The sequence below is a fragment of the Xiphophorus hellerii genome, chromosome 3 (assembly GCF_003331165.1).
Source record: "Xiphophorus hellerii strain 12219 chromosome 3, Xiphophorus_hellerii-4.1, whole genome shotgun sequence".
NCBI classification, from domain to species: domain Eukaryota; kingdom Metazoa; phylum Chordata; class Actinopteri; order Cyprinodontiformes; family Poeciliidae; genus Xiphophorus; species Xiphophorus hellerii.
Window position 1 is genome coordinate 10,382,213 of NC_045674.1, and position 53,133 is coordinate 10,435,345.

Consider the following 53,133-nt stretch of genomic DNA (forward strand, 5'->3'; position numbering starts at 1 on the left):
AAGCAGCTTTGTGGTTAATACCAACAAAATGAAAGCCATAGGGAGAAAAAACAGATTAAGAGACAGAGTACGCAGCTACACATCACTGACAGAGCAGACTGATGGGCACAACTTTATTTCATTTTAATAAAAAGACAATATTTATAGTACAGAGTATTTTCAATAAATCTATATTGTTCGACTGGCTTGACTGCTGCTGATTGTGTAGCAGGGCGGGACTATCCAGGATCTCAGAGACAGTGTTCTCTGCAGTCTGCACGTTTGACAGCAGCCACATCAGCGGCGCTCCATGTGGAAACTAACTAAGAGTGACCCACCCCCTCCATGCTGTCCCTCGCAGTCTCCAGTCCGGCAACATGCTGAAACCTGGCACGTGCATGCTGCCGTCTCCTCAACCCGACTGCAGTAGGGGGTTAAAATGTGAGCTGATGTGTTCAAAGCACATCTCAAAACAAATGTGTGTTTATAAAAAGAAATTCAAAAGTACTGCTTCAAAAGTACAAAAAATATTAGGAGTAAGGGAAACAATAATGGTTGCCCCTTCTCAAGTTGAAGGTTGGATTTTTCCAAAATCATCAGTAGATCAAGTTACTGCAGTAAAACCAGAATATATCTGCAGACTTTTTATATAAACGGTGTCAATAAATGGGTCTAGCATCAGATATATAGTCTTTATTTCAAATGAGCAACAAATCAAAATTATTCAGTACCTCTTGATCTAAAAGTGCTTCAAATGCTTTACATTCATAATCTGGGTAAATATGTATCTATTAAAAACAACCAACAAACATGGTACAAAAACAAGCAACACTCCCAAAGTTGCTTTGACATAAATATTACATTTGTCATAAATGTTGACAAATGTAAGCCCCATTTGTCAACATTTATGTTCGTCAAGGTTCCTGATGTTGGCATTTGTTTATTTAAAGATAGAAATTAGATCAGGGTCAGCTTTACAGTCTGATTTATATCTTTTTCAGGGTTAAATGTGCCAAACTACTTACTCAAACCGTCTTCTTCCTCAAAACAAATTTAAAAAACCTCTCACTCTGAGATTTTGGATATGTGTTGTAAATGCATATATGTTTTGCAAATTATAACCTGTAATCTAAACACTGAATGCTAATCCCACCCACAATCCCCACCAATGACCTAATCCGCATCCTTCTGTCTCTCCGCCACAGAACCAGGCCGATTATTGTGACGCTTCAGCGGTCAACCAATGGTCACTCTTCATTTGGGGTCGTGTTCTCATGCCATCATCACGTAGATGCCAAAGTGAGATTTTTACCCAGTGACATGCAAGGTAGAGAGCGAAGGGGAGGAGCGAGTGGCGTGGGCAGAGGTTTTGGGAGGGTCACGTGGCGCCCAACGAGAACTCAGACTGTCACAGGGCATCACATCAGCCGGGAGCAGCCATGCAAACACAGAACAACTCCACGCCCTGCAAAATAACCGGGAAAACAGAGTACCTGTCGACAATTTCTGTTGAATTTCTATGCTTTATGTCCATGTATTGGAGGTTGCATTAATATTCTGTGACAAAAAAATCAGCTTAAATGGCTTTTTCCCATAATATACACCCTAAACAGCATTTTACACTCCTCCAAAATCACATGTTTGCAGCTAGCTATAAATTAGGGCTTGCATTTGAAAATGGGGCACCAGCAGGATAAGAAAAGAAAATTAAAATGCAGTCTCACTTAGGAGACATAACACGCGAGTCAGGCCAACCGCATCCTGTTGCGTGCAGATGACACCACAGATTCTCAGATGCAGGAAACAATGTCACGCTGCAGCTCAATGTGCCAACCTCGAGACTCTTCCAACGTTATCAAACATCCGCTTGAAATCTCTTAAAATATTCACAGCTTTATTAAATCATTGCAAAAATAAAGTGAAACATTCATTCATCAATAAAAAAAAAACAAGACTAGTGAAGATTGCAATGATTACATTTCTACATGTACATGCATTTCACTAACATTTCACAATTGCACTAGCATTTGTAGATCCTGCAAGAAAGGCTCTCATCAACAGTCACACACAGAGGACTTGTGAATTGTTAAAACAATGAAAACACACATTAAACAGTGAATACTTTGGAGTCCCTTTGCAGATTCCACTTTAGCATTTCAAAAGGTTTCGATAGTTTTGTGCAAATATTTACTGACAGACACAGCTGGCATATAGACCGACATCACAGATTCTGATCTGTTCTGAGGCTCTATAAAATTCTGGAAGAGGAACAAAAAACAAAAAAGTCAAAAGGATTAAAGGTAACGTATCATCCCCTTTTAGTCTTGTTCTGGGTCTGCCATCACTTCATCTGGAGGCACAGCTCAGTCAGCCATCCCTTAAAAAGGAGAATTCAGAAAATATAACCCTTTTTGGACAAAATTTGTTTCACAGTGAAAGTTTTTCTCCTTTTTATAGCACTGATGGCATCCTGCAAGCATGCACCTTTGTAATGACTAATGCTCAGACTCGTTTGGCAGTGAGCTGGTTTCCACAGACTAAAACCAGTTCTCCCCATGACCCCAGATAAGTAAATCTCCCAAATTGTTGAAGGTCCTGGCACCAGAAAATGGGAATTATTTTTTATTTGACCCTGAAAGTTCTGCTGGTGATGTGTGAAGGATCCCAGGAAGTCAGTGGAAGGGTGTGATTGACGACTAAGGTGAGAAAAGTGCTGTCCCGAGACACACCACCGTGCCTTTCTTCCTCCCTTTACTTCCGTTTCTTCCTCCGGTTCTCATTGGTTCATCTGTCATCTCCAGATTCTGGAGCGACCGAGCCTCTTCAGGCTGCAGGCTGGACTTGGACCTTCTCTGTCATTTGTTTGGCACTGTAGTAGGACAGACTCAGACCCATGATGGCCAGCATCATGGCGATCTGGTTGACGGTGCGGTCATGCGGCTGCGTTTGGACCTCACCAGCGACCTGCCTCTGCAGAGACAGAAAAGAAATGAGACAAAGGTTACTGGTTGGATATATAAACTTATATGGTACTACACGTGCATCTCAAATTAAAATATCATTAGAAGGCTAATTAAGTTGATAAAGTTAAACTCAAATTATATGAAAACAATTATTTCAAGCATTTTTCAGTATATGTTGCCGATTATGTCGTATCGCTAATGAGAATTTAAAAAGTTTGTTTTTAATACAGAAATGTCAGCCTGCTGAAGATTATGTCCATGTCAAGACTTATTTTGCATTAATTACTGCATCAATGCAGCTCGACATGGAGGTGATGAGCCTGTGGTTCTGCTGAGGTGTTAAGGAAGCTCAGCTTGCATTAACAGCTGCCTTTAGCTGCTCTGGCTCTGATGTCTCTCATCTTTATCTTGAAAGTAGATCAGGGCAGTGTTGAGGCCAAATAAACAACTATGCTATGGGCAATAAACCTGGCTTAGTTACTTTTGGCAGTAAGCCCAAATGCTAATTTCTGCCAGGAAATTAAATCAGCATCTTTATAAGTCTTTGATAGGCAAGGGATAAAGATTTTCTGTCAGAAAACTGACTTTGAACTTGAAAAAAATAAAAATAAAAACACACAGTGGACAAACAATAGCAGAATGGATTCCTTCCCAAATTGTTACTGAGTATAGAAATTTCATTAATTGCACTTTTTTTCTTCCACCTAACTTTTCCATTAATATGCTTTGAAACGTAACTCTAGACAGCCATCTGTTTTAGCCATGGCTTTTTGTGGGTTACACTTGTGGATGGTGTCAATGAGTTTCTGCTGGACACCAGTTGAGTCATCAGTCTTCCCCATTATTGTGTTGGCCATATCACTAAATTAATATACCGAAATGCATATCATATATTCCCTTAATACTCTAATTTCTTGAGATGTTAAATCTTGGGACATCATAACTTTTAGCAGAAATATACATTAATACAACAGTCTAGATACACATGATTCGCTTTTTGACTGGGATTATAGAAATAACTTTTCAGTCTTATTCCAATTTTTTGAGATGCATCTGCATGTCAAGACAGGTTCTCTCCTGAAAAGCTTAAAAGACTAATTTTAGAAATCTTCCCTATGTGCCCAAACAGAAACAGCCATTAAAGATTTAGCATGATACTTTATAAAAGGGGAACAGTGTCCTGTGCACAGGGATGGATTCTGTTGTGTTTTTTCTCCAGGTGTAGCACCACCCTTTTCTACATACAGATCAGGCATTTGAGCTGCCCACACTGTGAGATACCAGCTCATTTATGAAACGAGTAAGCGATGTTCAAAAAGATAAAGTGAGATCTGTGTATTCAATAAGGCTGGCCTGCATTTTATAGCAAAATGGTTAAAAAAAAAAAAAAAAAAGAACACACTGCTAGAATTGCTATAAAAAGCATAATGTTTGGGGGGAGGGGGTTGTCAATAAGAACATATTTCAGGACAACATAACCCTAGTCCTAAGTTCCAGTCTTACTAATGTTTTCCAGTAAAATTCATTTGAAAGAATATTTAACAATGCGCTCACTGAAGCATATAATTGTCTGAAATCATTAAACTAACAACCAGTCTGTACATTAAAAATATTATTATAACCTCGCTACAGGGTCAGATATAAATTAAAAGCTAGTCACTTTCTTTTGTTTTCTTAAAGCCATCCGAAAAACACTCCCTGTTTGTGAATTAGTGAAGATGGACGAATTAGAATTAATGTACAATGGAGGAGACATATGCTGTCCCCCCCACAGAGGATTACAATGACAAAAGAAACAAAGGAGATGATAATCATAAGCTCCCCCAATTACATTGTGATGAAGAAACCTCTTATAAACTCATAAGGACATGACCCTGACCACCTGTTGCTGCGCACTGAAGATTAGCTGGCTTAAAGAAGGCTATAACATTTTTCGCTTGATTACAAGAGAGACAAATTAGGCTTTTAAGAAATATTTCTGATTACGACAGGCAAGAACAAAGGTGCATTGCATCACTCTTAAGGTAATCTTGTTTCAAAACTAAAGTTGGTCAGACTACAATTAATGCTTCTGATAAAAAGCCAACACAAGAGCAGACAAGATCCGACTAATTAACCTGCTCAATTAACCAGTTTGAGACAGTAAGAAGGTCCAATTCAATTTAATGTAACATTTAATGGGTGCTTATTCAACATTTTTATTTGAGCTTATAAAAGAAAAAAAATGATTGTGATGATCAATGAGCTGATTGTTAAATATTTTTTGTATTTTTGTCTTCATACAATGATGCAGTGAAAGTACTGTAGTTAGCCTCAACGTACACTGACTCATACTTATATTTATACTGCTATATTTATACCTGGAGAAGGCGGAAGTATCCAGGTGTGAGCCTGCCCAGTCTGATGATCATGTTTCCTGAAATGATGGATCAGTGAACCCCCGGGGTGGTTCAGGACCTGCAGGTGAAAAAATGAAAAGTGTAAATGTACGTTATGTATTTTATGTAAACAATACATACAAAGAAGTGAAACTAAGCTTTTGAAGTCAGATCAAAAATAGGAGGGTACTGCTTTGTGCTGGCTTGCAAATAAACTAAAACATGAGGAAGGAACATCCTTTGCCTGAAGCTATGGCACAAAACTGCACACGTGTACAGAACATGTGTGATCGAAAATATTATCTGGAACTATTTCTGATTTGTCTCTTTAGCCACAAGTTCTGTTCATTTCGCACGTCCAAAGTCGGGAAGCCCCCAAATCCGCCACCCTTTGCCCTCCCCTCAGTTCTGAGTTATTAAATCATCATGTTTGATCAAGATCTGGGTCAGAGCAACAGAGACTTTATTCATGCTGCGTCATGAACTGACACTGCAGAACTAAAGTCATTTTTATGTATAAAGATAAATGCAGTTATAAATTTAGTGATCACATGGCTTTGCATTACACAACTGGACAGCGAGATTCTAAACAGATGAAAGGAAGAAAGACAAAGGGATGGTTTTCAGTCCCACTACGACAGAGGCGCAAACTGTAAAACAAAATTTTAAAATGGGTTGATGGTAAAAACAGGAGATGGGATGAGCTCATCTCATAAAAAAATAAAAAAATAAATGAAAAATTAAAACAAACTGTCCAAGAATAATTATGTACAATGGCTTGTGAAAAAAAGATTTTGGGTTTGATACTGGAAACTTATGTTAAACCTGGGATCCATGTTCCAGAAAAAAAATTAAGCATAATCACCAAAGAGGATGCATAACACATGAAGCAATAATACACCAACCTGTGGAGTTACACCCTTTATAGAAAAAAATTGTTATTCCAAGTTTTGTTTTGGTACTCCTCAAGTCAAGAGCTGATTATGAAAACAGATGGACTTCTCACCGTCTGCAAAAAGGAAGAAAGGATCACTACAGTCCCAACTATGGGATCTTCTGCTTCCACCAACAGGGAAAAAAATGACAGAAGAAACTCCTAACAGATGCCAAACAGAGAAGAACCTGAACCAGAGAGAGAGCTTCTGCGCTGCGCTCCGCCTTTTTATACAGCCCAGCTCTTACCCAACCAGATCTTCAGGCTCGCCTGCGACACACGCCCACTTCTGCAACACATACACTCCGGTGTCCAAATTCATTACTCTCAGTGGGTCGCTTCCCAAATACACATGCTTACTGCCTCCTTCCAAAAACAAAAATGTCAGATATAATGTGTTCACTTGGGCAGAATAAGGGAAATAAACAGCAAAATAAAGAGAAGAATTATTAGGGCTGGGATTCCAGGGTATTGAGTTATATAACCAGCATGATGAGCACATTTAATCTCAGTTTGGGTCAGAAATCTAGTTGACCCCACAACTGTCGGCAAGTGGGTAAAAAATGCTGAAAAACTATTTAAGCTTCTTAAAATTTACCAATAATGTTGTGGGGGGGGGTGTAAATCATGTAGTTGATTATATAACTACATTTCACAAAGTTCTGCAGAGTCAAAACTGCACTTAATACCATGCAACCTGAGCTCCCTGCATGAGGTCCAGAAGGCATGAAAATATTTCTGCAACCTGTGAATCTGACATCATGCAGCTAACACAAAACATCAGCTCACTTTCTAACAGTGAAAAGCTCTGGATGAAACTGTATGAACTATCTCAAATCACACCTTCCCCAAACACTACAAACATTTGGTGAATAAACCACACCAGCACTAATGATAGTGCATGCATGTTAATGGAGCTCTGTGACAGAGAGTTTAAGTAATGTAACACCCAGTATGTCTTACAGCATGTGCAACACCCACTTTATTAAGTACACCCTGGCCTTGTTAGGCAGCCAATCCCTTTTCAGCAACTGTATGTCTTTTGGCATCTAGACATGGTGATGGTGGTAAAAACAGATTTAGAGTGGTAAACATAGGTGACTCTGAACATGGAATGGTTGATGGTATTTTAGAAATTGTGATTTTCAAACAACCATCTTTCGAGTTCTCATAGAAGGGTTTTAAAAATTAACAGAGCACCTTTGGGATTTTGTGGAATGGGAGATTCAGGTGTAGACAAATCTGCAAATCTTTCATGGTGCTGTCTTATTAATGTGAACCAAAATCTCTGAAGAATGTTTCCGACATTTTGAATCTACACCACAAAAAAATTTAATAAATAAGGCTGTTCTGATAAAGACAAAGAAGGTTAAACCAAGATCTACCTAAGCGGAGTATCTTAAAAGAAGAATTAAGAATAAGACTTGTGTGGTTCAATATGAGAATATGTGAAGAAAAAGAGAAGATACAAAATCATTAATTAAATCCTATGCTAACATGAGCATGTTTTGTTTTGATAGGACTTGTCAGTAATTTGGCTGATAACATGTTTCAGTCTGGTTCAAGTTAAGTGAGCGTAAACAAAACTTACAGCAAAGAAACTTAAAGATTTGCTTCTAAAATCTTAAGAACAGCACAAATAAGACAGACAGAGAGCTGAAACAATCAAAAAGTATTTTTCATTGAGAATGTCTTTCTAAAAAAAAGTGAAAGATAATATAAAAGAGGAGAGACAATTTCTAATTCTTTGGTTTAACAAAAAAATCCTAGATTAGGTTCTTAAAATGTTCTTGAATCTCTCATCATTCCTAATCATGATCAAATAAGAGATATTGGGCAATAGTGAATAAGTATTCTTACTAAAGTATCCACTGCGCTATGTATCTTGTTCTCTTAAAGGAGAAGCCTGCTAATTTTACATGAGATTTCACTTGCATGTCAAATGCGTGGAAATAGTTTTACAGACACTAAATAAACACAACCTTGGTTTACATAGGGAACATTTTTAGATTTAGAGACATGTTTGTAAATGTCCTCCTTAAAAGTAAGTCCTGCAGTATGTGCATTTCAACACTTGAAATATTTTACTGAAACAAGATTAACCAAAATAGCAAAACGTTTGAGGTAAATTGGGATTTTTAAAAATGTTAATGTCAACATCTGAAGCTAAGCAGTAAAATTGCTAAATCAGGAAATACTAAAACACTATAGTGTCATGTTGCTGATGTTGGCAATAAAAATGAAATGTTCTTCCTGAGAAGTCAGAGGTTATTCCTCCAGAACACCAGTGCATGCACATTACTGCAATACTTTCCTATTGTACAATAATGAGTATTTATAATTTTACACCTCTGACTTTGTGAAATATTGCATTAATAGAAATACATAGAAAAAAATCTTCCTAAAATGTTGGTAATTTCAACTCAAAACTTACTTTATATTTTGTTTAAGAATTATCAGATTGTTTATAGAAGGTACTGTCATTACTGCCACATACTAATAGATTGTGGCACTTTAAAATTTCTTTATGAGATCTAATTGAAACAAACGTATAAACATGATTAATGTTTATGAATAAGTTGGGTGATAATTGTACAGGAAGTAATGTCTGAAACCAAACTGGCCAGCCCATTTAAATTAGCTGAGTAGATCAAATTCTTCAGATCTTTACAGCTGCTTTTCAAAGACCCATTGACATTGTCAGGAATTTCGCGTAACAGGCAAGGCTGAGTCAGTAATAGGAAGAGGCCAACATCATGCGTTGGAAAGAGTCCGAGTGAATCATCTGTGAACTATTCATGTTACGGTTAGGGATCAACATGAAGGCTGGAGGGCGTTTCCCCATGGGTGCATCACCGGTGGCCGTGCAAAAATCCTCAGCTGCAAGCGAGTCCAGCCACAGATCTGAGGCGAAGCTGGGAAAATTGGTTGTGGTTATGGTCAAAGCACACAAGAATATTTGATTCAGAAGTAAACAGATATGTTCAAATTGTACTAAAATCTGGCTTGAAAGCTATGGTCGGCCATCTATCAGGCCCATAAATATTTACTTCCCCTTGGTACACGTTGTACTTTCCGCAAAACAACCAATGAAATTCCACCGTCAGGTCTTTCCTCCTGTCTTGGTCCCGCCTTGTTGTGTCACTTTCTAGCGCCCTCCCGCTTTCACCCCCCAATCTGCCAGCCCCCAGCTCCCTGCAGCGAGCAGCCATGTGAAAGATGGACCCATCTGCAACCGTAGCAGAACCATTGACCAACTAAAACAACCTCCTGCAGCACAAAAAGCCTCAGTGTAACATCAGCGCCGTTAATCTGCCTGTCTCGCCACAGGAGCAGCTCAGAGACTGGACATCCTCCACAGTCATGACAATGGCACGCCACTATTGTTGCCCCGGTGTCAGAGTCAATTAGTTAATGTGTGCAAGCTCTTGTGAAGTGATCCTGTGGTGACTAATAAACCCATCATACCTGATCATGTTCATTTGAAAACCAAACTCATTAAATTCCAGCCACACCTTTAGAAACCTGAACACTTAGAAACAATGTGCTGGATTAATTCGAAGTCATTGGGACTGCCATCAACAGGTCATCTAATTGTCTTCTAAAAAAAAATAGTTTGGGATAAAAATGGAAAATAGTTTTAAAAAATATGATTCCGCTTATGTTTCAAAACATGATCACAATTACATTATCACAAAAATAAATGTTAAAGCAACCTGAAACATATTTCAGTTGCAGAAGAAATACTTTGGGGTAAACCCAAGAGATCCAGCATAAAATGAGATTCTGGAAACAACAATACAACGAAAGTTTATTGGTTTGTAGAAATAAGGCTTTTCCCTGCATATTCCAATCAAAGTCTGGGAATTTATGTCAATCAAACGACACAAACATTTTATTTTGGTCCCTAACTGACGAAATACTGTGGCAGACTTAGATAGGTCAGAACAGAGAGGAGCTGAGCCATGAGTTAAAGTGTTTTAAGCTACTCTAAAGTGACTCTCAAAGCTGACACACATAAGTCTTAATCCACTTAAAGGGAGAATAGATGACCAAAGGTCTTAACCTTTCTAAATCCAGCCAGTGATACAATTTTAAGGAACATCTAAAGGAGATTCTTTTTTTCTAAACTGTCAGTTTAAATCAGCATAAAAAATGTCACCAAACCTAAATTATTTTTATGCATTTGTCAGTTTGAACTCTAGGAAGCAAAACCTCCAGAAAAATTCCCCTACAGCCAGTGAGCCGGAGTGGAAAGGAACAAAGTATACATTGACAAAGACATGCAATGTGCATAAGAAAATCCTGCTATCAGAAAAGTTAAAACAGGAAAGATTTACTAAGATTATAGCAATTTATCACTAAAACATATTACCAAAAAAGTTTGCAGACTTTTTTTTTAAGTATGAAACGTTTTTGTTCTTTTACCTATAAATTTCAGATTAGGATGCTTTTAATAGTTTTCTGATGATCTGGGTAAGAGATACAAAAACAAAGCCGACACTGAGCAAAACCAAATTATAAGTTTAACTTTGCTTCTTCAAATCAAACTTTTAAAAAAACACATGACATGTAGGGGTTTTTTCAAGCTGTATCCTGCACTTTTGGAGATATCCTGCCATTTAAATGTCCATATCTGATATGATCCCCGCTGATGAACTCATCTTAGATTAAATCCAGTTGAGCGCAACACTTTCCACTTAAAAAATAAACATATTAAGATGCTGATTCTTTCTTGTTAAAAAGTTGCAAAAACATCTACAGTCGGGTTTATTCTGAAGCAGAAGAACTGCGGTTAAAAATCAGAGCGCGTTTAATAAATGTTTGGGATAAAATAACAGAACTTTCTGGCGCAGCTGGAAAGCAGGACGCGTAGTCTACTGAGCTGTTTTAAACTTAGCGCTGCAGACTCCCGAAGACTCATCAGTCATGTCTCTGTCCTGCCTGTCCCTCCTGTCCCTCAAAAGCTGGGCGCTTACCTGCAGCTGTTCGGGGGCAGGGCGTGTGTGCAGGGGACAGCTGTGGGCTCTGCCAGCCTGCGCTTAAATGGTACACTGTGTTCGCTTTGAAAAGATTTTATAGGAAGCTGGGTATGCATGTTGTGTGTGGCAGTAGTGAGAGGGGAGGGGCACTGAGAGCGCTCCGACATGCCTCTGTTCATACGGACCCACGCAGACCCCCACAGCACAGGAGAAATGGGCTCGTCCGCGTTTAATGTTGGCTCGCTACCTCCGTGTGCGGAGGAACATTTTGTCTTTGTGTGAAATGTTGTGGAAGAAATAAGCGCACATGCGACATGTCCTCTGGATAGCAGACGCTCCGGGATGTGTTTAGGTGTAAATACGAAAATAGTGAACAAGGAGTGAAATATGCGGACTCCGTTAATAAAATGAGAACTTTATCTGGGTTTTAACTACTACTGTCAGTCCTAACTTTGGAAACTAAAAAGCACCAAGTTAAACCATTTTCTTTCTCAGAATGAATTTGCCTGCAGCTAAAGCAAAGTGTGCAGTGCCTTGTACTTGAAGTTCACATTTTATTTTACTTACAACTTCCTTTAGTCGGTACAGGCACCCTTTGTTGCCATTGCAGCTGCAAGACTTTATGTCTGACCGTACCTTGTGGCAATCTGCAAAATTGATTTCCTATTATAAGCCTGAAAAAAAATTTTTTGTTATCTTCTTTGTAAAATAGCTCAAACTTAGTCAGTTTGTAAGGAGAGAGTCCATTAATAGGATTTCTCAAATTTAGCTACACATTCTCTGATTTAATTAACGCTGGACTTTGACTGACACATAAAAACGTTTTCATCTGAACCACTGCGTTATAGCTCTAACTACGTTTAAGATCATCGTGCTGGAAGGTGAACTTCAAACAGATTTTCTTCCAGGACGACGGTATTCAGCTTCATCCATTTTCCAATAGACTGTGACCAGCTTTCCTGTCCCCTGCTAAATGTAAGAATCCCAACAGAATGATGCTGCCACCACCTGATTTCAAGATGGTAAAGGTGTTTTCATGTTTATTTTCTATCAGTCATGCCAAAAAATATATATTTTTGTCTCATCTGACTAAACCGCCTTCTTCCACAAGGTTGAAGTGCCCCCTACGGCACAAGAAATTGAACTTTCTGTTACTTTCTTTTGACAAAGGTTTTCTTCTTTCCTCTCTTCAGTGAAGGTCAGATTTGTGAAGTATGTGACTAGTTTCTTCCTAGTCACATGTAATATGTGACTAGGAAGAAACTGGAGCTCTGCAGCAAATAATAGGACATGCCTTGCAAGATTATTTGTTTAGCACATTTCAGTAACAAGGCAATTCAAAGTGCTTTATGTGATTAAAATATAAAACAAACAAGTTAGAAACATTAAACTGCAGTAGCAAAATAAAGAAAAGTTGGAATAAAAGACTAAACTGTACTAAATATAATCAAAGGTAACTCTAAACAAATAGGTTTTTAGCCTTGAATTAAAGAAACTGAGTGTTTCAGAATTTTTGCAGTTTTCTGGAAGCTTACTCTAGATTAGTAGAGCATAAAAATGAATGCTGCTTCTCTATGTTTTTTTTCTGATTCTGGACAGAATCAACTAGAACCAGCAGACCTGAGTGGTCTGTAAGGTTAACAGGTCTTTAATGTCTTAATGCTAACTCATTCAATGATTTAGAAATTAACCAAATAATTTTAAAGCCTATTCTCAGAGCTACAGGGAGCCAGTGTAAGGACTTTACAACTGGGGTGATGCTCTATTTGCTTAGCTTTAGTAAGAAGCAGTTTTCTGATTGACTCATTGGCAGACATCTGAAGACACTGTTGCAATAATAAGTGAGACTAAAGATAAATGCATTGTTGAGTTTCTCTAGATCTTACTGGTACATTAATTTGTCCTTTATTCCTAGAAATGTTCTTTAGGTAATAGAAGGCCAACTTTGTAACTGTCCTTATGTGACCCTGAAGGTTCAGGTTTGAGTCCATCACTACTCCCAGCTTTCGTACCTGATCAGTACTTTCTAGCTGTAATAGTTGAAGCTGTGTGATGACTTGATCGTTCATCTATAGGTTAAAAAATAATTACTTCACTTTTGATTCTATTCATCCAAAAAAATGTATTTGTTGCAACTCTACGCATTGATTTTTCTGCTCAAGACTTGAATAGGTTCAAAGTCACATGGTGACATTGCAATGTAGAGCTGTGAATCATCTGCAAATTTAAGGTAACTAATCTTGTTGCTATGAGTTAATGGGAGCATGTAAATAAAGAGGGGGAAATAAGACATCTGTCTCATCTATCACTTTTTAACTCAGATCATCTTAGGACAGTGGTTCCCAAAGATTTTCTTCTGGGATCCCCAAGTGGTTCTTTGGGAACCACTGTTCCACTGTAATCCCTGGGCCCCCCTAGGGATTACAATAAAATCCCCCCAAAAAAGAATCAACTGGGTACACACATTGTTCAACCAGACATAAACCTACACACATATTTTGTTTTCAAACTCCACTGCACCCCACACTTTGGGAACCACTGTTTTAGAATGATTCGATTTGATTGTGTCCTATTAAATATAATCTCATCAAACCCCAGAAGGACTTGGTTATCACTGCTGTTTTAAGATAAGTTCAGATAAGATCATTGATTTTACAAACAAGTTTTGTTTTCAGCTTGTTTAGTGAGACCTGATCAAACAAGTCTGACCACACACTCTGAAAATCAATTTTTAGGCACTGTGAAATAGCTTAAGCAGAACATCTTTCAACAATAGCAAGAAAAAATGCAAACATTTCAGTATCCATCCTCTGGCTTTACCCGCTTATCCTTGTAGGGTTGCGGGGGGTTATTTCTAGCACTGGGTGCTTGGTGAGAGGTACATCATGAGCAGGTTGCCAGTCTTTCTTACAGCCACATAGAGACACACATATTTATACTTCAGGACAATTTAGAGAGACCAATTACCTAACAGTGACAGGGAAGTCAGAGACCCAGAGAGAATCCATGCATGCATATGGAGAACATGTAAACTCCATGCATGGATTCGATCCTAGGGCCTTTTAGTTGCAATTCATGGAAAACAGAATTTGAGAACACTTGGTAAGCAAAGCTCTAAATTCAAATCACCATGCAGTGCAACTAAATGCAACCTAGTTTATCTTAGTTCATTTGTTAAAATTAAATATCATCCAATTCTTAACTGAAAACTATTGCAGATCTGACAAAAATCAACAATGCTTTTTGAAAAAACTTAAATAAAACACTGTCCTGCCTGGAGATCAACAGTTTGAGGCAGGCTTCCCAAATGCAAATTCAAATTGATTTGGTGAGGTAAAGTTAATAGACATTATGATATCACATTCATTCTTAAAAGAACAGCTTAAATATTTGTGATGTTAAGTAGTATTATGTCTGGTGGAGCATGAGAGTTTTGACTTAGAAATTGGTGTTTTTATTTTATGGGATTAGAATTTGCTTTCTTCATTGAAATGCTAAACATGCAAGCATTCAACAAGCTGATTTTATCAGTAGACAAGGAGTGACCCCTCAGGTTAATGTACTTTCCAGTGACCATAGTGTCCCTTAATGCACAAGCATGTTACCTCAAAAGGTGTATTACAAGGCTGCCGACTGCTGACACAGTAAGACAGAACTCTTCTGGGAGTTCATCTCTTTGCATGAAATGCACAGAAAACAATAATAGGATGCAATATATGGACATTTACATAAAGACAATAAATGTCCATATAGTGCACTCTGTTCTATGTTTTTACATAAAAACAAGAGTTCCCAAATATATATATCAGAATTCATATCATACATTTAATCAAAAGTGACAGCTTTGGTTTAAGTCTCCTACAGGTACGTTCCAAGACTAACAGCTGCTTCTCAATGTATGCATTTTTTTCCTACTAATCTGACACCACGTGTACTGTAAACACGTTACGTGTCCTTCAAACACGTAATTCAGCCCGCTTCAAAATGAGCAAATAACAGAAAATATTCAATGGGTCACGTTTGGAAACTATATTTGCTTTAAGATATTTAAGTGAAGTGTTTGCAAACAACAAACGCGTCATATTTGACCGACTTTCAAGCTTAGCGGAAGCCACCAGAGGAATCCCACTGAAGAAACAAAGGACATCTGCTTTATGTGGTAGCACACTGCCCCCTGCTGGTGACAAGCGACGAGAACAGGACTCAGGATTAGCAGACCACAAATCCAAATGTGAGGAAACATCTGGGAAGCTATTTTGATTTCTAATGTATGTTATCTGTATGTAAAAACACACAGTCTGTATTTGACAGTAACAACTGTAATTTTACTTTAGGGAATAAAACACCACGTACCAAATAGATTTTACCTCATCTATGAAAAGTGCTTACCTTCATTTAAAACATTATTGCTATACATCAAAAATACATGTTAAAAAACACCAACTAACATTACAGTTATGTTAGTTCATCAAAGGACATAAAGAAACATGTACGGTACTCTGGAATCTTGCAGAAAGATGGACGTGGATCCCAACCCAGAACCTTCTCGAGGTAAGATAATACAAACAGTGCCACCATATCTCAAAGGTTTGATAGAAGAACTCAGGTATTTGGCTTTTTTTTAATCAGGAATATAGGATTATTAGTTGTTTTCAAAAGTGTTTGCAGTTAGGTTTCCAATAGTTACAATTTTCTTCCACATTTGGTCTAATTTCTTTAAACTTTCTCCAACATCAGTTCAGAATTAATTTTATTTCATCATTAAACACCAGTAATAGAAAAAAAACCCCCATCTGAATCAATTATAGATATAAATGATAGAAACTTTAAATGTTTGAAAACATTTTGTAAATATTTAAATTCCTGTTACACACGTTGATGCAAATATCCAGTAACATATCTATGGTTATAACCTCATAATAATGGCTGTATAAGTACTTTCTCACTGCAATCTTGTGAAAACTGAATATACAGTTTTAGTTGCACATCATGAAACGTAGTTCAGTTGTTTCTGTCAAGTCAATTCACCTAAAATGAATAAAATCACATCAAAGAAAACCAAACAAACATTTTAAAATTTTTTTATTCAAGAACATTTAGATCAACCACTGAAGTCAGAAAAAAAAAAACCTTCCACTTCCCCTTACAGAAACATAAGTTAACAACTGTTTTTTTCCCAATCTGAAGACCAGATTTACATGGTACATGTTTTGGGGATCTACCAAACGTTTGACCTAATACACTAAATTTATGTGGCATTATAACTGACTAGATCTTACGTTGACATACATCGCTTTAAATAATTTGGTAAGCAACTGTTTATTAGTCAAACATTAAAATACAGGGAGATGAAAGGCAAAGTTCCTATTCTCCTGTAAGTTTTACTACATTTTAGCTGCCTTATGTTTAAAATTAGATTCAAAACCCGACTTGAAAATATCTATCCATCAGCAGTTTCAAAAAAACAAAACAGATTAGACAAACTAAAATGCCACGCCTACAAGATATGGACGGTAATCATTTTAAAGTTGATAAAAATAACAAAAAAATGGATATGAATGTGAAAACAAAGTCTTGTTACATTGAGTGCAAGCCCAGAACAAACCTATAAATGACATATTTGTAATATAAAACTTGGTAAAAAATACTTATTTAAAACTGTACAATCACCAAGTACACAGAGTGAGCACATCTTCAACCATTATTTATTTGGTTTCGGTGGCTTCAGCCTTTGGCTCCTAAGAAAAAACAAACAAACAAAAAAAAAAAGAATAAAGAACTTTGTCCTACAGAACAATTAAACTCCAACTTCTGGGCCGACATTAGGAATCAGTGTGTGAAACTATTAATATCTTAAAAGCAAATTAATTCAAAATAAATCTTGTGGGTCATATTAATATCTTAACCAAAAAATAACTGCATTGTATAAAGAACGTCTATCAATAATAAAATTTAGGGTAGGTATTTCTCAAAACAGAAACATACCTCAGCCTTGGTGTTCCCATTCTCAGCTGGCTTGGCCTTCTTTGCTTTTGGTGCCTTCTGCAAAACAAAAAAGCAAATAAATTTAAATTTACAGCAACTGTATAAAAACCCCGCTTTAAATTAATTGGATCAAAGATATTTTATTACTTTCTTCAATAAAACTATCTGCTATGAAATTACTTACCTTTGGAGCAGCTTTTTTCTTAGTCTCCACTGGGGCTGCCTTCGGTTTCTGAAAAAAATAAAATAAATTATGACTGGAAAGAAACAGATATACAGATAATCGCCCTTCAGAAGGCTCCTATTATTCCATAAAAAGCTTGTTACTATTTTGACAATTTCACATGGAGATTTTGCGCAAAAGTTTTAAACAGTAAGGGTAAGAAAAAACATGCGGTACAACAGCTATCCAAGATAAAATCTTACCAGTGCCAGTCGTGGGGAGGTTCTTCTTTGCTACAGACAAAAGATATATTTAAAGTTTAAATACATAAAGGAGTTTTAATTCATTTAAATATGAAAAACAAAGAAAAGTCAAATAGTTTGTCAAAAAAGAAAACAATAAAACAAACTAAAATAAAGCATAAAGTAGAAGAGACAAACCTCAGGGGGAACGGTTTGCTGTAAGAAAAAAAAAAAGAAACAAAAGCGCAGTATTAACATTCCGACAGCAAAATCATCTTTAAACTACATGAACTCCAGTTGTACATCAATTTTATTATCAGAAAAAAAAAACAATCAGAGGAAACTTAAATCAAAGTGCACACAGTTAATTTGTAACGAGCTGCTGAACTTGAAAGTCACAAAGGACTTCCCGCGCATTTTTGAATTCAAACTTGGGCTGTCCTGTCACCATGACAGCGCTTTGGCGCCCTGACAGCTTCCTTTGTTTTGTATCAGTGCGCGCCTACGGACAGCTGCAGGGGGAAACTGATAAGATTACTACTTTACTAATCTGCAGCTACACAAGAAATGCAAGGAAAAACGAATCTGCAGAGCAAATCACAAATACAATTTAGATGTTTTTGTTTTTAACCGCGAATCTTAGTAGTTCTCATAAGTAGTTATTAACATACTATGGCGATTAAATTAAATAATTTTAAGAAAACCATAAAATTTTCCATAGTTCAGTTAAAAATAGCAAAACTACGTCTCTATTTAGATCAATATTTTGCTACACGTTCTTTAGAGATGGATTTGGGTAAATTACTAATACGCATTGTCTAATATAAAGGGCGCAATTGATGATTTGCATACATTGATGATCAAATTCAACTAACATATGAAAATGTACAACATTGTTGAATCTCTATGCAGGATGGTAGGGCAATTTAATCATTAAAAACAGATGAAAATTTATCATTTTCATTTACCCTCCCCCACTCCTTCCTCAAATTTGCAGGTTGCTAAAAGCATCTTAAAACTCAACCAACCACCCAAAATGTATATTTGCAAAAATATATATTGACCGTTTGGATTCCTATTGTTGTGATTACGAAATAATAGCGTAACTCGGTGCATGAAAAGTTGGTCTTTGGGTGCAACCTGTCAATTTTTTTTTGCCCAGCCTACTGCCACAGAGAGGGAAAAAGGCAGACGATGACAGGATTTAATCACCACAGCGCAATGTCAGAAGATAATGTAGTCCGAGCCTGACTACAAGTAAAATCAATTATATCTACACCGTCTGAGCTTTTAAAACCAGTTGGTGAATATTTTAGGCATTTATCGACGACCAACACTTTAATTTTCGACGACTAAGACGATGCTTGAACAGGTCTCTGCTGCCCGTCCGCCATTGCTATAACGTTTGTTAGAGATGATGACGTTCCTCTGATGCAGAAAAAAATAAATGCAGCCCAACGTTAACCTCAAGACACCGCCACGAATCCTACAAGAAGACTCAAAAAAACTAAATATAATAAAAATAAAAATCCTACCTTTGCTTTTCCCATGGTATTGGCTGGAAGTCAAAAGAAAGCTGAAAAAATACAGCCGCAAAAACAAGCTTTTTTTCGAAGAGATGTCACACGTCGACCCTGCAGTCTCAGTGTAAAATGGCGAATGTATAATAGAAACGAATGTTTTTGTAGTTTATACAGTGAAATATAAGAACGAAACCGGTTTGAACCAGTTTTCTATTTCGACGTTTGTCATTGGACAGAAACGTGACACGTGGTTCCAGGGACCTCCCACTTGTTAAAGAGGCAGGAAGCGAACTGGTGAAAGTCTGACCTTCGCCTCAGGGGGGTGCTGTGCCGGTGGTTTCGACTGAATTAGGTTCTTATCGAAAAAATAAACGTATAATGAAAATGGCGTTTACTACATGTTGCTGATGAATTACGGGTTTAGAAATACACTTATATTCTAACTTCCTTATTCTGCCTTTTATATTAAAACTTCATTGCATGTTATTGGGAACTTTTGACATAGACCAACACAAAGAATAAAATGTTTTTTTTTAATTTTACAAAAACACAAGTGAGGCATGGAACCACCTCTCTGTGAACACAGCTGTTCTTCGTTTGAGGTATGTCTCCTTTGGGCTTTAATACTCAGACACTGACATTTGTAACCATTTTCTCTGTAAAATCTGTCAAACTAGTCCATTGCAGCTCCTTCTGCTTCTTTTTGCCCTTTTTGTATGACAAACATCAGTTCCACTCGCTAGTCTTTCTAGTTTTCTTCTATATTACTAATTCTTAAGCATCAATCATCTTTTAAGCAATTCTGGCAATCATCGCCATCCCTGCTGAAGAAACTTATTGGTACAGCATGTTGCTGCCACCACTGTTTCCCTGTGGATGTGGTATGTTCAAAGTGATGCACAGCATTTTTATAGCTAGATAAAACACTAAATTTTAGTCTCATCTGACCAGATCAATTTCTTCCACATTTCTTAGTATTGAACTGCAAGTTTGTGGAGGGCTCAACTCTGGAGGAGCTGCAGAGATCCACATTTGCAGTTGAATTTCCCTCTGTTAGATGCTGAAAGGCTGGATTATTGTTTCATAACATAATCCTGTTCTACACCTCTTCACAAGTTTAGACAGGACTTGCATTTTCTTTTCTTTCCTCAAATAAACATTACTTTCTGTTGACAAATACACTGAAATGGTTGTAACTTGACAAAATGGAAAACAGTCCAAAGGGAATGAAGCTGACAAAGAATGGAAAATGGCTAAAATCCTCAAATAAAATAATCAAGTTTTTCATATATAGTTCTCAATTTATTGTTTGAGAAAGCTGGTCAAAATATAGTTGTCTTTAAAAAACACACTCGACAAACAACACTTTCAGCAACAAAAATACCGAACTGCATTAGGTGCTGGAGAGAACAGTGGCTTTCACTCACCTTTGACTTTTCAATCGACATGCATTTCACAGACAGTTTGCACAACTATTTTACTACATCTTGACCAGACATTTCCGCATGTTAGATTTTTGCAAATCTACAATCATAAATATATAACCATTAGTCTACAGCCCCATAGGGGTAAACATTGTCCTCTTGTTTTATACAAATCAGCAACGACATAAAACCACCTCCAATCGCTGTTTGTGCTTCCTTGCTCCTCGGAAGTGATTTTGGGAAAACGACTGGAGGTGTTTTATTCCTACTACACCTGTAGATTAGTTCCTTAAAACTTTCCTAGGTTAGGACGGTTTCACTGCATAAGTTAGTAAAGAAAGTGTCTCTCTTGTGCTTCAGTGCTTGCAGGAAGTCCTGAACTCGCTCTTCCCGGGTGACAGTGTAGTGCTGCAGTGCCTCTTGTCTTCTTTGGGCATCGGCTGGCTTTCCGTTCCCCTGATGCTGCAGGTGCTCTGCTATGCAGGCACAATCTGCCTCCAGCTGCTGGAGGGCCTGTTCTTCTCGATGGAGCTCTCTGGCTTTCTGCAACATATCAAAAACAAAATCCTGGATTTAGTAAAGACATAGGATTTGCCTCCATGATCAGGTCAAAATAATCATTTCAAACTGTCACGAGCCAAAGGTCGTCATCTTTTACCTGCCTCTAGTATTATTGCAGTGCAGACAGTCTTCATGTACAAAATTAAATGGCTTGAAAATAAAACATCAAACAGGAGGGGTGATAATTTCCACTGCAAATAAACAGTTTAATATTTTTTTCTGAAAAACATCCAGGAATTAGAAAGGTCTCAATATGCCTTTCAAGATAGTCTGATAACCAATTATCCTCCCATTTAGCACCACAAAGTTGTTTAAGTCAGTTTCATCACCTTTTTACAATGTAAAAAATTGTACACTCTTTTTATTATAAATTTAAGGTGCCTGTTATTTTTGTTATAATTCAGATGTGACAATGTATTAAAATCAATGTTAGAAAATTGCAATCATGTTTGCAAAGCCCTTTTTCAATGAGTCTAAGAATATACTGCATGATGGCATAAACATCTCTTGAAAATGAGACCTCAAGCCTTGAATCTGTATAAATAAAAATTACAAAAGAATAATTAAAAGTGCGGGGTCAGGTGCTATATATATTAAAACAAGATATTCAACACACGTGTTAAACTACCAAGTCAGATGGTTATTCCACCACAGCAGATTTATAGATAGAGAACTTACTAGGAACCTCTAGAATTCTGTGTGATGTTGCTCTCATATAAATACATATGAGTACATAAACTCATGAGTATTACACAGCTGTTTTTATTTGAGACTAACTCTCTAACCACATTGCTGCATCCAGCCACAAGCTGACAGCTAAGATCATTCCATCCATCCAACAAAGTGGGGAGTCAGATGCAAAACCTGAATCCTGATGTGCTGGTGAATATTTGAGTGAATATTTGAGTGTCATTGATGAGACAGGAGTCAGTCTGACTTATTGATCTCTCCATCTGCTTAGGCACCAAGTGACGTGACAGGTGTTGTTCCACCTCCACTATCTGACACTTGGCGATAGTACTTCATCAACATCACCCAGGGAAGAGGGGTGTTAATATGCTTTAACAGAAATTCTGTAACAATACCAAAATGTCTCTGTTCTTTTGCTTCTCTTCCTGCAATCTCATTTCAAAGCCACATTTCTCATCAAGTCAAAAACACATTGTGTGCAACATGAGGAATTACCTGGATGGATTTATGATTTAACTGGTACTGGACTATAGCTTCACACAGGTTCCAGAAGGAGTATTCTGGCCACAGAACCGACTGAAACACTAGGCAGGAATGGGATGTCTGGAGAGAAGGGAAACATAAAAAAAAGGTAATTCATTTAAATTGTTCGTCAACTGATGCTTTCTGAGAAGCATGCTTTTGATGCTTTTTCAAAAGTTATATTGTTTGACATTTGGTATAAAACCTAAGCTTGCTTGCTTGCAGCATTAAACTGAAATGAATGCTTTAATATAGCACTGAAAGCATTCACTGTTAAGTGGCAATCTAAAGATGTTGAGTAACATTCCTTATAATGCTTTCCTGGGTGATATTCCTGGTTATATTTAAAAAGTAGTTTAAAAAATCAGTTTCAGTTGAATGTGTTTTAAATGTTTCTAGCATTAAATAAGGCAACTAATTTACATCTTCAGAAACAATAAAGACTAAACTTCTTACATGAACATAGTAAATGTTTTTAAAATATACAGCACCATTTCTGTATAGGTGCTGTATGGATATAGATTTCTCTACTTAAGGGCTTTTGAAGATCACCAAAACTGTTCTATGTTTAGGGTGTAATGTTTACAAAACAACTTAAATGATTGAAAAGATTTCAACTTATTGTGGATTTTCTCCAATCAATGCAGAATTATACATAGAGGCTCAAATATATACAAACCCTCTTTTATTTGTTTCCTGAATAACATATTCTGAAGCGTTCAACCAACAAAGCCCCATTTAAAATGTGTTTAGACCAGATAATCTGCAATTGTTTATTGAAATACCCAATTGTGTCCAAGTTTTAGACACTGACTCAAACTGTTTTTCTCAATTAAAAGACATTGACAAGAATCATTAATAACAATTCAGGAACCACCAAGGTTCAATATAATAAACCAGAAAAAGCTTCAACACAAGTGTGTCTGTATATTGTGATGTGAGTTCATCATCTCCATGGAAAGAAATCAACTAAGAAGGAAGCGCCTTCTCCAAAAACAAAATCTTTATGTGTGACTGGAGTTTTGCCACTGGTCAAATGAACAAGCCAAATGTCTTCAAGACAAAGGTTTAATGGTAAGATGAGAAGAGATTAAGCTGTTTGCCCAAAATGACAAGAAATCTAGTTGGGGGAGTCAAAGTAAGGCTTTAAGACCTGAGAACATTGTACCAACTGTGAAGAAGGGGGTGGTAGCACCAGGCTACAGGGCTGTTTTGAAAAAGAACCTGGACTACCATTAAATTGTTCAGGTTTGTCTCACAAAAATGTTTAACAAATGTGCTTAAGAATGGAAAAAAAAGAAGCTACAATTGAGTTTATGGAATATTCTTCTCAAAACAAATGAAAGTTTTTAAAAAATTTTTTAATTGTATAATCAGGCTAAAATAGTTCAAATATGTGTTTAAATCCAAAATAAAATAACTATGCCCATGATGACTTCTCACCAGCACCAAATGTTATACAAATGTTTTAATTTTAGCTCTTTAAAATATAGTAGGTCTGATTCAGAATGCAGCAGCCGCTTCCTGTTGTATTTTGTTTGCCTGTGAAAACACGTTTTCAGCTACAGAACCTGAAATACATGCCTAACTGCTGGTTACAACTTTCTCATTCAGCAGCAGCAATAAACAATACAGTTTTTCGTCAAGTCTGTAAATTGCTTCATGTCAATTCAGGTGTGTCACATAATCTCTAAAAACCCATAGAATACTGATCACTTTACTCCCATACCTGCCACAGGAGAAAGTCGCTGAGGCGCACCTCTCCTGAGGTGCGGATGAGCAAATCAGGATTGGGAGAGTTATTGCTGTACAGGCACTCGCTTAGCAACGCCTCCGAAACATCGCTGAGTATAACAGAAACAAAAGCAGCTTGTTAAAGCCACAGCTTCCTGGATTATCTTTCCAAATGCTATTAAACATGTAGCATTGACAAGATTAACCCACAAGTGTCTGGTGCATTGCTCACCTTGCTTTGATCAGGCCCTGCTCCACTCCCCAAGCCATTTCCCTGACCGCATTGGTGATTTCATATCTTGACGTATAGGCAAAGCACACGTTGAGAAAACATCTGGAAAACAAAAGTTTCATTTGTCAAAGTCATTTATAACATCTTTACAAAGTGTGATTTAATAATAAATGAAGTAAAAATAGTTGAGGCATACTTATTGTGGTTCTTTGTCATTACCACAGCTTTGGCAATAACTTGTTGAAGGTCTAACGGCAGCATATTCAAGTCACCCAGCACCCGGATACAAACACCATGTTTTTCCAGATTTTCCCTGGAAAACAAAAAGAGGCATTGAGAGGAGAGGAAGATACAAAAAAGGGAAGCAAGAAAATTAACACAAAGAGCAGAAATGGCTGCCTGGATATCACAGTCAGATGTCACGTGTGAAAAGCTGGTTAATTTTATGTAGGTATTTTTAAAATGCTGATAAAATTATTATAACAATGTCAGAGAAAGGGGAAACATCTGCATAATGTAAACAATATATATCAGATGTCTTAAAACTTTTCAACCTACAACAAGCCCCTCTAAACCCACACCAGTGGGTCTAGTAAATATTTTCTCATCAACTTACAGTGCAAATAGTAGTTTGCACCAAAACAATCAGGAACATATTGTCAGTTCAAAGCATTAAATAATTATAATTTAAATAATAAAAGAAAAATGGAAATTTTCCACAACACCATAATAGGTATATTTCTAATTTTATTGTCATAAGACTGCAGCCAAAATATAAAATATTGCTTTTAATTTCTTCAATTGCTGATTGAGCTAATTTCTAAAATGATACTCATGTTTTGCTGAACTGGGCTGCAATGTGCTTGTTGATTTGCTGAGAACCAAATGTAACTTGCGAAATATAGCAGAAAGCTGTGTCTGACAAACATCCATACACCTTACAATTGAGTAAGACTTATTTTGCATGTATCAGAACCCATAAAAACACTCAAATATCCTTGGATCCATTGTGGATAAAATACTAAATTCAGAAATCCTTACAAAGAAAAACATCTAAGCTGATAAAAACAATGAGCAAACAAATACATTTAACAAGAATCACAGAAGTGAATGAAAAGGTCTGCTTTTTTGAAAGAGTGACAAATCTGAAAAATTAACCATCTAAATCAAAAATTGTAAAGCCCACATCCTGGCATTTCATGAGAGTCAATATCTGTGAATGGCAACAGCAGCCCCCATGTTCAGTCAAGCCATATTTGTCTTGGTCATCCTGACATTAGTCCTCAGCTTATCAAACACCCACAGCAGGAGTGAGTTCTGGCTTCAGGGAAACACATTTTTATCCAAATCCATTTCAGTGATTAGAATTTCATTTAATTTAACCTGGTCCATATTGGCTGAGAGCATTACAACACACACACACCAAAAAAATCTTTGGTTGAAAAAACACACTACCGATCTAAGAGTCATTTGAGGAAGCTGTGATCATATGATGTCCTAATGTCACTCTGTCACTAACAGCACATTGGAAATGTTTCATTTTCATCTCACTGTTCTTCCAACAGCCTCTCGAACTTCTGTCTGGCAAGATCCAGCAGACCATCCACCTCCTCTTTAGAGCGTTTGAAGTTCTCAATGCTGAAGGCGTACACTGTCACTTCTGGGATGTTGAGGTGTTTGCACCAACGTAAGGTCTGGTTCAGAAAATAACGGGGAATGAGTAAAACTTGCATGAACAATTTAAATATGTGCTGACGCAATGTGTTTTCTGAAATAAACTACAAAAACCGACCTCTGCCAGCTTGTTGAATCCCTGCATATGGCCATCATGGCGTTCCAGCTTTTTCTTACGTGCAAAACGTCGATTACCATCCATAATGAAGGCCACGTGTTTGGGCATCGGTCCTGCCTGGGAAACACAACGATGAGCAGTGGAATCATTTTAATGTTGCCATTTTATTCACGATGTAGTAGAAATAAGCCACTTTGCCCAGGGACATTTAACGTGGACCAAGTGTCTATTCATGGCCTAATATGAATCTTTTCTTTTTTTGAGTTAATTGCCTGAAACTAGCAAAAATAGGCATCTAATTTGGCTAGACATGAACTGGTCTGAACTGGAAGTATTTTAGCTTTGTTGACCCAAAAACATAAAACAAAAGTAAACTTTTAAATCCAATGTCATAAGGTTCAATAAGAGTCCCTTCTTAGATATCTTAGAATTAAAAAAAAAAAAAAAACTGTCCCAGAGATATTTAGACATTTGGATGAAACAATTGGATGAAGTAATTTCCATTACTGAAATTCTTTGGATTTCAGTAATGGTCTGAGGTTGAGAGTCTGTTCTAACCATGACAGAAATATCTGGGGGGTTTTTAAACAGATATTGCACAAAGTTCAAAAGGTCCTTAGGGATAGGACTTGCAGAATGTGTTACTGGAGCAAAGGCAAACTATACGAGCCTGCATAGTATTGCAATATGTGAAATGGCCTCTGGGCTAAAGAAAGGAAATTAGGCAAATACAAACGGTTTTCATAAAGAAAAAGCAAAACTAAAAATGAATAAATTTCAAAAAAGACATCTTCAGTTCACCTGATTATTTTCTATTATTGAAATATATTTTTAAGTTAATAGCACTGCACCACTCAGTGGCAGCATGTTGGGGTAACTCTGCTATGTTAGTTTTGATTTGTTCTTTTTTGTCGATTCAATTTTTTTCAATTTAGTCGTTGCATGTTTGGACAATTATTCTCTTTGGTTCTGGTTGCTGTGCAACAGGAAATATTCTTTTCTTTTTATCTCTAGACAGTTGTTATAATGGCAACATTTTACAACTGATGCTGCTGATTGGCATAACACTTGAACTATGACCCCAAATTCCTAAAGAGTTAAAATAGAGGCTTCATGGATGTAGGGCAGGACCCAAAAGCAGAGAGAAAAGGAGGAAAACAGGGAAAAAAACCAATTATTTTAACTATACTCTTAGAAGTGATCAAAGTATTTAGAATTGTTGGATGAAATAGTTTGAAATCTTGCCTACAGTATTTATGATGTGCCCTGGACATTACCAGGCTTTTACTACAAGTGTTTTCATACTTCAGTCAGGGTTGCACATATTTGCTGTTGCCATTTTATGGATCAGAGAGAGAAAACCATAGCAACTAATGGTTTAAATTACTGACTTTTCCTTGGACTGACAAAAGCACATTTTGTGTAAAAACAAACATGCCATTGTAAAGATGCCAAAAGATGAAATTACATCTCTTCCCTAAGGCTGCACTTGCAGCAGTCATGGTTCGCACAACTTTTATAACTTAAAATCAATCAATGTGTGTCATATTCAAAAGAGGATTGCAAAACTAAAATATATGGAGTTTTTTTTTCATGAACTTTATTCAATGTTAACTCTGGAGTAAATATTGGACAGTCAGATCAATTATTTCTATTCTGGATTACCGAACTTACATATAAATCATGACATTTCTAGCTGCAACAAAGTAAAACAACATAATGCAAGATAGTATTTATTAGTGTTTTCCAAAATTCCTTAGGGATTATATATATCTTTAGGGATTCCTAAAGGGCTATATAATCTTTTAGAATAAAATAAGTAAGTTATGCTTACTTTATTCAAAAAAATTAAAAATGATAAAAATGTGCGAGATTTACAATCATAGACTGAGCAGATACACACACACTTACCATGAGAATATTAGCAGAAATCTTTTCCAGCAGATTTAATTCACCTTCTCGTATCCACGACATTTTTAGGTTTCAAACGATCTGAAAATTTAAATATAAAAATATTTTTCAATAATTAATGAATCAGCAAAATATAATCCGCTCAATCTGCTAAAAATACGTCACTGAAGAACCATATATAGGAACCAAATTTACTGTGATATTATGTTTCATATGCAGACACTGATTTGATTTCAGACCGTCAACTGCCAACCAAGCTCCGGGGAGAAGCAATGATTTGAGCTGCACAGAGGCTAAAACAGCACAAATACAGACTATATGTTTCAGAAAGCACTCACCGTTAGTGGAGACACCTTCTTTCATTCAATCATCCGAAGCACAAGTTGTTCTATTGCCAAAGCTGCGGCCGTTTCCTCACATTTCTCAGCTCAGCCTCCAACTCACAAGCTCTTACGATGACGACCACTTCCGCACTGAAATTCAATGACGACTTCCTGTCACGCGGTAGGAGATTTTCAGAATATGGGCATGGACCCAGTTAGCACGTGACTTTTTATGGGAGGGAAAAAATAAGCCAAAAGACAGAATAGTCGGAATAAAACATAATGAGCAAAAAAAAAAAAAAACGACACTGGTGAAAATTGAGCTTGAAAATCTTGACTACCGTAAGATGAAAAAAGTATTCCTCCAATGTAACACTTCTTGTTAGGCACAATTTTTTTTAAATTTAACATTTAACAATATTACATTAAATAAAAGAACAAGAATGTGAAATTTCATATTAACCACCCTCATTTGACAATATCAAGGTGGTTAAGTTTTGACTGGAACTTCCGGGTGGAGTCAGTATTAAAAAGGGAGATAAACAATTTTTGTAGGCAGAAATTTTGTCTGACAAAAGATGCAATAACCAGATTTGTTGAATGATTAGAGTTACAAAAATAAACAAAGATTAATAAACAATAACTCGTTTATAAGCATTTTTGTAATGTCTACATTAAATTCTCTCATCACCATGTTAATATTTGTTATGTATTGATTATGTGTAATTAAAAAGTTTGGAGTCGTTTTCGTTGAAGCATTGACAATGGAGAAAATATTACATAAAAAAGGATGATCCCCTAATGAACTCTCACTTTTAGTTACCAGGCAGAGATTTGTGATTTTCACTCAAACAACACTTTATTTATTCTTGTAAGCAGACATATGAGATCAGCTCAGTGTCTGTTCAATCTACCTGTTGTTACTAGACAGAGACCTTCTACCTACTTTTGTGAGTCTTATCACTAAGGTTTCTCAGAGGGAGTCTGAGAACTAACATTTCTGATACAGTTAATCAGTGTTGTAACTCTTAATTGGGCTGACCTAATCTTGAACGTAGAATAGTGCTCCATCCTTCCAACAAGGCAAAAATAAGATCAGTACTGGATGCAGTTCTATTGCACAGTGCTTTGTGGAATAAAACTAAAGAATCATCAATGATCTTGGTGATACATAAACATCGCTATAAAAGTATGTCAGAACAATTAACAAAATCAAGTCACCACAATGAAGCTAATTCTTTGCACCTATAGGCTACAATAGTTGTTTTCTTTTGAATTTGGTAGGTGGCAAATCCTCAGCTTCTTCAACTAATTTAGTTATGTCAACATCTTTAGCTGTCTTCCTCCCCAGCTCCATTCTCACTCATCTAGTATTTCCCAATCCTTCTTTTTTAAAGAGAAACATATGCACTATCACTGGCATCCTCATTTGACCTAAATAAACTCCAATTTGCTATCATCTCCTGCACTGCAGTCTTAAAAAAATAACACTATTAATTAAAAGATAAATTAACTAATCAGCATAAACTATTGTTTTGGTTAAAGATTGTAAGTAGCAGTTAGAAATATTAGAAATATTGGTAAAATGACAGCAATTGATGATAATAGTTAATATGATAATAATAATTCACTGCAATTTTCTTCCAAGATAAAACCAGAACTTTAATATTTAAATTGTTTTATTCGTTTTTTGTTATTACTTGATGTTATTACCTTTCTACGCGTGAAGATCCCATATTGTAGATAGGTATTTTCTGTCCTTGGACTGATTGCCCGAAGCTTTTTTTGGTAAGTTTAGACTGGTTGGCCAGTAGGGGGCAGTTTACGCTGAACTCCATGAAGTTGCTTCCCAACAAAAGTGTCAACACCCAGATGGTTGAATCCTAATTTCATAGCTAAATATATTTAAAGAAGTAAATTTTACAGTACAAATTTTAAAATTTAGAAAACTGATATAAAGTTCTTGTATAAAGTAACAACATTATTTACAATTTAAAGTTGGGTTAATTTAATTTTCATTGTTGGTTTTATTGGTTTCATCTGACATACTTCAGACTAATCTGAAAACCTAAATGTGACTAACAGATATGTTTTATCTAGTGTGATTGACTGTTGCAATTTGGGCACAAATGCAAGCTTGTTTTTTATGCACATTTTTACTGACTCTTTATATTCATCGATGCATTACAGTGACTCAAATTTATCATGGCATCAAATTTTCACAGATCTTTCTCAGAATCATAACTCAGACATTTAAAAATGGATTGAGGTCTAAATCAAATAAGCAACTTTAAATTCTTCTACTGTGTGTGGTGAAGTTAATTTGTAGTTCAAGACTACTTACAGTATATTTTGCTTGAATGACAGCAGATTTTTTTAATTTTTTTTGCATTTAAGGGTTTACTAAATATGTTAATTTTTTTGTTCACTAAAAAAGTCAAGCTAGATACAGAGTACAGGTCTTGAGCAGAGGTGTATAGAAAAAAATTACATTTACTTTAGTGACTTAAAAAAACATTTAGAAGTTTTATAATATAGTATTTTTTTATTTGAGAAATATGATTATGATGTATTATTACTCCCACTTGAATGACATTTCCAGATATTCAACCCACTGCAAATATCTTCACTGAATAAAACACAAACACATTTTGACCAAAAATGCACCTGATGCAGATACACACCCACAGTTTTGAAAAAATGTGACTTATACACAATCTCTGTTGTTTTAATAGTTTTTCCTTTCTCTGCTGAGTCTTTTGTGTCCTTATCTATATATTTAGTGAAAAAAAAAGTGAAAACTCTTTTCTACAAAATGGCGACAATCAAATTAAAATTTGAAACATCAAATAAGAGATCGCATAAATGTTCTGGGGATGTTCAGTGCCTTAGAGATTTTTGATATTCACCCATTGTCTTATGCTTTTCAATAACATTTTCTTTCTGATTTGAGGAGAATCTTCTTTTGTCTTCGTGCTGTAATGGCTGCCAGGACACAGGTATCTTTAAACTGTACATTGAGAGACAGGCACTGTACTCAGGTGATTACACTCACTGTGAGACTTGGCTGGACGTCTGCTGAATTATGTCAGTTACTTTAAAGGGAGTGAATAACTATGGAATCATTTGAGTTATGTTATTTTTTTCATATTCTATTATGTCGAAATCAATTTTTACTTTTTTGGTATCTTTCTTTCTGTTAAGAAAAGCAGATTTTTGTTGATCACGATGAATTTGTAAAAGCAATAAAGTGGGTAAAGCATCCAAGGGGCAGAATAATTTCAAAATATACATATATATGTGCATGAAAGACAACATATTATTTACAAGAAGTGATAAAACTTCTTGTAAAAAAGTTCTGTTATACGCTGTTAAATATTGCATATAACAGCAATATTATATATGCAGCATATAACAGCATATAACAGCAGTTATATACTGTTCACGGCATATAACAGCAGGAATGTATGATTGTTACCCAAGCTGCACTTATTTTCAAGGAACTTTTATTTACTTTAGATAAAGTTGTAATAGAAAAGTGAAACAAGCAAAATTAACATAAAACATGAAAGAGTGTATTCATACACAGGTGGTCTGGACAGATTTCTCATTTAGCATATATAAATATTACTTTGTATGCGTAATTTATATCATTATCCGTCATAATGGTGGTAATTGGAATGGTGATGTTATTAAAGATGGTAGTTAGCATGAAAGTTTGAGAAATGCTGGTCTCAGTCTGACAGTAATTAGCATACCTGCAGTGCAGTTCCTCCTTCAGCCTCTGGGGTGTGACAGCAGGTTTGTCATCAATTCGCTTGCACTTTTTTTAATGGCACTGAAGAAGTTTTGGATCTTTGGGGGCTGAGGGGTTGGCCTTTTTGTTCCGCTGGAGAATCCTGCTCTAACAGCGAGAGGACGATAAATCACTGTGGCGTGGGTTCTTCGGCCGAATCACAGCACGGAGGGACTGACGAGGAGCTGTGGAAGAAAAGCCGTTAGAAACAAGAAGTTATCTTCCTCCTGCTCCACCGTTAAAAGCAGCTCCGGGGTTAACGGCCAAACCAGAATCTGCCAGCGGCTATCACCATTAGCCTTAAGTCCCGTGCGAATCTGGAGGGGGGTTCCTCGTAAGGGGTAAGGGGCGGGGGTACACCGAGCAAGCAGAAGACTACACGCCGAGAGGAGGGGGCTGGAAGACTGAGACGCCTCCAGCCTGAAGGGGCCGGCGGTTTGGCCACAGCAGCCCCGGACTAGCTAGCTTGTACCTTCGTGGCTAAGTGAATGGGATGGAGCCGGGACCGTCTGGCGCTGGTAGGTGGAATTTTTACATCAACATTAAATACATTTTGACTGTTAGAGTAATAGCTGCAGATACACATTTCAGTTGGAAAAGCTGGGCGCCGTAGCCGTCCCAGCTTTAGTGGGGTATGTACAAGGAGGATTGGTGTGAGAACCCCTCCATCGTTGCATCGTAGCAAAGAGAGAAGACGCTGAGATTTAGATATTGCAGCCTGGCAAGACAACGTTTTCGGTTAATTTAGATTTTAATACAAGTGTTATCGAGTGCTGACAAAACACTGAGCCATGCGCGGGGGCATGGAGGTCGTGGGAAATCTGTGGTGAGGAGGAATGAGGTGAAGCCCGCCTTCGGCAGCAGCTGGCTGCTTCTTGCAGGCTTACCCACAACACAGCAGCCTACCCTTCTCACTACTGCTTCCTCACGTCGTGTGGCTTTCTTAAACGGTGTTTAAACTCTAGCAACTTGTATGCAGCATTATAGAGCAACTCAGGCCCACCATCTGCATCAAAGGGTGAATTATTCATGAACGTAGATCTCAAAATAATGCACAATTGTGATATGCATATGCTGGAGTTGACATGGCATGTTTTCCTGGCTCTGCATGGTTACATTTCAGATTTGAAATCAGTGTTCAAGTATGGTAGGAATTGTCTTTATTTGGAGACATTTAAACATTGATTGTTTTTGTTTCCTATTAAACAGAAATAGGAAGAAGCTGACATTCTGAATGCTTGTTTTATTATTGAAAATAGTTCACTCTGCACATATCAATCCAATTTTAAATCTGCAGACTCCTTGGTCTGAGTTTGTAACATATTTTATGACTTCTTAGACTTATAATGCTTATTCTGAATTGTCTTTAAATAACTTTAAACTGGGGTTATTTCTGCTTCCAGATCAAAGAAATAAAGAACACACAGTTGGTCCTTACAGCTAATTTAGCTTGTTTTAAGTTTGATCTAATTTGTAGAATGGGGGAAGGGTCCCTAAGGCTCCCCATTTCATATTCTGCTTTTGTGTTTGAAGTGTGACAATTCAATTTGTCAGTCTTCCCAGATTGGTCAGACAGGTTTTTATCTGGCTCAAGAATGAACTGGTTAGCTCAAACTAATAGGAGGTTGTCTTATACCATTGATTCCTATTTGGACTGTGTTTTGTTTCCTAAGTTAATATTAGATGTAAAAGGTGAAAAAATTATGCTGCTGAAAATACTCCATCAATCTCATTTATCCCAACCTGTCAAATTTATAGATATTACATAATGTATGTTGATGAGTTTATGGAGTGGTGATTGTGGGAGTTTTGAGGCATTTAGTGAATCAAGAGAAAAATCTGATTTTTTTTTTATTTAGTGTTTTATCTGCTTATCGCCACTCAAGAAAAAATTGGTTCAAATCCCTTGCCGATTGAGGTACATTTTGAAATGTACTACCCAGATTCTCTACATCCATAAGATTTATTTTAATTTTAACTACATACAAATATGTAAAACAGTATTTAATTTAATATTTTTTTTAATGATGTGAAGTTGTTCATAAATTCATTCAATATGAACAAAAACATTAGTAGCTCATTTGGTGAAGCTACTTCACCAAATGAGCAGCGAAGAACTAGAGGAAAGTTCAGAAATCCTCAGATACATGGCAAGATCTAGCTTGAAATTAGCGGTCCTAATGTGTCTCTGTCTTGCTGCTCATTACGTCATTGTAAAGACAATAAGCGGCGAGCGTCTTCGTGTTGTGAGGCTCCGATTTAAGTCTTGCCGCCCGGGAGAGACTGCTATTGTGTTGGGATATGTGAGAGCACTGGCTCCACTTCTCACCATCTGCCTTCACTGGCACGAGGGAGAAGTGTGCGTCTTTGTGCGCTTAGTGGGCAGTAATCACAACGCGCTCGCACATTTACACACATGTATCCTCTCCAGCTCCGAGTTTGCGTGCTTCACCACATGTCTTGGATCTGTGTTTACTGCGTTTGTTCAGCGTGTGATGCTACACACATGCACTCTGTGTAGGCAGGGCACCCTTCTTCACATTAGGACTACTACTCTTCCTGACTCACGGCATTGTGAACGAAACATTAAGTGGTATTTTTAAACCAAGGGTTTCTATAGCAGCTATTTTAAGTCGGGCTTTTCCAGTTTGGAATAGGCTAACTCAGAAGGACCAAAAAGGCCAAGGTCTCTTCTGCGTGATCACAGTGACACCCTGCCTCCTCCCACATCTTTTCCAGCAGCCTTGCACATGAACACACACAGGTCCCCTGATATCCATGACAATACTGTGTTGCTGTGGTGTCTCCATGGTGAGGCTGGGAATGTAGGAGAGGGGCGAGGGGAAGGGGGGGTGTTCCTCCTGTGTGTGTGAGTGTGTTCATCGTAGCAAGAGCTCTCCCTCCGTCGTGCTGCCCTGTATTTCTGTGTGTGAGATGGAGGAGCAGGGCAGCTGGGGTCTTTGTTGTGATGGAGGAGGGCTGCTCTCTGGGGACCCAGAGGTTACGGCAGTGGGCCCCTCTCAGGCAGGAGTCAGAGCTAACTTCACACCAAGGATCCAGTCTGGGACGCCCCTCTATATTCCCCACAAGCCCCCCTCCAAACCAAACCTTAACTCAAACCAACTTTCTCTCTTTAGGAGGTAAAACAAAGTGATGTGCTGAAAATGATAGAGTTTGACTTTATTATTCCCTGAAAATTATTTGGGGTTTGGGGTTAGGCTGTGTTTTCTGTTCTCTATTTGTAAATGTATACAACAATTTTATATTTAGGTGATATTCTTAAAACATAAATTCGAACAAAAGAATTAAAGAGAAGGTGTGTTGTTTTATCAAAATCTGAAACTCATTTTGTATAAATGTATTAAAATCAGTGTTTATTTTTGTTAATTTGGATGATTATAGCGTAAAACTAATGAAAACCCAAAATTGAACTTCTACAAAAAAATCTAATAAAGCATACAATCTATCATCTGCTGAAATTGTACAGCATATGTTTTTGGTCAGGGAACCTTTTACATGAAATGCTACATAAGTGGAGGATGGCATGGCAGGTACAAGCTTTTAGTTCTGCTGAGATGTTGAAGAAACTCAGGTTGCTGTAACAGTGACCTTCAGTTTCTCTGTGTTGTTGGGGTGTGGGTCAGATGAACTGGATGGCTAGTAATACACAGTAACATAACTCTCATGAAACCAGATGCTGGTACTTTTGACAGTGTGAGCTGGTGTCAGGTCATGATAGAAAATAAAATCGGCATCAACAAAAGTCATCACTGACTAGAAACATCACACTAGACCCCAGGTAGCCTTGATTCTCTGCTACTCTTCCTCCACACTCAGTGACCTTGATTTTCAAATGAAGTGTAAGAACAGTCCAGTTCTTTACTCTTTAGCTCATAAGATGCATCTGATCACCAAAATATTCAGAAATCAACTCTTTAGGTACAGGCTGATGAATCTGGCTTTAACTGAGCTCCATAAATTTCACTTTTGCAATACCGGTACTTTACAGAGAGAAAGAAAAAACTTTTTAATTCTCTAAACAAGAGCTATTCAACTCCCCTCCTTAAGTGGTGGTGTCCTGCAACTGTTTGATGTCTCCCTAGTTCAACATACCTTTTCTAAGTTGTTGAGTTGCACCTATATGTGTTCTTAGCTTTATTTTGATACCTTTTTTGTCATGCTACTGCTTCAATAATAAATCTTTATATTGTGTTCCAGGTGGACTTTGAGTATTAGAATTGTTGGTTTAATTCTTCTGTAAAAAATATATTTTGCTAATTAATATCATTTGTTTCTTTTCCCCCTGTCTTTGTTTTTCTTACCCTTCTTCTCCCCCTTGAATCTATGTTTTGTTCTTTATGTGTTATCAAATCTTCCTTGTTCACCTCTTATTTTACTCCTTGCCTCACTTTAACTCATCTGTGGTGTAACTTTTTCTTTCACATTGTTTCTTGTCTCTATTATCGTCCCTCTCCCTGCCTTCCTGTCCCGGCTGCTGGGTCTTATGCCCACTAATCATTTCACTTTGGCCCCTGCCTACGCTTCCTTCCTGCCTTACATCTATCTTTGTGGCTCTGTTTGCCCTCTTCTCTGCTTTAACCGTTTCCTTTGCAACTTCCTCTCCTTTTTCGCTCATGGATCTGCTTTCCTCATTGATTTAATTAACTCCAATATTTTCTTAATGTGAATTTCTACTTTCACCACTGTCTGTTTTCATTTTTAACCTTCTTTCCATCTGTTTCCTGCTCTTGTGGATGCCTCCCTGTAATGTGTCTGTCCAGTGCCCTTGGGGGCCTTTCCCCCACCCCTGCAGCAGGTGTTTCATGCCCCCCGGCGGCCGGGCATGGGCACCGTGGGCAAGCCCATTAAGCTGCTGGCCAACTACTTTGAAGTGGAAATCCCAAAGATGGACGTCTATCACTATGAGGTGGACATTAAGCCTGACAAGTGCCCACGGCGAGTCAACAGGTAATGGGAGAACTGACTGTTGGTTACAAAGTATTTTTTCATACAAGTTTTATAGCTTGCTTCTCAAGTCTTAAGTCAAGAAGCAAACACTGCTGTGATGTAATTTTTAAAACTGAATATTATATACCTACCTGTGTTTCAAGTCTTTCAAAAAGCAGTGAATTATGCAAATTAAGCATAGAAACTGTTAATTTAAAAAAAAAACTGAGGCAGTAAAAGGTTCCTCAACATCTAGTTATTTACATTGACTTTATTTATACAAATATATTAGCAGGCAAAACATAATGCATCATGTGAGGGAAAATCTATTCTAATAAATTCTAATGTAACTTCTGGTTTGTGTAGAACTTTTATCAAATAGTCATATTTAATCATGTTTCTGGATACCATGTTTTATAATGGAAGATTTTCTGCTTTGAAATCAAAATTGGTGTCTTTGGGTTTGGCTTAATAAAAAGATAAAAATGATGTATTTCTGCCAGAGCTTCTTTAATATTAAACTGCTGTTCCTGTGCTTCTGGGTCCAACCAGCTGAACTGGACGCTGGACTCAAAAATGGATCCAAACATATGGGATTGTTTCACTTTGGTTGGTGTTTGTTTTAACAGTTTTTTTCATTTGTTATTAATCAAATTCTGATTTTTAATATCTGGCCTGGATGCAAGTAACTTGCCGCATTATTTATAGGCCTTAACATTGTTACATTATTGTTAGCCTTAACAAATGGATTTTCAAAAATAAGATTTTATGTTGTAGACCAACAAAATGTGCTCCAAAATTGTAAAGTAAATGGAAAATGAGACATTGAGAAAACAATCTTTTAATTAATAGTTAAATAAATACACTGAGGTTTATGGTCGTAATGTGATGTGATTTTTTTTTTCTCCAAGACATTGGAAAAAAACCTCCTACTTGCTCAGTTTAGCCTACTGTTTAGGGAATGGTTAGCAGAGTTTGTTTCTTATTTACTTCATCGGATTACTATAAAATCCTGTCACTTCTCCAGGTAGCTTTCATCAGCTGGCTCCATCTCAGTGCAGAGGGTGCAAAGGTCTGAAAACAACCATAAAACCGAATCAATAAAGTAGATTTCCAGAGCAAATCACAATACAGCAGCAAAGTTTTTCAGAAACAAAATAACTTCACAATAACTAAGGGGTCGTAATCTGAGTCAAACATGGGCCAGAAACGAAATCAATGAAACCCAGATGTCTTACAAATGTTCAGAAAGTAACACGGATATCAAAATTATATGATTGACTGTCTCCATAATTCATGAAAGTACTTTGCTCAAAAACAAAATTAAGAATACTTTGCATACATGGATTCCAAATGGTTTGTTTACAGGTATAAATTAGAAGTCAGTTAGAATAAAATAACAACACAGAAGTAGAAGATTGAGTTGCGACCTCGCTTCCACCTCAAAAAAAAAAAAGAAAAAATAGAATTTCAAACTTGTTAATTTTGCTCATTACCAAATGTTTTCGTCTTTATGATGAACACAGGTTACTAAATGACACATTTACCATCATCAGTATATGATTTATCATAACTTGCTTCCCTTAATATGTGTGAGATTAACATTGTTGGTTAGTAACTAAATCAGTTTTGTCTATTTTCTGTGTACATCTTTTTTTTTTTTAAAGACTTCACTCAGACCTTTACTGTAATGATAGTTTATAATGACTCAGCACTTTTTTCCTGCCAAAGCACATTAAGAAACAAAATGGAAGAAAAATACCTGCCATGTTCACCATTTTTCACATATGAAACTTTAATCACTTTGCTGTATGGAATAAAAATAAATATTAAGGTTGTGAGAGTAAAGGGAACAAGAATCTCTCTGGAGAGTGAACTTAAAAAGAACAAATGTGACATCTGCTTTTCAGGGCAATTGGCAGCCTGGCATTACTTCATGTTTGATCTAAGACGCTTCACCCATCATAGAAAGATGTCTTTTTCTGTTCAGGATCTTTTACTTTTGTGGCCACTCTGAAATTATATCATACTTGTAACTAAGCTTAGTGGCTGTCGACACCATCCGAATGTCTGTCAAGTTTCCCAGTTGTCTCATGTGTCAGCGCTGGCTATTAGCAGAATTACAATAACCTTATTTATTCAGTTTGGCGCTAACCCCAGAGTTGTGACGGAGACTCGGTCTCTGTGTTCTGATCATTGCCTCAGGGCTCTGGATAATTACTAATATCCATTTAGACTACCTTAGAGGAATGCCAGACATAATGTTTTGCCTGTTTGAAATCAGATGTATGTTTGCAAAAATGGAAAGTTATTTACTTTTACACTTTAAAGGGTTTCAATATCTTGTGCTTATTTAATGGAATAACAGCTTCAGTATGAATGAATTATGTAAATCTGCCAGCTGTAATATTTTGCAGAGATTTAAACCATTAATTAGGTTTTAAAAAAGAAATCATAGTTGACACTTTAAAAACCTTAAATTTTGGTAGAATTATCCCTAAAAACTGCATATTCCATGAAATTCACTTCCAAATTTCCAAAGAACTTAGTTTAGTCTCTTTGGAAGTGGAAACACAAAGGAACCAAGAAGGCATGCAAAGGTTGAGGCCTTTGACCTTTTCTTTTTATCAATATCTCCTCGCCCCCCACTTCATAATGAAAACCAATGCGTTGAACATTGCCCCCCCACTGCCACCTGCACTCTCTCACTCTTTGTCTTGCCGCTGCCCCCCAATGACCACCATGCTGCACCCAGCAGCTGTATCCTGTTTGATCAATACCGTGATCACATTGTGAACTGTCTCGCTCTGTGACAATGAAGCCTCTTGATGAGGTTGCTGGCACACTAGAATGATATTTTGATATTAATATGATATATAGCTATACATTATAATATAAGATTATTATGTGTTCTGTCGATTCTTAAGCTCATTCTATGATTCTTAATTCCTACAGAGAGGTGGTGGAGTACATGGTTCAACATTTCAAGCCCCAGCTCTTTGGTGACAGGAAGCCAGTTTATGATGGCAAGAAGAATATTTACACCGTCTTAGCACTTCCTATTGGGAGTGAAAAGGTAAGTTAAGTTTTGTTCTACCATGCCATTACCAACAGCTTCTCAGGAATCTGTTAAATTTATCTTTAATTTAACTTGGATGGAAGTTCAGGTGTTTAGCGCTGTCAAACATGCTTGTGTACAAGCTGCTCAATGTACTAAAGGCGGAGAAACAACTTACTGTTAAAACAGAAAAACTGTTTATCCACCAATATAGTTGGAGAGGAGGAGATGGCAGCAGGATTGACAGCGCTAAGGCCCTCCTAACTCTGATTGGTTATTTCTAGTTGCCACTGGGAGAAGGCAGAGTAGTCCGATATTTATTTATTTTTTTGTCCCATACCATAGTGTCACAAAGTTATATACTGCAGCTTTAACTGTGATATTTTCAGAAAAATGAATCATGTTCCCCCACCTACCTTGTTCACTGTCGTTGCCATCCCAGGTGGATTTTGAGGTAACTATCCCTGGTGAGGGGAAAGATCGAATCTTTAAAGTTTCCATCCGCTGGTTGGCCAAAGTGTCATGGAGGCTGCTACAGGAAACTCTTGTCAGTGGTCGACTGCAAGTCCCCCTTGACTCAGTTCAAGCCTTGGATGTGGCTATGCGCCACTTGGCCTCTATGAGGTACGCCATAGCAAACCCTCTGTCTTCCAGTTGGAAGGAACAGATCCAAATATGCATGGGGTATCCGTCTGTTCAGTCAGACTGTCATTTAGAAATTCTTTTTGTATTTGTATGTTTTAGAAAGAACATGTGTAGTTTAAATAGTTGTAAATTTTACTGATTTACTGTAAATTGTACTGATTTTTTTTTGTCCTTTTGATTTTGATGGTCCAAAGTACAGTTAAGATGTGTTCAGTGTGCTCAATGTGTGCAGTTCTGTGGTAATCATGCTTTAGACTTGAATCAACAAAACAGGATTGTTAGTCATCATCTGTTTGAAATTGTCTAACAAGTATTTAACAATTCTGATAAATGAAATAATTGACCTCAAGATGTAAACTGAGTATTGTTGGAATGATTCAGTCAAAATCCAAATGAGAATCTGTGACAAGTCACTGTTTGGAGTTAATCTGACTGAGATTTAGCTGTTTAGCATAGAAGAATGGACAGAAATTTCTCTAAATTTGCAAAACTAGAAGAGACATGATATACTGAAAATACACATACTCATTTTTTCTTGAAGTTAAATCAAACCAAATATCTCTCGTTTTAGGTTAGTTAGAATGACCAACATTCTATATGCTAAATACCGGAAAACTTAGTGAGAACATTTATCCGGTTTCATGCTAATTTGTGTTGGTCTGACCGCTCAGTGGTGTAATGTTACAAAATGTGAACAAGTTAAAAAAGCATGAATACTTTTACAAGACACTGTAGTTAAGTTAGATACAACAGATTTTGTGGCAAAGATCGGTTCATGTTTACTCCGTTTTTCTTTGGAAAGCCTTATCTCACTCTGAAGTAACCCCTTTCCTGGAAATGAACTCATGCTGTATTCATGGCCTAACTATGCACACTCATCATTTTCTCCTCCAACTAGGTACACTCCAGTGGGTCGGTCCTTCTTCTCCCCACCTGAAGGATACTACCACCCACTTGGTGGGGGGAGGGAGGTCTGGTTTGGCTTCCATCAGTCTGTGCGTCCCGCCATGTGGAAGATGATGCTTAACATTGATGGTGAGTCACTGACAACAACATTCACGTATGTATGTGTGTGTATGTGTGTTGCCATTCAGTGTTCTAAGTGGCTTTTACTAACACTGCCATGACTAGTTGCTCTGTCACAGAAATGTAATATGCACTCTGAGAGAAAAACATTAAACAGTTCATAACATTATTTGTGAAGTCTACATTTCTTCTCTCTCTCTGTTAAAAAAAAAAAATATATATATATATATATATATATATATTCAAAATAATTGCTTGGTGTGGATAAAGGCCTTTAAATGTTCCAGGTAGTGTTTTATTTTTGTTGCTCTTTGTCTCCCTCTAGTGTCTGCCACGGCCTTCTACAAAGCCCAGCCTGTAATTGAGTTCATGTGTGAGGTTTTGGACATTCGCAACATTGATGAGCAGCCCAAGACCCTTACAGACTCACAGAGGGTTCGCTTCACAAAGGAAATTAAAGGTGAGAAAGAAAGGACCTCCAAAACTTAGTAGAAATCATAAAAGAATAAACTTTCTCACCTTTATTATTTGAGGGCTCCATTTAATTGTAGAAAAAGCTAAAGGCCATATTGTGTGTTTAGTAACAAGTACTACAAAAATACTTCTGTGTGAATTTTTTGTATCTTTTAGTTTTCTTTTCCTTCATTCATTTAAGGTTCCTAAACAGTCTTAAAGTCTGGAGAAATATAGAACTTGATTATAGAAATTTCTATGTTTAAATAATTATGAGAAACATTATTTTATTTCAAGGCTGTATCTCTTCCATTTTTCTTGAAGATAAAAATCTGACATTCTGAAAAATGATTAGGTCAGACTAAGGTTTTACGATTTGCTTCTATCTGGAATTCTTGTTTTATTTTATATTCTATTCATGTCTTTTATATACTTTTACTAAAGGTCAAATTCATAATAAGGTGGTTTTATTTAGACATTTGTCTTTCTATACAATAAAATTTGAAATTTTGTACTAATTGAAAAAAAATACTTAGGCTTTTATGTTTTAGTTTTTTATGTTTATGGCTTAGATATATTTAAATGACAAACATCTTCTAAGAAATGTGAAACTTAGGGCTTGAAATGATGCGGTATGTATAGGTACTGTGTTATATTTGATTTCTTTTAACTCCCAGTTGTCTGATTGTGTCGGTGCTTCTTAAACATTTTTGTTTGTAGGCCTGAAGGTCGAGGTGACACACTGTGGGCAAATGAAGAGAAAATATCGTGTATGCAATGTCACCAGACGTCCTGCCAGCCATCAAACGTAAATGCTCTTTAAACCCATTACTCCTGTAACCTCATTATCTTCTGTGCTCCCAGTGTTGACCACAACAAAGCAGATGAATCTGTTGTCTTTTAATGACTCCAACATCATCAATTTATCTTGGTAATTAAATTGGCACAGAGCCACTTTGGAGTGTCATGATTTTGAAGTATATTTAGATTTATTATAAAGAATGATGGTCTTATAAAACTCTAAAGTTAAACTCAATTTTTTACTTGGGAAATGATATACCTTCTTTATAAGGGATTAACACGTTTTTTTAAATTAAAAATAATAAAATTATTCTTTAAAATAAATTAAATTTATTGACAGATTTTTGTCAATTTTCATCTAAACAGCTATAACAGATGCAAACAATTGAGAAAATGAGATGTCAGATGCATGGTGCAATACTGATTCAGATCTTTTTACGTCTAGGTTTCCCCTTCAGCTTGAAAGTGGGCAGACGGTAGAATGTACAGTGGCCCAGTACTTCAAGCAGAAGTACAACTTGCAGCTTAAATACCCCCACCTACCTTGTTTACAAGTTGGGCAGGAGCAAAAACACACCTACCTGCCACTGGAGGTAAATCTTTATGGAAATCTGACTGGTTGAAGGATAAAATAATTATACTTTAGTACTTTTTGTAAATCATCAGGAAACATTTACCGGTAAGTTGTTTTACTCACTCTATGTATTTGCTCTTTTTAGGTGTGTAACATTGTAGCGGGTCAGCGGTGCATTAAAAAGCTGACGGATAATCAGACCTCCACTATGATTAAAGCCACAGCTCGCTCTGCGCCCGACAGGCAGGAGGAGATCAGCAGGCTGGTGAGTTCTGGAGAACACTTCATGGTTTCCATGCGTGTGACCTGAGATAATGCGTCTCAGTGATTTGTGGTGCAGGCAGTGTGATGCATGTCCTTCACTCTCCACAGATGAAGAACGCTAACTTCAACCTAGACCCATACATCCAGGAGTTTGGGATCAAGGTGAAGGATGACATGGCTGAAGTGACAGGCAGGGTGCTGCCAGCTCCCATTCTACAGTATGGCGGACGGGTAAGCGCAGCCCATTTATCAGGAACCATGCAATGTTTGGTGAAGTTTTCCAAATGCAACAAAATCCTGGTTGACTTACACTGCTGATCTGCTGGGGTTTTTTTGTTGTTTTTTTTTCTTCCACAGAACCGGGCTATCGCGACTCCCAACCAGGGAGTTTGGGACATGAGGGGGAAGCAGTTTTACAATGGCATTGAGATCAAAGTCTGGGCGATCGCCTGCTTTGCCCCACAGAAGCAGTGCAGAGAGGAGGTGCTCAAGTAAGTGTACACTTCCAGTGCGGAGTGAAATGAGCCATGGAAAAAAATTTTGACAAGCAAAAGTCTGAAAATCACCTTGGATAAAAAAATTAAAAAAAATCAATTTTGTTAGTAAATAAAGTCCAACCGTGTGTAGTTTAAGCTCAGTATAAATAAAAATATTTCTGTGAAGGCATAGGAAGCTAAGAAAAACAATAGCTCTTGAAAAGAAACTCTAAACTTTGGATCTCTGGCAAAACACATCTCTTTCAAGGGAGCTGAAAACAAATGCATGTCACACAGTTTTTATTTCATTGTAATATATTTATGGATTGGTTCATGGAAAATAACATTATTTCAGTTTAAGCATCACAAAATTTATAAAAAGTGGGTGAATACCACTATAAAGCACTGTTGCTGTACTCTACCTTCACTGTTTTTATTTTGAATTTTTTCCTAACCAAACTTTGGATTTAACTCAGGAACTTCACAGACCAGCTGCGCAAGATTTCAAAGGATGCGGGGATGCCGATTCAGGGCCAGCCGTGTTTCTGTAAGTATGCCCAGGGAGCCGACAGCGTGGAACCCATGTTCAGACACCTGAAAAACACCTACTCTGGACTTCAGCTCATCATTGTCATCCTACCTGGGAAAACTCCCGTTTATGGTATGTCAGTTCTGACAGGTTGTTGCTCTATTGCTATGTTCCTTTTTTTATGTTTGTGCACTCTGTTGTTGTGAAATTGTGTTCTCATTTTTACAAAGGCAAGTACAGCAAGTTTAGTAGCCAAGATAAGAGCCAGCTGCCTCCTGTTCAGCACCCACTCAGGACATTTGACTCATTATGACAGGCAAAAATAGAACAAAGGAGGCCCTGGAAAATGTTAGGAAATAAATTCACTGTTTTAATTTTCAAATACTGCTTTTAAGAGCAAAAATGATGGGATGTTGTTCTAAACATGGACATATTTATATACATATTATTTATATATATATATAAGTCTCTGACTTTTCTTCATTCTGCTAAACTCAGTTTTATTTTCCACTTTAACCCCTTTTTATGATTTCCTAGCTGACAGTAATGGAGGAAATGCTTATGTCCCTTAATTTAAAGGCGCAGGGCAGCAGTCGCCAAAGGCTGTAAACTCATCAGATTACTAAGTGAATACATCAAAAGGATGTTCCCACATTCTTCAAGCACAACAATGCTAATGTCACCTCTAATGTCCAAACTCTTGTCTTCTCCAGCGGAGGTGAAGCGTGTGGGAGACACTCTGCTCGGCATGGCCACGCAGTGTGTCCAGGTGAAAAATGTTGTAAAAACATCGCCTCAGACTCTCTCCAACCTCTGCCTAAAGATCAATGTGAAGCTGGGAGGAATAAACAACATCCTGGTTCCTCACCAAAGGTGAGCTTCTGTTTGAGTGTGTTGTTATATGTTTACATTTGGTGCATTAGATGAATAAAACTTAAGATCTGCTGCGAACAACTCATGCTTGTATTAATGCTGCCATAGTTTACACAGAATATTAGCTTACTTGGGGTATAGTCTCCTATCAAGAAAATAAAATCATTGTCTACATATTTCATGAAATGTAATTTTTGTGTGCAAATCTTTTGAAAGTTGGATTTTTTTTTTCTATTTTCTCCTATGAAATAACTCTAAAAAGCAAACCTGTCCTTCCTCGATTAGCAGTCGTAATTTGCATCTGCTCTTCCATGCGCATCATCAGGTCTGCCGTGTTTCAGCAGCCGGTTATCTTCCTGGGAGCAGATGTCACGCATCCACCAGCTGGAGATGGCAAGAAGCCGTCTATTACTGCTGTAAGCCCCTGAATATTGGTTGGAATTTTTACATTTTCTCCAGAAAAAGAAGGAAAACCAAGCTCCCCATGAAATCTGTGAGCTAAATCCATCTTTGGGTGAACTTCACTGGTTCAGCTCTGGTAACTGGTGGGTTTGAGCCAGTATAACAACTGTGTTTTACAGTCTCATGATATTGAAATTGAAATTTAAAACAAAAAATATATAACATAACATAATAATGACTATACCATTATAGCATAATGGTAAAGTCTAATCACTTTACCATTATGCCTACTGTTATTATGATAATATATTCATTGCAGATTCATTTCTATTTTAAAAGAGACTTGCTCAAAAATATTACATTAAATGGCAGTAGGTTTTTGTTTTACAGGCAAAGTAAATATTAAGAGACTGCAGGTTAACAGACATGTTGCACTTAGCTGGCCAGGTACAATAAATGGTGCTCCTTTGCTTTCCACACTATAATTGTCTGTACAAATGAAAAAAATAAAAAATTACATTCTTTTAGCTAGCATCAATGTGTAGCAACAGGTGGAGGAGGGCAGCGTTGTTTTATTTTGTTGAAGAAACAAAAGAAAACTAGAATATTATTTAAGAGACTTTAAATTGTAGAAATAGTATAATGAGAAACCATAATTTTTTTATAAGCTTGGGAGACCCCGATACAAGTAACTGTCCAACATCTAAATTTATTATTACTAATTACTTATATTGAATTGTTTTAAGTTGGAAAATGATGTAATGCTGGATACAAAAGAGACTGAAGTCAAACTGCAGCCAACGATTTCAAAGATTTGTAGCATTGAATTAGTTTTATATTCATTTTATAGCCACAGTTCCATAAATTTAGTTAGCTACTGTCACATTTAATGATTTCTAAATGTTTTTCAGCACATTACAAAGTTCCTCCTTTGTCCTGTGTTGGCTTCAGTCATGCCAGAGTTATCCTTTTATAGTCAAACAAAAACAGGAATGACATGTAAATAATGCAAATGACTTGAGGATTTCTATGAAAACTCACACGATTGTGGTTGCTTGGTAACTGTGACACTAGATGGTTATCGTGCTCTGTATTGCAGTTTGGAGCAGAACAGCTTTAAAAGGTAAAAGCAGCTGCATTACCTTTAGTCTTCAACACAAAGAAAATATTTTTTTCTTAGCTGTTACATTGAAAACTTAATTATACAATTATGAAGGTCTCTCTTAGCTGATTTTAAAAAGAAAGGGAAAAAAATATCTTTTGATCTATTAAATGGTTAAACAAGCTTACACTGGTTTTATTGTCCATGTCATGACAATCGTCTAAGATGAATCAGACTTTTTGTATAATCTTTGACAAACGGAGGCAAAAAGTAGTAAGGGCGGAGCTGGAAAACAAATGGCTCATTATTGACTCACGTTCATAGGAAATGACGTCAACCCTCGTCCACACTTGACCTCATCTCAGCTGTGGTTGGCTGGGTTGTTGCCTAGCAATAATGACAAATGATTGAGTCACACAGACAGCATTGGAGAGGTGAGTGGGTACGTCCGAGTGATCTCGCAAAAGGAGACAACTTGTAGAAACGGATCATTATGATGTAAACACTGGACAATAGAAAATGACGTTTAATGCTGAGCCTCTTGCATATTTCAGGTGTGGCCTTCATGTGGCTTATGTTCAGAAATACAATTGCAAATAGGAAGGAAAAGAAAAAATTACTCAGTACAGCAGGACTGAAGCTGTGTGAATGCTTTCAATAAAGAGAAACTTGTTTTAAGTATTTTTCTGTATTGTCTAGAAATGCAGACAAATGCTTACATTCTCAAATAGCTAAACATTTAATCCTTTTGAGAACATTTGAACACATGTTATTCGATTAACATCACTTTCACTCTTCATATCCTCCTTAATAGATGAGTTGATGCAATGTGCCTCATAACAGCTCATGCAGCTGTATTCATTCCTCCTGCTGCTCCCTCTTCCAGGTGGTAGGCAGTATGGACGCCCATCCCAGCAGATACTGTGCCACAGTGCGTGTTCAGAGACCCCGGCAGGAAATCATTGAAGATTTGTCTTACATGGTGCGGGAGCTGCTCATCCAGTTCTACAAGTCGACGCGCTTCAAGCCCACCAGGATCATTTTCTACAGAGACGGGGTTCCGGAGGGACAGCTGCCGCAGGTTAAAAAATAGCTTGACATGAAGCCACTCTCTTTTGATTAACTTTATATGATTATTATTTCTTTTTTTTCTTCGACTTTAGTCCTAATTAAGTACCTTCTGTTCAGATTCTTCACTATGAGCTCCTGGCCATCAGAGATGCGTGCATAAAGCTGGAGAAGGATTACCAGCCTGGTATCACCTACATTGTGGTCCAGAAACGCCACCACACACGCCTCTTCTGTGCTGACAAATCTGAAAGAGTGAGCTCTTCATTTTCTAGGCAAAAACGTTTAATGTTTTATTTATTGTTTAGAAATCATTAATTACTGATTTCCTCCTCAGATTGGGAAGAGTGGCAATATACCTGCAGGGACTACAGTGGACACCAGCATCACTCATCCCTTTGAGTTTGATTTCTACCTGTGCAGCCACGCAGGCATACAGGTCAGATTAGCAGAAATATTTTCTACATGTTTTGACTTTTTCAGCTTCTTTGAACCCTTTTTGAATTTTCCAAATGTTTTTCTCTCCCATTTTTAAACAACATAGATGTTCAGTTGATTTCCTCTTTCCTCTGTGTCACCAGGGCACCAGCCGGCCGTCTCATTATTACGTCTTATGGGACGACAATCGTTTCACGGCAGATGAGTTGCAGATTCTAACCTACCAGTTGTGCCACACGTACGTTCGTTGTACCCGTTCCGTCTCCATCCCTGCGCCGGCCTACTATGCACGGCTTGTGGCCTTCCGTGCCCGCTATCATCTGGTGGACAAAGAACATGACAGGTTCGTGTGTAACGTGAGCATTACATATTTCAGTTTGGGAAGACCAATGGGATATCTAAAGAGATTTCCTTTATCATATATGTACTATGTACAGTTCACCATCAAAAGATATTTGGCATAATTTTTTGCTTATGATGGAAATCAAACTGGGGCATTATCTAGTTGCCTTTTTATTTTAATGATACAAGGGCATCTCAGTAAACTATAATATCATTGAAAAGTAAACTTCAGTAATTTGTTTCAAAATGAAAAACTTATATAGTTTAATAACAAATATTGTGTATTTCTGTTATTTTTATCATTATAGCTAACAACTGGTGTAAAGCATTTAGTTTTTCTGGATATTGGAAAATTATATAAGACTAATTTGAAATAAAAATAAAATTTAAAACGAAAATGTCAACTTACTGAAAAGCATGTCAATCAGCCATACAGCAAATGCACGCACTACTTGGGGAGGTTTTTGCATGACCTCATCGGTGTAGTGTAGCATGGAGGCCATCAGCCTGTGACTCTGCTGAGGTCCAGGTTACTTTTAATAGTTTATTTCAGCTCATCTGTTGTCTATTTCTTTTTCTTCTTAATAAAACTAAGATTATTAGGTTTATAATCTTAGTTTTATAAGACTAAGATTATTATGCAATTCTAAGATTCTATAATTCAATTAAAAATCACACTTTTTAAATTCCGCAATAGAATCAACCTTTTTCTACTATTCTTTGAGGTACACATGTTGCTAGTTTGTTTGCTGCATCTTCTCTCCTTTTCTGTCTCCTTGCAGTGGGGAGGGCAGCCATGTATCGGGGCAGAGTAATGGCCGGGACCCCCAGGCGCTGGCTAAAGCTGTTCAGATTCACCACGACACTCTGAGGACCATGTACTTCGCCTGAGCTTCACCAGCCATCGTCACCTTTGTTCCCTTCCACCTCATTTTTACCTGAGTGGGCGGAAAGCCCACTCCCGCCTCATCCCCATCCCTTACTCCTGACAACTACCCACTACACACACTTCCACAGACCTGCCAGCCAGTCTTCTTCAATCCAAAAAACACAACGTCCTCCTGTAATTACGGGCTGAGCCTGCAGCCTCATGCACTCGATAGGTTTTGAATATCATTTTGTTGTTTTTACGTTATCAGGACAGTTGCTTTTATATGTTGATTTAAAAAAAAAAAAGTGAATATTATTATGTAATTGTATTGTACGCTACCTTCACACTCCTATCAATGTAAGTATGCAATAGAGATGGGAGGAAAAATAGGCTCTAGAAAGGGCGAAAAAAAAACTGGTTAAACTTTTTTTTTTTTTTTTTTACTACCGCCACAATGCTGCCTCTACCCATCCGAAAGACGGATGCCAGTGTTCCAAGCCCCTGAGAGTGGGGATCCTCCAGGTGGGCGGTACTGAGCATGCACACACACACACACACACACACACATATACAATTTTTAACTACTTCTTGACTTGCATTCATGTTTAGATTTTTTTCTTAAATGATGTTATGCTTATTGTTTAAAAAAACAGCCTTGAAGAGTCTTGAGGTATGGTACATTAGCACTTAGTGTTAGCATGTAGGTGCCACCAGTCCTGCACATAAAGAGTTTGGTAGTCATGCGAGGCTATCCCTCTGGCCTTTGTATTAGCACTGAGAAGGAGCGGGTGTAGCGACTGTAGATGCAGGAGAGAGATGCTGCTGCACTCTCAGTTCTGATTGGCTAGTCCCTAGAGATTTAGCCTATAGACGCAAGCGTAGCGTAACACTAGAGGGACCATTTGCATAGAGTGTATCAAATATACTTGCACCCCATGCACCTAAACCAGCATTATTAACCAGCCAAAAGTGATGCCAACCAATGAAAAAGGGGCACATAAACAGGAAGATAATCTTTTATTTCTGTATTCATTGCTCTTTAAGGATTTATGAGGCACTTTTGTTTACTTACTGATTTTATTTTACAAAATGAACTTAGAAACTTGACAAACTACTTTAAACTTTCACTCCAACACTTGCATTGTTTTCAGAACAAAGGCAACATGCAAGGTCATCTATCCTTGCATGTTGAACTATCCTGGACATTTGAAAGCAGAAAAACAAAGTCTGTGATCACTCAAGTGCTGCAAAGCTGAACACGCATTCAGCCAGGGGCCTTGCTCTGATCGTTCTGCACATCATCATTCCTACTTGTATCGGTGGTAGTGAAGCCACACAGTGCATTCTAACACTTCAAATCACAACATTCTTGTCATACCTGTACACACCTATCTTCCATCTGTCCTGCTCTTCCCACTGCAGGCATTTACATATCATTGCCTGGAAAACAAAAGCACATGTATCTGAGCTCTTGGTTTCTATCTCAGCCTGTAGAGAAAAAACTAAGCCAATGCACTTGTCTCATCTCCCATTCAGGCCAAACTATCACTGCATTGGCCTCTTCCGTCAATCCTTCCTTGCCAATTGCTTTCCACTTTTGGCGTTATAGACATTCAGCATCCTCTGCCCCAATCCCCTTGTCTGTGTTTGCCAAATTTCTATTGGTGCTCTGTGTGCATGGGCGGCACAGACGGGGAATTGCTCATTGGACAGGGTGGGCCTCTATTACTACTACTTAATATGCCCTGCCTTTTACATCGTGTAGTTCTCTGGATTTATAGGGGAAAAATGCATGTAATTATTATTTTTTATTGACTGGATATTCTGAGCCACCTTACTTTGGTTTTCTTAGAGGTAGGAGCCTTGTGCTCGCCACTGCCTGTTAATTGTTTTGCCTCGATTGTGTAATGGTTATAAAGACTGCTATTTTTTGTCATTATGAATATTGTGACTATTGTCAGTGTTTCCTCAAGAGGGCACTGTGGAGACAGTCTCAAAATTCCACCTCAGCTGCCCTTACAACGCCTCAAATCTTGTCTGATGGTCAGAGCCCCCTTAACTTCGAAAGGGATTGTGAGAAAAGAGGTCAGACGAGTTTGATTTTAAAATCGTATTTATGAACTTGCATAATCAGAATGCCTTTGTACGCCGTTTTACTGATCCTTCATTGTGTCCAAGGTGATTTGTATATATAAATATATAATATTTACATGTTATATTTTGGCCCAACACACGCGGGGCCTTTTCACTCTTGAGGCCAGTGTTTTACTGCTTATTCTGTACTCGACAAATACCAGTCTGGGGATATTTCCCGGGCACCACTTAAACCAGATGCAGTTCTTCACTTGCCGAAGCCACAAAAGCACCTTGCAAAGGGGAGACACAAAAATTTGCAGTCACCCTAGAAATGTATCGTGGACACAGGAGAGTCCGTTCCTCTCTACACAGCCTCACGGTCTGTCAAAGCAATATTGAAGCCACTGATCAAGAACAGTCCTTCTCATAGCACTTCCCAATAGATATGAATGAAATGACATGGAAGCATATTATGTTGGCTCTGTGTGTGATAGTATTGGAACTCTGTTGGGGAGGGTTATTTTTTAATGAAAATAAAATTTGTTTTTTTAATTTTTTGTGATTTTATGTCTTCATTTTAATTTAGACTAAAAGGTAAATATATTTCTTCATTTTGCTGGGAAAGTTTTAGTTTTATTCTATTGTATTGCAGTTGTCATTATCACTCTTCTGGAGTGAGACTCAAACGTTTTCCTCAATTTCTTACTCTAGTCAATTGAATCTCAATCCACTCTTTCACCCTCACACATTTTCCCCACATTAGTCCAAAAGAAATCTCCTTGGTTTCAATGTTACAGCAAAAGAAGTTTCACACATGCTTCCATTTGGGATCAGAAGAGTCACTTCAGTTACACCTAAATTTTCCTGGATGATTTTGTCTGACAACTGTCTGATTGGACATGTATTTTATTTTAGTAATTCAGTTTAAAAATGGGAGATTTATATTTTGAAGACTTGGCACACAAGCTGAAATATTTCTAGTGTTAATTTTTTATGAATTATCGCCAATGAAATAATAAATTCAGTCACTCAAAAAAATGTAAGCATTAGATGA

General features: G+C 37.2%; 2 protein-coding genes and 2 long non-coding RNA genes across 7 annotated transcripts; 1 reads left to right on the forward strand and 3 right to left on the reverse strand.

The window, feature by feature from the left end:
• Positions 1-1,852: 1,852 nt before the first annotated feature.
• LOC116717226 (uncharacterized) lies at positions 1,853-11,344 on the reverse strand. 3 transcript variants are annotated; one of them, XR_004338709.1, is made up of 4 exons: positions 11,234-11,344; positions 6,327-9,169; positions 5,303-5,399; positions 1,853-2,949 (listed from the first exon to the last, which is right to left on the reverse strand). It is a non-coding gene; the product is annotated as an uncharacterized LOC116717226 (long non-coding RNA). The 3 variants fall into 3 exon arrangements; XR_004338708.1 differs by having other exon boundaries at positions 6,226-9,169; XR_004338710.1 differs by lacking the exon at positions 6,327-9,169 and having other exon boundaries at positions 11,234-11,341.
• A 5,049-nt stretch (positions 11,345-16,393) lies between these two features.
• On the reverse strand, positions 16,394-19,356 carry LOC116717225 (uncharacterized). Its single transcript, XR_004338707.1, has 6 exons — positions 19,162-19,356; positions 17,825-17,842; positions 17,648-17,677; positions 17,406-17,453; positions 17,222-17,278; positions 16,394-16,974 (listed from the first exon to the last, which is right to left on the reverse strand). It is a non-coding gene; the product is annotated as an uncharacterized LOC116717225 (long non-coding RNA).
• Positions 19,357-20,438: 1,082 nt separating this feature from the next.
• On the reverse strand, positions 20,439-32,205 carry dhdds (dehydrodolichyl diphosphate synthase). 2 transcript variants are annotated; one of them, XM_032558447.1, is made up of 10 exons: positions 32,097-32,205; positions 28,354-28,509; positions 28,016-28,096; positions 26,105-26,221; positions 25,864-26,006; positions 24,509-24,625; positions 24,313-24,414; positions 24,076-24,190; positions 22,320-22,427; positions 20,439-21,116 (listed from the first exon to the last, which is right to left on the reverse strand). In XM_032558447.1, exons 3-10 carry the CDS (start codon positions 28,076-28,078, stop codon positions 20,874-20,876), a joined length of 1,008 nt encoding a protein of 335 aa, XP_032414338.1. In that variant the 5' UTR covers positions 28,079-28,096; positions 28,354-28,509; positions 32,097-32,205; the 3' UTR covers positions 20,439-20,873. The 2 variants fall into 2 exon arrangements, with proteins under 2 accessions (XP_032414338.1, XP_032414337.1); XM_032558446.1 differs by lacking the exon at positions 32,097-32,205 and having other exon boundaries at positions 28,354-29,792.
• Positions 32,206-32,515: 310 nt separating this feature from the next.
• Positions 32,516-52,631, forward strand: ago1 (argonaute RISC component 1). Its single transcript, XM_032558445.1, has 19 exons — positions 32,516-32,652; positions 36,916-37,102; positions 40,037-40,157; positions 40,582-40,763; positions 41,683-41,819; positions 42,136-42,270; positions 42,984-43,071; positions 43,510-43,657; positions 43,784-43,903; positions 44,011-44,133; positions 44,260-44,393; positions 44,855-45,039; positions 45,621-45,780; positions 46,106-46,196; positions 48,171-48,365; positions 48,473-48,607; positions 48,690-48,791; positions 48,934-49,133; positions 49,915-52,631. Exons 1-19 carry the CDS (start codon positions 32,628-32,630, stop codon positions 50,021-50,023), a joined length of 2,577 nt encoding a protein of 858 aa, XP_032414336.1. The 5' UTR covers positions 32,516-32,627; the 3' UTR covers positions 50,024-52,631.
• Positions 52,632-53,133: the final 502 nt, after the last annotated feature.

Coding starts and splice junctions, on each gene's coding strand:
- ago1 (XM_032558445.1), top strand. CDS start 32,628: ATGGAGCCGGGACCGTCTGGCGCTG. Junction 32,653..36,915: donor GCCGGGACCGTCTGGCGCTG/GTAGGTGGAATT, acceptor GTGTCTGTCCAG/TGCCCTTGGGGGCCTTTCCC. Junction 45,040..45,620: donor TGGGAAAACTCCCGTTTATG/GTATGTCAGTTC, acceptor TGTCTTCTCCAG/CGGAGGTGAAGCGTGTGGGA.
- dhdds (XM_032558447.1), bottom strand. CDS start 28,078: ATGTCGTGGATACGAGAAGGTGAATTAAATCTGCTGGAAAAGATTTCT. Junction 26,222..28,015: donor TTTCTGCTAATATTCTCATG/GTAAGTGTGTGT, acceptor TGTGTTTCCCAG/GCAGGACCGATGCCCAAACA. Junction 22,428..24,075: donor GCGACTTTCTCCTGTGGCAG/GTATGGGAGTAA, acceptor CCTTCTCTCCAG/ACATCCCATTCCTGCCTAGT.